Raw genomic sequence first — 72,089 nt, 5'->3', positions numbered from 1 at the left:
TCTAAATCGTTTTTGGCCACTATAGGTGTGGCAGGGTATACTCAGACATGAGTCCCTTTCTCACTGCTCCATCAGGATTCAAGCAAGCCGGGCCGAAGAAGGCTGAAATGCCAGAAACCGGTCCCCTGTAGCTTGTCTCCTTTCTGGTGAAGAATTGGCTTGGTAGTTTAGTCTGCCCTGTTCCCATGATGCACTGGGCCAGGGACAGACTGATTTGCATATAGCCAGGTTCTGAGCTGGGATGGGGCAGTGAGATAAATAACGGTGATGGATCAAGCCCTGATCTTTGGACTGGGTAAGAGGGGTCTGTTTAACTCAGACACTCTGTTCATCACCACCCCCTTTTCTAAATCGTTTTTGGCCACTATAGGTGTGGCAGGGTATACTCAGACATGAGTCCCTTTCTCACTGCTCCATCAGGATTCAAGCAAGCCGGGCCGAAGAAGGCTGAAATGCCAGAAACCGGTCCCCGGTAGCTTGTCTCCTTTCTGGTGAAGAATTGGCTTGGTAGTTTAGTCTGCCCTGTTCCCATGATGCACTGGGCCAGGGACAGACTGATTTGCATATAGCCAGGTTCTGAGCTGGGATGGGGCAGTGAGATAAATAACGGTGATGGATCAAGCCCTGATCTTTGGACTGGGTAAGAGTGGTCTGTTTAACTCAGACACTCTGTTCATCACCACCCCCTTTTCTAAATCGTTTTTGGCCACTATAGGTGTGGCAGGGTATACTCAGACATGAGTCCCTTTCTCACTGCTCCATCAGGATTCAAGCAAGCCGGGCCGAAGAAGGCTGAAATGCCAGAAACCGGTCCCCGGTAGCTTGTCTCCTTTCTGGTGAAGAATTGGCTTGGTAGTTTAGTCTGCCCTGTTCCCATGATGCACTGGGCCAGGGACAGACTGATTTGCATATAGCCAGGTTCTGAGCTGGGATGGGGCAGTGAGATAAATAACGGTGATGGATCAAGCCCTGATCTTTGGACTGGGAAAGAGTGGTCTGTTTAACTCAGACACTCTGTTCATCACCACCCCCTTTTCTAAATCGTTTTTGGCCACTATAGGTGTGGCAGGGTATACTCAGACATGAGTCCCTTTCTCACTGCTCCATCAGGATTCAAGCAAGCCGGGCCGAAGAAGGCTGAAATGCCAGAAACCGGTCCCCGGTAGCTTGTCTCCTTTCTGGTGAAGAATTGGCTTGGTAGTTTAGTCTGCCCTGTTCCCATGATGCACTGGGCCAGGGACAGACTGATTTGCATATAGCCAGGTTCTGAGCTGGGATGGGGCAGTGAGATAAATAACGGTGATGGATCAAGCCCTGATCTTTGGACTGGGTAAGAGTGGTCTGTTTTACTCAGACACTCTGTTCATCACCACCCCCTTTTCTAAATCGTTTTTGGCCACTATAGGTGTGGCAGGGTATACTCAGACATGAGTCCCTTTCTCATTGCTCCATCAGGATTCAAGCAAGCCGGGCCGAAGAAGGCTGAAATGCCAGAAACCGGTCCCCGGTAGCTTATCTCCTTTCTGGTGAAAAATTGGCTTGGTAGTTTAGTCTGCCCTGTTCCCATGATGCACTGGGCCAGGGACAGACTGATTTGCATATAGCCAGGTTCTGAGCTGGGATGGGGCAGTAAGATGAATAACGGTGATGGATCAAGCCCTGATCTTTGGACTGGGTAAGAGTGGTCTGTTTAACTCAGACACTCTGTTCATCACCACCCCCTTTTCTAAATCGTTTTTGGCCACTATAGGTGTGGCAGGGTATACTCAGACATGAGTCCCTTTCTCACTGCTCCATCAGGATTCAAGCAAGCCGGGCCGAAGAAGGCTGAAATGCCAGAAACCGGTCCCCGGTAGCTTGTCTCCTTTCTGGTGAAGAATTGGCTTGGTAGTTTAGTCTGCCCTGTTCCCATGATGCACTGGGCCAGGGACAGACTGATTTGCCTATAGCCAGGTTCTGAGCTGGGATGGGACAGTGAGATAAATAACGGTGATGGATCAAGCCCTGATCTTTGGACTGGGTAAGAGTGGTCTGTTTAACTCAGACACTCTGTTCATCACCACCCCCTTTTCTAAATCGTTTTTGGCCACTATAGGTGTGGCAGGGTATACTCAGACATGAGTCCCTTTCTCACTGCTCCATCAGGATTCAAGCAAGCCGGGCCGAAGAAGGCTGAAATGCCAGAAACCGGTCCCCGGTAGCTTGTCTCCTTTCTGGTGAAGAATTGGCTTGGTAGTTTAGTCTGCCCTGTTCCCATGATGCACTGGGCCAGGGACAGACTGATTTGCATATAGCCAGGTTCTGAGCTGGGATGGGGCAGTGAGATAAATAACAGTGATGGATCAAGCCCTGATCTTTGGACTGGGTAAGAGTGGTCTGTTTAACTCAGACACTCTGTTCATCACCACCCCCTTTTCTAAATCGTTTTTGGCCACTATAGGTGTGGCAGGGTATACTCAGACATGAGTCCCTTTCTCACTGCTCCATCAGGATTCAAGCAAGCCGGGCCGAAGAAGGCTGAAATGCCAGAAACCGGTCCCCGGTAGCTTGTCTCCTTTCTGGTGAAGAATTGGCTTGGTAGTTTAGTCTGCCCTGTTCCCATGATGCACTGGGCCAGGGACAGACTGATTTGCATATAGCCAGGTTCTGAGCTGGGATGGGGCAGTGAGATAAATAACGGTGATGGATCAAGCCCTGATCTTTGGACTGGGTAAGAGTGGTCTGTTTAACTCAGACACTCTGTTCATCACCACCCCCTTTTCTAAATCGTTTTTGGTCACTATAGGTGTGGCAGGGTATACTCAGACATGAGTCCCTTTCTCACTGCTCCATCAGGATTCAAGCAAGCCGGGCCGAAGAAGGCTGAAATGCCAGAAACGGGTCCCCGGTAGCTTGTCTCCTTTCTGGTGAAGAATTGGCTTGGTAGTTTAGTCTGCCCTGTTCCCATGATGCACTGGGCCAGGGACAGACTGATTTGCATATAGCCAGGTTCTGAGCTGGGATGGGGCAGTGAGATAAATAACGGTGATGGATCAAGCCCTGATCTTTGGACTGGGTAAGAGTGGTCTGTTTAACTCAGACACTCCGTTCATCACCACCCCCTTTTCTAAATCGTTTTTGCCCACTATAGGTGTGGCAGGGTATACTCAGACATGAGTCCCTTTCTCACTGCTCCATCAGGATTCAAGCAAGCCGGGCCGAAGAAGGCTGAAATACCAGAAACCGGTCCCCGGTAGCTTGTCTCCTTTCTGGTGAAGAATTGGCTTGGTAGTTTAGTCTGCCCTGTTCCCATGATGCACTGGGCCAGGGACAGACTGATTTGCATATAGCCAGGTTCTGAGCTGGGATGGGGCAGTGAGATAAATAACGGTGATGGATTAAGCCCTGATCTTTGGACTGGGTAAGAGTGGTCTGTTTAACTTAGACACTCTGTTCATCACCACCCCCTTTTCTAAATCGTTTTTGGCCACTATAGGTGTGGCAGGGTATACTCAGACATGAGTCCCTTTCTCACTGCTCCATCAGGATTCAAGCAAGCCGGGCCGAAGAAGGCTGAAATGCCAGAAACCGGTCCCCGGTAGCTTGTCTCCTTTCTGGTGAAGAATTGGCTTGGTAGTTTAGTCTGCCCTGTTCCCATGATGCACTGGGCCAGGGACAGACTGATTTGCATATAGCCAGGTTCTGAGCTGGGATGGGGCAGTGAGATAAATAACGGTGATGGATCAAGCCCTGATCTTTGGACTGGGTAAGAGTGGTCTGTTTAACTCAGACACTCTGTTCATCACCACCCCCTTTTCTAAATCGTTTTTGGCCACTATAGGTGTGGCAGGGTATACTCAGACATGAGTCCCTTTCTCACTGCTCCATCAGGATTCAAGCAAGCCGGGCCGAAGAAGGCTGAAATGCCAGAAACCGGTCCCCGGTAGCTTGTCTCCTTTCTGGTGAAGAATTGGCTTGGTAGTTTAGTCTGCCCTGTTCCCATGATCCACTGGGCCAGGGACAGACTGATTTGCATATAGCCAGGTTCTGAGCTGGGATGGGGCAGTGAGATAAATAACGGTGATGGATCAAGCCCTGATCTTTGGACTGGGTAAGAGTGGTCTGTTTAACTCAGACACTCTGTTCATCACCACCCCCTTTTCTAAATCGTTTTTGGCCACTATAGGTGTGGCAGGGTATACTCAGACATGAGTCCCTTTCTCACTGCTCCATCAGGATTCAAGCAAGCCGGGCCGAAGAAGGCTGAAATGCCAGAAACCGGTCCCCGGTAGCTTGTCTCCTTTCTGGTGAAGAATTGGCTTGGTAGTTTAGTCTGCCCTGTTCCCATGATGCACTGGGCCAGGGACAGACTGATTTGCATATAGCCAGGTTCTGAGCTGGGATGGGGCAGTGAGATAAATAACGGTGATGGATCAAGCCCTGATCTTTGGACTGGGTAAGAGTGGTCTGTTTAACTCAGACACTCTGTTCATTACCACCCCCTTTTCTAAATCGTTTTTGGCCACTATAGGTGTGGCAGGGTATACTCAGACATGAGTCCCTTTCTCACTGCTCCATCAGGATTCAAGCAAGCCGGGCCGAAGAAGGCTGAAATGCCAGAAACCGGTCCCCGGTAGCTTGTCTCCTTTCTGGTGAAGAATTGGCTTGGAAGTTTAGTCTGCCCTGTTCCCATGATGCACTGGGCCAGGGACAGACTGATTTGCATATAGCCAGGTTCTGAGCTGGGATGGGGCAGTGAGATAAATAACGGTGATGGATCATGCCCTGATCTTTGGACTGGGTAAGAGTGGTCTGTTTAACTCAGACACTCTGTTCATCACCACCCCCTTTTCTAAATCATTTTTGGCCACTATAGGTGTGGCAGGGTATACTCAGACATGAGTCCCTTTCTCACTGCTCCATCAGGATTCAAGCAAGCCGGGCCGAAGAAGGCTGAAATGCCAGAAACCGGTCCCCGGTAGCTTGTCTCCTTTCTGGTGAAGAATTGGCTTGGTAGTTTAGTCTGCCCTGTTCCCATGATGCACTGGGCCAGGGACAGACTGATTTGCATATAGCCAGGTTCTGAGCTGGGATGGGGCAGTGAGATAAATAACGGTGATGGATCATGCCCTGATCTTTGGACTGGGTAAGAGTGGTCTGTTTAACTCAGACACTCTGTTCATCACCACCCCCTTTTCTAAATCGTTTTTGGCCACTATAGGTGTGGCAGGGTATACTCAGACATGAGTCCCTTTCTCACTGCTCCATCAGGATTCAAGCAAGCCGGGCCGAAGAAGGCTGAAATGCCAGAAACGGGTCCCCGGTAGCTTGTCTCCTTTCTGGTGAAGAATTGGCTTGGTAGTTTAGTCTGCCCTGTTCCCATGATGCACTGGGCCAGGGACAGACTGATTTGCATATAGCCAGGTTCTGAGCTGGGATGGGGCAGTGAGATAAATAACGGTGATGGATCAAGCCCTGATCTTTGGACTGGGTAAGAGTGGTCCGTTTAACTCAGACACTCCGTTCATCACCACCCCCTTTTCTAAATCGTTTTTGCCCACTATAGGTGTGGCAGGGTATACTCAGACATGAGTCCCTTTCTCACTGCTCCATCAGGATTCAAGCAAGCCGGGCCGAAGAAGGCTGAAATACCAGAAACCGGTCCCCGGTAGCTTGTCTCCTTTCTGGTGAAGAATTGGCTTGGTAGTTTAGTCTGCCCTGTTCCCATGATGCACTGGGCCAGGGACAGACTGATTTGCATATAGCCAGGTTCTGAGCTGGGATGGGGCAGTGAGATAAATAACGGTGATGGATCAAGCCCTGATCTTTGGACTGGGTAAGAGTGGTCTGTTTAACTCAGACACTCTGTTCATCACCACCCCCTTTTCTAAATCGTTTTTGGCCACTATAGGTGTGGCAGGGTATACTCAGACATGAGTCCCTTTCTCACTGCTCCATCAGGATTCAAGCAAGCCGGGCCGAAGAAGGCTGAAATGCCAGAAACCGGTCCCCGGTAGCTTGTCTCCTTTCTGGTGAAGAATTGGCTTGGTAGTTTAGTCTGCCCTGTTCCCATGATGCACTGGGCCAGGGACAGACTGATTTGCATATAGCCAGGTTCTGAGCTGGGATGGGGCAGTGAGATAAATAACGGTGATGGATCAAGCCCTGATCTTTGGACTGGGTAAGAGTGGTCTGTTTAACTCAGACACTCTGTTCATCACCACCCCCTTTTCTAAATCGTTTTTGGCCACTATAGGTGTGGCAGGGTATACTCAGACATGAGTCCCTTTCTCACTGCTCCATCAGGATTCAAGCAAGCCGGGCCGAAGAAGGCTGAAATGCCAGAAACCGGTCCCCGGTAGCTTGTCTCCTTTCTGGTGAAGAATTGGCTTGGTAGTTTAGTCTGCCCTGTTCCCATGATCCACTGGGCCAGGGACAGACTGATTTGCATATAGCCAGGTTCGGAGCTGGGATGGGGCAGTGAGATAAATAACGGTGATGGATCAAGCCCTGATCTTTGGACTGGGTAAGAGTGGTCTGTTTAACTCAGACACTCTGTTCATCACCACCCCCTTTTCTAAATCGTTTTTGGCCACTATAGGTGTGGCAGGGTATACTCAGACATGAGTCCCTTTCTCACTGCTCCATCAGGATTCAAGCAAGCCGGGCCGAAGAAGGCTGAAATGCCAGAAACCGGTCCCCGGTAGCTTGTCTCCTTTCTGGTGAAGAATTGGCTTGGAAGTTTAGTCTGCCCTGTTCCCATGATGCACTGGGCCAGGGACAGACTGATTTGCATATAGCCAGGTTCTGAGCTGGGATGGGGCAGTGAGATAAATAACGGTGATGGATCATGCCCTGATCTTTGGACTGGGTAAGAGTGGTCTGTTTAACTCAGACACTCTGTTCATCACTACCCCCTTTTCTAAATCGTTTTTGGCCACTATAGGTGTGGCAGGGTATACTCAGACATGAGTCCCTTTCTCACTGCTCCATCAGGATTCAAGCAAGCCGGGCCGAAGAAGGCTGAAATGCCAGAAACCGGTCCCCGGTAGCTTGTCTCCTTTCTGGTGAAGAATTGGCTTGGTAGTTTAGTCTGCCCTGTTCCCATGATGCACTGGGCCAGGGACAGACTGATTTGCATATAGCCAGGTTCTGAGCTGCGATGGGGCAGTGAGATAAATAATGGTGATGGATCAAGCCCTGATCTTTGGACTGGGTAAGAGTGGTCTGTTTAACTCAGACACTCTGTTCATCACCACCCCCTTTTCTAAATCGTTTTTGGCCACTATAGGTGTGGCAGGGTATACTCAGACATGAGTCCCTTTCTCACTGCTCCATCAGGATTCAAGCAAGCCGGGCCGAAGAAGGCTGAAATGCCAGAAACCGGTCCCCGGTAGCTTGTCTCCTTTCTAGTGAAGAATTGGCTTGGTAGTTTAGTCTGCCCTGTTCCCATGATGCACTGGGCCAGGGACAGACTGATTAGCATATAGCCAGGTTCTGAGCTGGGATGGGGCAGTGAGATAAATAACGGTGATGGATCAAGCCCTGATCTTTGGACTGGGTAAGAGTGGTCTGTTTAACTCAGACACTCTGTTCATCACCACCCCCTTTTCTAAATCGTTTTTGGCCACTATAGGTGTGGCAGGGTATACTCAGACATGAGTCCCTTTCTCACTGCTCCATCAGGATTCAAGCAAGCCGGGCCGAAGAAGGCTGAAATGCCAGAAACCGGTCCCCGGTAGCTTGTCTCCTTTCTGGTGAAGAATTGGCTTGGTAGTTTAGTCTGCCCTGTTCCCATGATGCACTGGGCCAGGGACAGACTGATTTGCATATAGCCAGGTTCTGAGCTGGGATGGGGCAGTGAGATAAATAACGGTGATGGATCAAGCCCTGATCTTTGGACTGGGTAAGAGTGGTCTGTTTAACTCAGACACTCTGTTCATCACCACCCCCTTTTCTAAATCGTTTTTGGCCACTATAGGTGTGGCAGGGTATACTCAGACATGAGTCCCTTTCTCACTGCTCCATCAGGATTCAAGCAAGCCGGGCCGAAGAAGGCTGAAATGCCAGAAACCGGTCCCCGGTAGCTTGTCTCCTTTCTGGTGAAGAATTGGCTTGGTAGTTTAGTCTGCCCTGTTCCCATGATGCACTGGGCCAGGGACAGACTGATTTGCATATAGCCAGGTTCTGAGCTGGGATGGGGCAGTGAGATAAATAACGGTGATGGATCAAGCCCTGATCTTTGGACTGGGTAAGAGTGGTCTGTTTAACTCAGACACTCTGTTCATCACCACCCCCTTTTCTAAATCGTTTTTGGCCACTATAGGTGTGGCAGGGTATACTCAGACATGAGTCCCTTTCTCACTGCTCCATCAGGATTCAAGCAAGCCGGGCCGAAGAAGGCTGAAATGCCAGAAACCGGTCCCCGGTAGCTTGTCTCCTTTCTGGTGAAGAATTGGCTTGGTAGTTTAGTCTGCCCTGTTCCCATGATGCACTGGGCCAGGGACAGACTGATTTGCATATAGCCAGGTTCTGAGCTGGGATGGGGCAGTGAGATAAATAACGGTGATGGATCAAGCCCTGATCTTTGGACTGGGTAAGAGTGGTCTGTTTAACTCAGACACTCTGTTCATCACCACCCCCTTTTCTAAATCGTTTTTGGCCACTATAGGTGTGGCAGGGTATACTCAGACATGAGTCCCTTTCTCACTGCTCCATCAGGATTCAAGCAAGCCGGGCCGAAGAAGGCTGAAATGCCAGAAACCGGTCCCCGGTAGCTTGTCTCCTTTCTGGTGAAGAATTGGCTTGGTAGTTTAGTCTGCCCTGTTCCCATGATGCACTGGGCCAGGGACAGACTGATTTGCATATAGCCAGGTTCTGAGCTGGGATGGGGCAGTGAGATAAATAACGGTGATGGATCAAGCCCTGATCTTTGGACTGGGTAAGAGTGGTCTGTTTAACTCAGACACTCTGTTCATCACCACCCCCTTTTCTAAATCGTTTTTGGCCACTATAGGTGTGGCAGGGTATACTCAGACATGAGTCCCTTTCTCACTGCTCCATCAGGATTCAAGCAAGCCGGGCCGAAGAAGGCTGAAATGCCAGAAACCGGTCCCCGGTAGCTTGTCTCCTTTCTGGTGAAGAATTGGCTTGGTAGTTTAGTCTGCCCTGTTCCCATGATGCACTGGGCCAGGGACAGACTGATTTGCATATAGCCAGGTTCTGAGCTGGGATGGGGCAGTGAGATAAATAACGGTGATGGATCAAGCCCTGATCTTTGGACTGGGTAAGAGTGGTCTGTTTAACTCAGACACTCTGTACATCACCACCCCCTTTTCTAAATCGTTTTTGGCCACTATAGGTGTGGCAGGGTATACTCAGACATGAGTCCCTTTCTCACTGCTCCATCAGGATTCAAGCAAGCCGGGCCGAAGAAGGCTGAAATGCCAGAAACCGGTCCCCGGTAGCTTGTCTCCTTTCTGGTGAAGAATTGGCTTGGTAGTTTAGTCTGCCCTGTTCCCATGATGCACTGGGCCAGGGACAGACTGATTTGCATATAGCCAGGTTCTGAGCTGGGATGGGGCAGTAAGATGAATAACGGTGATGGATCAAGCCCTGATCTTTGGACTGGGTAAGAGTGGTCTGTTTAACTCAGACACTCTGTTCATCACCACCCCCTTTTCTAAATCGTTTTTGGCCACTATAGGTGTGGCAGGGTATACTCAGACATGAGTCCCTTTCTCACTGCTCCATCAGGATTCAAGCAAGCCGGGCCGAAGAAGGCTGAAATGCCAGAAACCGGTCCCCGGTAGCTTGTTTCCTTTCTGGTGAAGAATTGGCTTGGTAGTTTAGTCTGCCCTGTTCCCATGATGCACTGGGCCAGGGACAGACTGATTTGCCTATAGCCAGGTTCTGAGCTGGGATGGGGCAGTGAGATAAATAACGGTGATGGATCAAGCCCTGATCTTTGGACTGGGTAAGAGTGGTCTGTTTAACTCAGACACTCTGTTCATCACCACCCCCTTTTCTAAATCGTTTTTGGCCACTATAGGTGTGGCAGGGTATACTCAGACATGAGTCCCTTTCTCACTGCTCCATCAGGATTCAAGCAAGCCGGGCCGAAGAAGGCTGAAATGCCAGAAACCGGTCCCCGGTAGCTTGTCTCCTTTCTGGTGAAGAATTGGCTTGGTAGTTTAGTCTGCCCTGTTCCCATGATGCACTGGGCCAGGGACAGACTGATTTGCATATAGCCAGGTTCTGAGCTGGGATGGGGCAGTGAGATAAATAACGGTGATGGATCAAGCCCTGATCTTTGGACTGGGTAAGAGTGGTCTGTTTAACTCAGACACTCTGTTCATCACCACCCCCTTTTCTAAATCGTTTTTGGCCACTATAGGTGTGGCAGGGTATACTCAGACATGAGTCCCTTTCTCACTGCTCCATCAGGATTCAAGCAAGCCGGGCCGAAGAAGGCTGAAATGCCAGAAACCGGTCCCCGGTAGCTTGTCTCCTTTCTGGTGAAGAATTGGCTTGGTAGTTTAGTCTGCCCTGTTCCCATGATGCACTGGGCCAGGGACAGACTGATTTGCATATAGCCAGGTTCTGAGCTGGGATGGGGCAGTGAGATAAATAACGGTGATGGATCAAGCCCTGATCTTTGGACTGGGTAAGAGTGGTCTGTTTAACTCAGACACTCTGTACATCACCACCCCCTTTTCTAAATCGTTTTTGGCCACTATAGGTGTGGCAGGGTATACTCAGACATGAGTCCCTTTCTCACTGCTCCATCAGGATTCAAGCAAGCCGGGCCGAAGAAGGCTGAAATGCCAGAAACCGGTCCCCGGTAGCTTGTCTCCTTTCTGGTGAAGAATTGGCTTGGTAGTTTAGTCTGCCCTGTTCCCATGATGCACTGGGCCAGGGACAGACTGATTTGCATATAGCCAGGTTCTGAGCTGGGATGGGGCAGTAAGATGAATAACGGTGATGGATCAAGCCCTGATCTTTGGACTGGGTAAGAGTGGTCTGTTTAACTCAGACACTCTGTTCATCACCACCCCCTTTTCTAAATCGTTTTTGGCCACTATAGGTGTGGCAGGGTATACTCAGACATGAGTCCCTTTCTCACTGCTCCATCAGGATTCAAGCAAGCCGGGCCGAAGAAGGCTGAAATGCCAGAAACCGGTCCCCGGTAGCTTGTCTCCTTTCTGGTGAAGAATTGGCTTGGTAGTTTAGTCTGCCCTGTTCCCATGATGCACTGGGCCAGGGACAGACTGATTTGCCTATAGCCAGGTTCTGAGCTGGGATGGGGCAGTGAGATAAATAACGGTGATGGATCAAGCCCTGATCTTTGGACTGGGTAAGAGTGGTCTGTTTAACTCAGACACTCTGTTCATCACCACCCCCTTTTCTAAATCGTTTTTGGCCACTATAGGTGTGGCAGGGTATACTCAGACATGAGTCCCTTTCTCACTGCTCCATCAGGATTCAAGCAAGCCGGGCCGAAGAAGGCTGAAATGCCAGAAACCGGTCCCCGGTAGCTTGTCTCCTTTCTGGTGAAGAATTGGCTTGGTAGTTTAGTCTGCCCTGTTCCCATGATGCACTGGGCCAGGGACAGACTGATTTGCATATAGCCAGGTTCTGAGCTGGGATAAGGCAGTGAGATAAATAACGGTGATGGATCAAGCCCTGATCTTTGGACTGGGTAAGAGTGGTCTGTTTAACTCAGACACTCTGTTCATCACCACCCCCTTTTCTAAATCGTTTTTGGCCACTATAGGTGTGGCAGGGTATATTCAGACATGAGTCCCTTTCTCACTGCTCCATCAGGATTCAAGCAAGCCGGGCCGAAGAAGGCTGAAATGCCAGAAACCGGTCCCCGGTAGCTTGTCTCCTTTCTGGTGAAGAATTGGCTTGGTAGTTTAGTCTGCCCTGTTCCCATGATGCACTGGGCCAGGGACAGACTGATTTGCATATAGCCAGGTTCTGAGCTGGGATGGGGCAGTGAGATAAATAACAGTGATGGATCAAGCCCTGATCTTTGGACTGGGTAAGAGTGGTCTGTTTAACTCAGACACTCTGTTCATCACCACCCCCTTTTCTAAATCGTTTCTGGCCACTATAGGTGTGGCAGGGTATACTCAGACATGAGTCCCTTTCTCACTGCTCCATCAGGATTCAAGCAAGCCGGGCCGAAGAAGGCTGAAATGCCAGAAACCGGTCCCCGGTAGCTTGTCTCCTTTCTGGTGAAGAATTGGCTTGGTAGTTTAGTCTGCCCTGTTCCCATGATGCACTGGGCCAGGGACAGACTGATTTGCATATAGCCAGGTTCTGAGCTGGGATGGGGCAGTGAGATAAATAACGGTGATGGATCAAGCCCTGATCTTTGGACTGGGTAAGAGTGGTCTGTTTAACTCAGACACTCTGTTCATCACCACCCCCTTTTCTAAATCGTTTTTGGTCACTATAGGTGTGGCAGGGTATACTCAGACATGAGTCCCTTTCTCACTGCTCCATCAGGATTCAAGCAAGCCGGGCCGAAGAAGGCTGAAATGCCAGAAACGGGTCCCCGGTAGCTTGTCTCCTTTCTGGTGAAGAATTGGCTTGGTAGTTTAGTCTGCCCTGTTCCCATGATGCACTGGGCCAGGGACAGACTGATTTGCATATAGCCAGGTTCTGAGCTGGGATGGGGCAGTGAGATAAATAACGGTGATGGATCAAGCCCTGATCTTTGGACTGGGTAAGAGTGGTCTGTTTAACTCAGACACTCAGTTCATCACCACCCCCTTTTCTAAATCGTTTTTGCCCACTATAGGTGTGGCAGGGTATACTCAGACATGAGTCCCTTTCTCACTGCTCCATCAGGATTCAAGCAAGCCGGGCCGAAGAAGGCTGAAATACCAGAAACCGGTCCCCGGTAGCTTGTCTCCTTTCTGGTGAAGAATTGGCTTGGTAGTTTAGTCTGCCCTGTTCCCATGATGCACTGGGCCAGGGACAGACTGATTTGCATATAGCCAGGTTCTGAGCTGGGATGGGGCAGTGAGATAAATAACGGTGATGGATTAAGCCCTGATCTTTGGACTGGGTAAGAGTGGTCTGTTTAACTCAGACACTCTGTTCATCACCACCCCCTTTTCTAAATCGTTTTTGGCCACTATAGGTGTGGCAGGGTATACTCAGACATGATTCCCTTTCTCACTGCTCCATCAGGATTCAAGCAAGCCGGGCCGAAGAAGGCTGAAATGCCAGAAACCGGTCCCCGGTAGCTTGTCTCCTTTCTGGTGAAGAATTGGCTTGGTAGTTTAGTCTGCCCTGTTCCCATGATGCACTGGGCCAGGGACAGACTGATTTGCATATAGCCAGGTTCTGAGCTGGGATGGGGCAGTGAGATAAATAACGGTGATGGATCAAGCCCTGATCTTTGGACTGGGTAAGAGTGGTCTGTTTAACTCAGACACTCTGTTCATCACCACCCCCTTTTCTAAATCGTTTTTGGCCACTATAGGTGTGGCAGGGTATACTCAGACATGAGTCCCTTTCTCACTGCTCCATCAGGATTCAAGCAAGCCGGGCCGAAGAAGGCTGAAATGCTAGAAACCGGTCCCCGGTAGCTTGTCTCCTTTCTGGTGAAGAATTGGCTTGGTAGTTTAGTCTGCCCTGTTCCCATGATCCACTGGGCCAGGGACAGACTGATTTGCATATAGCCAGGTTCTGAGCTGGGATGGGGCAGTGAGATAAATAACGGTGATGGATCAAGCCCTGATCTTTGGACTGGGTAAGAGTGGTCTGTTTAACTCAGACACTCTGTTCATCACCACCCCCTTTTCTAAATCGTTTTTGGCCACTATAGGTGTGGCAGGGTATACTCAGACATGAGTCCCTTTCTCACTGCTCCATCAGGATTCAAGCAAGCCGGGCCGAAGAAGGCTGAAATGCCAGAAACCGGTCCCCGGTAGCTTGTCTCCTTTCTGGTGAAGAATTGGCTTGGTAGTTTAGTCTGCCCTGTTCCCATGATGCACTGGGCCAGGGACAGACTGATTTGCATATAGCCAGGTTCTGAGCTGGGATGGGGCAGTGAGATAAATAACGGTGATGGATCAAGCCCTGATCTTTGGACTGGGTAAGAGTGGTCTGTTTAACTCAGACACTCTGTTCATTACCACCCCCTTTTCTAAATCGTTTTTGGCCACTATAGGTGTGGCAGGGTATACTCAGACATGAGTCCCTTTCTCACTGCTCCATCAGGATTCAAGCAAGCCGGGCCGAAGAAGGCTGAAATGCCAGAAACCGGTCCCCGGTAGCTTGTCTCCTTTCTGGTGAAGAATTGGCTTGGAAGTTTAGTCTGCCCTGTTCCCATGATGCACTGGGCCAGGGACAGACTGATTTGCATATAGCCAGGTTCTGAGCTGGGATGGGGCAGTGAGATAAATAACGGTGATGGATCATGCCCTGATCTTTGGACTGGGTAAGAGTGGTCTGTTTAACTCAGACACTCTGTTCATCACCACCCCCTTTTCTAAATCGTTTTTGGCCACTATAGGTGTGGCAGGCTATACTCAGACATGAGTCCCTTTCTCACTGCTCCATCAGGATTCAAGCAAGCCGGGCCGAAGAAGGCTGAAATGCCAGAAACCGGTCCCCGGTAGCTTGTCTCCTTTCTGGTGAAGAATTGGCTTGGTAGTTTAGTCTGCCCTGTTCCCATGATGCACTGGGCCAGGGACAGACTGATTTGCATATAGCCAGGTTCTGAGCTGCGATGGGGCAGTGAGATAAATAATGGTGATGGATCAAGCCCTGATCTTTGGACTGGGTAAGAGTGGTCTGTTTAACTCAGACACTCTGTTCATCACCACCCCCTTTTCTAAATCGTTTTTGGCCACTATAGGTGTGGCAGGGTATACTCAGACATGAGTCCCTTTCTCACTGCTCCATCAGGATTCAAGCAAGCCGGGCCGAAGAAGGCTGAAATGCCAGAAACCCGTCCCCGGTAGCTTGTCTCCTTTCTGGTGAAGAATTGGCTTGGTAGTTTAGTCTGCCCTGTTCCCATGATGCACTGGGCCAGGGACAGACTGATTTGCATATAGCCAGGTTCTGAGCTGGGATGGGGCAGTGAGATAAATAACGGTGATGGATCAAGCCCTGATCTTTGGACTGGGTAAGAGTGGTCTGTTTAACTCAGACACTCTGTTCATCACCACCCCCTTTTCTAAATCGTTTTTGGCCACTATAGGTGTGGCAGGGTATACTCAGACATGAGTCCCTTTCTCACTGCTCCATCAGGATTCAAGCAAGCCGGGCCGAAGAAGGCTGAAATGCCAGAAACCGGTCCCCGGTAGCTTGTCTCCTTTCTGGTGAAGAATTGGCTTGGTAGTTTAGTCTGCCCTGTTCCCATGATGCACTGGGCCAGGGACAGACTGATTTGCATATAGCCAGGTTCTGAGCTGGGATGGGGCAGTGAGATAAATAACGGTGATGGATCAAGCCCTGATCTTTGGACTGGGTAAGAGTGGTCTGTTTAACTCAGACACTCTGTTCATCACCACCCCCTTTTCTAAATCGTTTTTGGCCACTATAGGTGTGGCAGGGTATACTCAGACATGAGTCCCTTTCTCACTGCTCCATCAGGATTCAAGCAAGCTGGGCCGAAGAAGGCTGAAATGCCAGAAACCGGTCCCCGGTAGCTTGTCTCCTTTCTGGTGAAGAATTGGCTTGGTAGTTTAGTCTGCCCTGTTCCCATGATGCACTGGGCCAGGGACAGACTGATTTGCATATAGCCAGGTTCTGAGCTGGGATGGGGCAGTGAGATAAATAACGGTGATGGATCAAGCCCTGATCTTTGGACTGGGTAAGAGTGGTCTGTTTAACTCAGACACTCTGTTCATCACCACCCCCTTTTCTAAATCGTTTTTGGCCACTATAGGTGTGGCAGGGTATACTCAGACATGAGTCCCTTTCTCACTGCTCCATCAGGATTCAAGCAAGCCGGGCCGAAGAAGGCTGAAATGCCAGAAACCGGTCCCCGGTAGCTTGTCTCCTTTCTGGTGAAGAATTGGCTTGGTAGTTTAGTCTGCCCTGTTCCCATGATGCACTGGGCCAGGGACAGACTGATTTGCATATAGCCAGGTTCTGAGCTGGGATGGGGCAGTGAGATAAATAACGGTGATGGATCAAGCCCTGATCTTTGGACTGGGTAAGAGTGGTCTGTTTAACTCAGACACTCTGTTCATCACCACCCCCTTTTCTAAATCGTTTTTGGCCACTATAGGTGTGGCAGGGTATACTCAGACATGAGTCCCTTTCTCACTGCTCCATCAGGATTCAAGCAAGCCGGGCCGAAGAAGGCTGAAATGCCAGAAACCGGTCCCCGGTAGCTTGTCTCCTTTCTGGTGAAGAATTGGCTTGGTAGTTTAGTCTGCCCTGTTCCCATGATGCACTGGGCCAGGGACAGACTGATTTGCATATAGCCAGGTTCTGAGCTGGGATGGGGCAGTGAGATAAATAACGGTGATGGATCAAGCCCTGATCTTTGGACTGGGTAAGAGTGGTCTGTTTAACTCAGACACTCTGTACATCACCACCCCCTTTTCTAAATCGTTTTTGGCCACTATAGGTGTGGCAGGGTATACTCAGACATGAGTCCCTTTCTCACTGCTCCATCAGGATTCAAGCAAGCCGGGCCGAAGAAGGCTGAAATGCCAGAAACCGGTCCCCGGTAGCTTGTCTCCTTTCTGGTGAAGAATTGGCTTGGTAGTTTAGTCTGCCCTGTTCCCATGATGCACTGGGCCAGGGACAGACTGATTTGCATATAGCCAGGTTCTGAGCTGGGATGGGGCAGTAAGATGAATAACGGTGATGGATCAAGCCCTGATCTTTGGACTGGGTAAGAGTGGTCTGTTTAACTCAGACACTCTGTTCATCACCACCCCCTTTTCTAAATCGTTTTTGGCCACTATAGGTGTGGCAGGGTATACTCAGACATGAGTCCCTTTCTCACTGCTCCATCAGGATTCAAGCAAGCCGGGCCGAAGAAGGCTGAAATGCCAGAAACCGGTCCCCGGTAGCTTGTCTCCTTTCTGGTGAAGAATTGGCTTGGTAGTTTAGTCTGCCCTGTTCCCATGATGCACTGGGCCAGGGACAGACTGATTTGCCTATAGCCAGGTTCTGAGCTGGGATGGGGCAGTGAGATAAATAACGGTGATGGATCAAGCCCTGATCTTTGGACTGGGTAAGAGTGGTCTGTTTAACTCAGACACTCTGTTCATCACCACCCCCTTTTCTAAATCGTTTTTGGCCACTATAGGTGTGGCAGGGTATACTCAGACATGAGTCCCTTTCTCACTGCTCCATCAGGATTCAAGCAAGCCGGGCCGAAGAAGGCTGAAATGCCAGAAACCGGTCCCCGGTAGCTTGTCTCCTTTCTGGTGAAGAATTGGCTTGGTAGTTTAGTCTGCCCTGTTCCCATGATGCACTGGGCCAGGGACAGACTGATTTGCATATAGCCAGGTTCTGAGCTGGGATAAGGCAGTGAGATAAATAACGGTGATGGATCAAGCCCTGATCTTTGGACTGGGTAAGAGTGGTCTGTTTAACTCAGACACTCTGTTCATCACCACCCCCTTTTCTAAATCGTTTTTGGCCACTATAGGTGTGGCAGGGTATATTCAGACATGAGTCCCTTTCTCACTGCTCCATCAGGATTCAAGCAAGCCGGGCCGAAGAAGGCTGAAATGCCAGAAACCGGTCCCCGGTAGCTTGTCTCCTTTCTGGTGAAGAATTGGCTTGGTAGTTTAGTCTGCCCTGTTCCCATGATGCACTGGGCCAGGGACAGACTGATTTGCATATAGCCAGGTTCTGAGCTGGGATGGGGCAGTGAGATAAATAACAGTGATGGATCAAGCCCTGATCTTTGGACTGGGTAAGAGTGGTCTGTTTAACTCAGACACTCTGTTCATCACCACCCCCTTTTCTAAATCGTTTTTGGCCACTATAGGTGTGGCAGGGTATACTCAGACATGAGTCCCTTTCTCACTGCTCCATCAGGATTCAAGCAAGCCGGGCCGAAGAAGGCTGAAATGCCAGAAACCGGTCCCCGGTAGCTTGTCTCCTTTCTGGTGAAGAATTGGCTTGGTAGTTTAGTCTGCCCTGTTCCCATGATGCACTGGGCCAGGGACAGACTGATTTGCATATAGCCAGGTTCTGAGCTGGGATGGGGCAGTGAGATAAATAACGGTGATGGATCAAGCCCTGATCTTTGGACTGGGTAAGAGTGGTCTGTTTAACTCAGACACTCTGTTCATCACCACCCCCTTTTCTAAATCGTTTTTGGTCACTATAGGTGTGGCAGGGTATACTCAGACATGAGTCCCTTTCTCACTGCTCCATCAGGATTCAAGCAAGCCGGGCCGAAGAAGGCTGAAATGCCAGAAACGGGTCCCCGGTAGCTTGTCTCCTTTCTGGTGAAGAATTGGCTTGGTAGTTTAGTCTGCCCTGTTCCCATGATGCACTGGGCCAGGGACAGACTGATTTGCATATAGCCAGGTTCTGAGCTGGGATGGGGCAGTGAGATAAATAACGGTGATGGATCAAGCCCTGATCTTTGGACTGGGTAAGAGTGGTCTGTTTAACTCAGACACTCAGTTCATCACCACCCCCTTTTCTAAATCGTTTTTGCCCACTATAGGTGTGGCAGGGTATACTCAGACATGAGTCCCTTTCTCACTGCTCCATCAGGATTCAAGCAAGCCGGGCCGAAGAAGGCTGAAATACCAGAAACCGGTCCCCGGTAGCTTGTCTCCTTTCTGGTGAAGAATTGGCTTGGTAGTTTAGTCTGCCCTGTTCCCATGATGCACTGGGCCAGGGACAGACTGATTTGCATATAGCCAGGTTCTGAGCTGGGATGGGGCAGTGAGATAAATAACGGTGATGGATTAAGCCCTGATCTTTGGACTGGGTAAGAGTGGTCTGTTTAACTCAGACACTCTGTTCATCACCACCCCCTTTTCTAAATCGTTTTTGGCCACTATAGGTGTGGCAGGGTATACTCAGACATGATTCCCTTTCTCACTGCTCCATCAGGATTCAAGCAAGCCGGGCCGAAGAAGGCTGAAATGCCAGAAACCGGTCCCCGGTAGCTTGTCTCCTTTCTGGTGAAGAATTGGCTTGGTAGTTTAGTCTGCCCTGTTCCCATGATGCACTGGGCCAGGGACAGACTGATTTGCATATAGCCAGGTTCTGAGCTGGGATGGGGCAGTGAGATAAATAACGGTGATGGATCAAGCCCTGATCTTTGGACTGGGTAAGAGTGGTCTGTTTAACTCAGACACTCTGTTCATCACCACCCCCTTTTCTAAATCGTTTTTGGCCACTATAGGTGTGGCAGGGTATACTCAGACATGAGTCCCTTTCTCACTGCTCCATCAGGATTCAAGCAAGCCGGGCCGAAGAAGGCTGAAATGCTAGAAACCGGTCCCCGGTAGCTTGTCTCCTTTCTGGTGAAGAATTGGCTTGGTAGTTTAGTCTGCCCTGTTCCCATGATCCACTGGGCCAGGGACAGACTGATTTGCATATAGCCAGGTTCTGAGCTGGGATGGGGCAGTGAGATAAATAACGGTGATGGATCAAGCCCTGATCTTTGGACTGGGTAAGAGTGGTCTGTTTAACTCAGACACTCTGTTCATCACCACCCCCTTTTCTAAATCGTTTTTGGCCACTATAGGTGTGGCAGGGTATACTCAGACATGAGTCCCTTTCTCACTGCTCCATCAGGATTCAAGCAAGCCGGGCCGAAGAAGGCTGAAATGCCAGAAACCGGTCCCCGGTAGCTTGTCTCCTTTCTGGTGAAGAATTGGCTTGGTAGTTTAGTCTGCCCTGTTCCCATGATGCACTGGGCCAGGGACAGACTGATTTGCATATAGCCAGGTTCTGAGCTGGGATGGGGCAGTGAGATAAATAACGGTGATGGATCAAGCCCTGATCTTTGGACTGGGTAAGAGTGGTCTGTTTAACTCAGACACTCTGTTCATTACCACCCCCTTTTCTAAATCGTTTTTGGCCACTATAGGTGTGGCAGGGTATACTCAGACATGAGTCCCTTTCTCACTGCTCCATCAGGATTCAAGCAAGCCGGGCCGAAGAAGGCTGAAATGCCAGAAACCGGTCCCCGGTAGCTTGTCTCCTTTCTGGTGAAGAATTGGCTTGGAAGTTTAGTCTGCCCTGTTCCCATGATGCACTGGGCCAGGGACAGACTGATTTGCATATAGCCAGGTTCTGAGCTGGGATGGGGCAGTGAGATAAATAACGGTGATGGATCATGCCCTGATCTTTGGACTGGGTAAGAGTGGTCTGTTTAACTCAGACACTCTGTTCATCACCACCCCCTTTTCTAAATCGTTTTTGGCCACTATAGGTGTGGCAGGCTATACTCAGACATGAGTCCCTTTCTCACTGCTCCATCAGGATTCAAGCAAGCCGGGCCGAAGAAGGCTGAAATGCCAGAAACCGGTCCCCGGTAGCTTGTCTCCTTTCTGGTGAAGAATTGGCTTGGTAGTTTAGTCTGCCCTGTTCCCATGATGCACTGGGCCAGGGACAGACTGATTTGCATATAGCCAGGTTCTGAGCTGCGATGGGGCAGTGAGATAAATAATGGTGATGGATCAAGCCCTGATCTTTGGACTGGGTAAGAGTGGTCTGTTTAACTCAGACACTCTGTTCATCACCACCCCCTTTTCTAAATCGTTTTTGGCCACTATAGGTGTGGCAGGGTATACTCAGACATGAGTCCCTTTCTCACTGCTCCATCAGGATTCAAGCAAGCCGGGCCGAAGAAGGCTGAAATGCCAGAAACCGGTCCCCGGTAGCTTGTCTCCTTTCTGGTGAAGAATTGGCTTGGTAGTTTAGTCTGCCCTGTTCCCATGATGCACTGGGCCAGGGACAGACTGATTTGCATATAGCCAGGTTCTGAGCTGGGATGGGGCAGTGAGATAAATAACGGTGATGGATCAAGCCCTGATCTTTGGACTGGGTAAGAGTGGTCTGTTTAACTCAGACACTCTGTTCATCACCACCCCCTTTTCTAAATCGTTTTTGGCCACTATAGGTGTGGCAGGGTATACTCAGACATGAGTCCCTTTCTCACTGCTCCATCAGGATTCAAGCAAGCCGGGCCGAAGAAGGCTGAAATGCCAGAAACCGGTCCCCGGTAGCTTGTCTCCTTTCTGGTGAAGAATTGGCTTGGTAGTTTAGTCTGCCCTGTTCCCATGATGCACTGGGCCAGGGACAGACTGATTTGCATATAGCCAGGTTCTGAGCTGGGATGGGGCAGTGAGATAAATAACGGTGATGGATCAAGCCCTGATCTTTGGACTGGGTAAGAGTGGTCTGTTTAACTCAGACACTCTGTTCATCACCACCCCCTTTTCTAAATCGTTTTTGGCCACTATAGGTGTGGCAGGGTATACTCAGACATGAGTCCCTTTCTCACTGCTCCATCAGGATTCAAGCAAGCCGGGCCGAAGAAGGCTGAAATGCTAGAAACCGGTCCCCGGTAGCTTGTCTCCTTTCTGGTGAAGAATTGGCTTGGTAGTTTAGTCTGCCCTGTTCCCATGATCCACTGGGCCAGGGACAGACTGATTTGCATATAGCCAGGTTCTGAGCTGGGATGGGGCAGTGAGATAAATAACGGTGATGGATCAAGCCCTGATCTTTGGACTGGGTAAGAGTGGTCTGTTTAACTCAGACACTCTGTTCATCACCACCCCCTTTTCTAAATCGTTTTTGGCCACTATAGGTGTGGCAGGGTATACTCAGACATGAGTCCCTTTCTCACTGCTCCATCAGGATTCTAGCAAGCCGGGCCGAAGAAGGCTGAAATGCCAGAAACCGGTCCCCGGTAGCTTGTCTCCTTTCTGGTGAAGAATTGGCTTGGTAGTTTAGTCTGCCCTGTTCCCATGATGCACTGGGCCAGGGACAGACTGATTTGCATATAGCCAGGTTCTGAGCTGGGATGGGGCAGTGAGATAAATAACGGTGATGGATCAAGCCCTGATCTTTGGACTGGGTAAGAGTGGTCTGTTTAACTCAGACACTCTGTTCATTACCACCCCCTTTTCTAAATCGTTTTTGGCCACTATAGGTGTGGCAGGGTATACTCAGACATGAGTCCCTTTCTCACTGCTCCATCAGGATTCAAGCAAGCCGGGCCGAAGAAGGCTGAAATGCCAGAAACCGGTCCCCGGTAGCTTGTCTCCTTTCTGGTGAAGAATTGGCTTGGAAGTTTAGTCTGCCCTGTTCCCATGATGCACTGGGCCAGGGACAGACTGATTTGCATATAGCCAGGTTCTGAGCTGGGATGGGGCAGTGAGATAAATAACGGTGATGGATCATGCCCTGATCTTTGGACTGGGTAAGAGTGGTCTGTTTAACTCAGACACTCTGTTCATCACCACCCCCTTTTCTAAATCGTTTTTGGCCACTATAGGTGTGGCAGGCTATACTCAGACATGAGTCCCTTTCTCACTGCTCCATCAGGATTCAAGCAAGCCGGGCCGAAGAAGGCTGAAATGCCAGAAACCGGTCCCCGGTAGCTTGTCTCCTTTCTGGTGAAGAATTGGCTTGGTAGTTTAGTCTGCCCTGTTCCCATGATGCACTGGGCCAGGGACAGACTGATTTGCATATAGCCAGGTTCTGAGCTGCGATGGGGCAGTGAGATAAATAATGGTGATGGATCAAGCCCTGATCTTTGGACTGGGTAAGAGTGGTCTGTTTAACTCAGACACTCTGTTCATCACCACCCCCTTTTCTAAATCGTTTTTGGCCACTATAGGTGTGGCAGGGTATACTCAGACATGAGTCCCTTTCTCACTGCTCCATCAGGATTCAAGCAAGCCGGGCCGAAGAAGGCTGAAATGCCAGAAACCCGTCCCCGGTAGCTTGTCTCCTTTCTGGTGAAGAATTGGCTTGGTAGTTTAGTCTGCCCTGTTCCCATGATGCACTGGGCCAGGGACAGACTGATTTGCATATAGCCAGGTTCTGAGCTGGGATGGGGCAGTGAGATAAATAACGGTGATGGATCAAGCCCTGATCTTTGGACTGGGTAAGAGTGGTCTGTTTAACTCAGACACTCTGTTCATCACCACCCCCTTTTCTAAATCGTTTTTGGCCACTATAGGTGTGGCAGGGTATACTCAGACATGAGTCCCTTTCTCACTGCTCCATCAGGATTCAAGCAAGCCGGGCCGAAGAAGGCTGAAATGCCAGAAACCGGTCCCCGGTAGCTTGTCTCCTTTCTGGTGAAGAATTGGCTTGGTAGTTTAGTCTGCCCTGTTCCCATGATGCACTGGGCCAGGGACAGACTGATTTGCATATAGCCAGGTTCTGAGCTGGGATGGGGCAGTGAGATAAATAACGGTGATGGATCAAGCCCTGATCTTTGGACTGGGTAAGAGTGGTCTGTTTAACTCAGACACTCTGTTCATCACCACCCCCTTTTCTAAATCGTTTTTGGCCACTATAGGTGTGGCAGGGTATACTCAGACATGAGTCCCTTTCTCACTGCTCCATCAGGATTCAAGCAAGCTGGGCCGAAGAAGGCTGAAATGCCAGAAACCGGTCCCCGGTAGCTTGTCTCCTTTCTGGTGAAGAATTGGCTTGGTAGTTTAGTCTGCCCTGTTCCCATGATGCACTGGGCCAGGGACAGACTGATTTGCATATAGCCAGGTTCTGAGCTGGGATGGGGCAGTGAGATAAATAACGGTGATGGATCAAGCCCTGATCTTTGGACTGGGTAAGAGTGGTCTGTTTAACTCAGACACTCTGTTCATCACCACCCCCTTTTCTAAATCGTTTTTGGCCACTATAGGTGTGGCAGGGTATACTCAGACATGAGTCCCTTTCTCACTGCTCCATCAGGATTCAAGCAAGCCGGGCCGAAGAAGGCTGAAATGCCAGAAACCGGTCCCCGGTAGCTTGTCTCCTTTCTGGTGAAGAATTGGCTTGGTAGTTTAGTCTGCCCTGTTCCCATGATGCACTGGGCCAGGGACAGACTGATTTGCATATAGCCAGGTTCTGAGCTGGGATGGGGCAGTGAGATAAATAACGGTGATGGATCAAGCCCTGATCTTTGGACTGGGTAAGAGTGGTCTGTTTAACTCAGACACTCTGTTCATCACCACCCCCTTTTCTAAATCGTTTTTGGCCACTATAGGTGTGGCAGGGTATACTCAGACATGAGTCCCTTTCTCACTGCTCCATCAGGATTCAAGCAAGCCGGGCCGAAGAAGGCTGAAATGCCAGAAACCGGTCCCCGGTAGCTTGTCTCCTTTCTGGTGAAGAATTGGCTTGGAAGTTTAGTCTGCCCTGTTCCCATGATGCACTGGGCCAGGGACAGACTGATTTGCCTATAGCCAGGTTCTGAGCTGGGATGGGGCAGTGAGATAAATAACGGTGATGGATCAAGCCCTGATCTTTGGACTGGGTAAGAGTGGTCTGTTTAACTCAGACACTCTGTTCATCACCACCCCCTTTTCTAAATCGTTTTTGGCCACTATAGGTGTGGCAGGGTATACTCAGACATGAGTCCCTTTCTCACTGCTCCATCAGGATTCAAGCAAGCCGGGCCGAAGAAGGCTGAAATGCCAGAAACCGGTCCCTGGTAGCTTGTCTCCTTTCTGGTGAAGAATTGGCTTGGTAGTTTAGTCTGCCCTGTTCCCATGATGCACTGGGCCAGGGACAGACTGATTTGCATATAGCCAGGTTCTGAGCTGGGATGGGGCAGTGAGATAAATAACGGTGATGGATCAAGCCCTGATCTTTGGACTGGGTAAGAGTGGTCTGTTTAACTCAGACACTCTGTTCATCACCACCCCCTTTTCTAAATCGTTTTTGGCCACTATAGGTGTGGCAGGGTATACTCAGACATGAGTCCCTTTCTCACTGCTCCATCAGGATTCAAGCAAGCCGGGCCGAAGAAGGCTGAAATGCCAGAAACCGGTCCCCGGTAGCTTGTCTCCTTTCTGGTGAAGAATTGGCTTGGTAGTTTAGTCTGCCCTGTTCCCATGATGCACTGGGCCAGGGACAGACTGATTTGCATATAGCCAGGTTCTGAGCTGGGATGGGGCAGTGAGATAAATAACGGTGATGGATCAAGCCCTGATCTTTGGACTGGGTAAGAGTGGTCTGTTTAACTCAGACACTCTGTTCATCACCACCCCCTTTTCTAAATCGTTTTTGGCCACTATAGGTGTGGCAGGGTATACTCAGACATGAGTCCCTTTCTCACTGCTCCATCAGGATTCAAGCAAGCCGGGCCGAAGAAGGCTGAAATGCCAGAAACCGGTCCCCGGTAGCTTGTCTCCTTTCTGGTGAAGAATTGGCTTGGTAGTTTAGTCTGCCCTGTTCCCATGATGCACTGGGCCAGGGACAGACTGATTTGCATATAGCCAGGTTCTGAGCTGGGATGGGGCAGTGAGATAAATAACGGTGATGGATCAAGCCCTGATCTTTGGACTGGGTAAGAGTGGTCTGTTTAACTCAGACACTCTTGTAGCATCCTCTCTGATTCACACTGTATGATGTCATGTATTCTATTTGGTTACCATAGCTACTAGAATGTATCTTTACAAGCTGTGGGCTGTTTTACTTTGAGCTTGGATGAGATTTGGATGTGTCTCCTTTATCTCCAATAAAACCTGAGCTTCTTCTCAATCCAATCCTGTGTCAGCTGCATCTTTATCAACAACCAGGATCTTACATTGGCGTAGTCGGCAGCTGAAGAAAAGGGAGACTCAACTATCTCAACAAAACTGTTTTCATTATTCTTCAATTTCAAGGTACCATTTTTCTTTTTTTATTCTGTGCTTATGATTGCACCAGCGGCTGTTAATAATAAATGTGCTTTGATTGCACCAGCGGCTGTACTCAGGATTAATTAATTAACCTTGTTACTGAACTTTATGTCTTTCTTGACATTCTTCAATACCTCAGCGGCTGTTAATATTAATAGTGTTTTGATTGCACCAGCGGCTGCACTCAGGATTAATTTTTTTTAATCTTTTAATTGAATTTCGTGTCTCTTAGACATTTTTCAATCCTTCAGCGGTAAATCTCTTTGAACTATACTCTACTCAACACTATTTACTTCTACCGCTGCTTTGATTGGCTTTCCAACTGCTCCTACCGCTGCTTTAATTGACTTTCAATCGTTTGTTTTCTTCATCAACTCTTTACTAGAAGAGTGAATGCCTTCTACCAAATAAACAGTTGATCTTTGTGAGCGCATTGAACGGTGGAATTCCGTTTTCTAAAGTAAACATATCTGCAGTTTTGTCAGTAAGGAAATGCTCGTCAATGTCAATTGATGCCAAGTGAAACTGTTACGCTCTACACTTGAACGCAATTACTTTCAGTAACGTTTAAACTTTATGTAGAAACTGTTATGCTCTACACGTGAACGCAAACAAATCCTTACTTTCAACAACGTTTGAACTTTATGTGCGCAATGTCAATTGATGCCAAGTGAAACTGTTACGCTCTGACTGTTTGTGATTAATTGAATAATTGAAGCTCGTTGGTGTCACTCACCCGTATTTTGCTGCGCGCACTGACTCTTTGAAAGTAAACAAACCTCTTCAATCTTCGCGTGCGAAAGCCCGTTTCTGCGCGCACTGACTATTTGAGGATACACAAGGCTCGTGAGTCTTCGCACATGAAAGCCATCTCTTCATATCTTCTATTGGAACGGCCGGCTTCTGGTCTCCATGACAGTCTCTTTCTCTTCTTGTGCACAACTATGCAACGTCGCTTCTGATAGGTGACGCTACCAGACACAACGTCTGACATCACTGGCAGCCATTTTGATGTTCTTTTTTTTTTTTGTTTTGTTGTTTCCTTGACAACTCGATCTCTCACGAGTTGTTTATTTACTGAGTTGTTTAATTTTCGTGTACAATTCTTTTACCATCTATTTCATCATATATTTGCCATTTTATCACAGCACCTTTTTTTTTTTTCAATACACTTCGTTTTAAAGACACCTTGTGGACAGCCTCCTGGACTACATCATTCTGAAGCACTCTGTGGAACAACCTCCTGAACAACATCTTATCGCAAGTTATTGTATTCTGTACTGCTTTTACATTATTTTTATTTATTATTAGTTATTAATGTACATGTATAACTAGTGGTTGTTTTTCTAGGCTGTTTTCCTTGGAGTGGTTGTTTTTTTTTTCCAAGCTGTTTTTCTTATTCAAATAACTTTTTCTTAGTCTCAAATCACAACCATGCAAAATGTCACTGCAGCCCCATTCTTCCTATCATCTCCTGGGGACCCTCCTATCAAGTGGCAAAAATGGAAAAAGGTATTTGAACGTTACGCTAAAGTTTGTGGGGTTAGTTTGAGCGCCGAACGCAAGACTTCCCTCCTACTTCATTGTCTTGGGTCAGAAGGCCAGGATGTGTTTGATCATTTAGCTGAACTTACTGCTGAGGAGGAAAGAAATCTGAACGAGTTTGAAATTTGCATGAAGAAGTTAGATAATCACTATTTACCCAAGGTTAGTACAATCTTGGAAAGATATCAATTTGCTAAAAGGTTACAAAATGAAGGGGAAACTATTGAGGGGTATGTCACGCAGTTAAGAAAATTAGCTTCCTCTTGTAAATTTGATACTTCAATTGAAGAAAGAATTAGAGATCAGTTCATGGTTGGTTGTAATATTGAGAAGGTTCGAGATGAACTTTGGTTAAAAGATGAACCATCTTTAGATGAGGTTTTACAACTAGCCAAAAGAGTTGAACATTCTCTAAAGTGTGTTGACACCTTAAATAAAGACAAACAACCCTCTTTTCACGTTATTAAGAAAACGGTGGCTGACTCACAAAAACCTTCTGGGTCTACTAATCTTTCAAATTCTAAAAAGAAACCCTTTATACCCAAATGTTTCAGGTGCGACAAAATTGGTCATTATGCGAATGACACGAAATGTCCTGCTTTTAATGCTGTTTGTTCAAAATGCAAAAAAAAGGGTCATTTTTTAATGTTATGCAAAAGTAAAACCCCTTCCACTTCTGTAAAATTCGTTGAAGATGAATGTCTTGAAGAAGATTTTGTCTGTGGACAGGTTATTGTTCAAGTCACATCCACAGCTGATCAAAGAAACTGTCCTATTGACACCATTGAAATTGAGGGTGAGTCAACGGATGTTCTTTTTGACTCTGGTGCCAAAATAACTATTATTTCTAGAAGTTTTTATTTGGGTAAGTTATCCAAAAAGACTCAATTAGCTAGAGCTGACATTCGTCCGTTAGCTTATGGAGGTAAACTTATTCCTCTTATGGGATGCTTTACAGGACGTATTGAGTATAAAAGTCGTTATACTGTTGGCAAAATCTATGTTTCTCAGAAGGGTGATAGTATAATCAGTTGGTTCCACCAGGGTGATCTTCACATAATGTTGGATCCCAGTGGTCCCAATCCAATAATACTTAAAGAGCTTGTCAACTCTGTCCAAGTTGATTCTAATGTTGAGTTATTGTCACGCATCAAGATGCAATTTCCTAAAGTGTTTAGAGATGAATTAGGGTGCCTCAAAGACTTCAAGCTTGAAATTCCATTAAGGCCTGGGTCTCAACCCTATGCTTGCAAGCCTAGACCTGTTCCCATTTCCCTCAGAGATGAGATGATTAGTGAATTGGATAAATTAATGTTGGGTGGGATCATTGAGGAAGTTACAGGGACTGATTGGATTGCGCCCGTGGTGGCCGCACGCAAACCCAATGGTTCTTTGCGTCTATGCATTGATTTGAGGCAATTGAATAAGTGTGTTATCAGTGACAGATACCCTCTTCCTAACATCTCTGATCTTTTGACTAAAGTGAACAATGCAAAAGTATTTAGCACCTTAGATTTAGCCTCTGCTTACCACCAGATTGAGTTAGAAGAGTCTTCAAGGAATCTTACATCTTTTATCACTCCCTTTGGGACTTTTAGATTTGTCAGAATGCCCTTTGGCCTTGTTTCAGCGGCGTCTGTATTCCAGCGCATTATGGAGAAAGTTCTCAAAGGTTGTGATAAAGTATGTGTTTACCAGGATGACATTCTTGTATTTTGGCAGGAATGATGTTGAGCATGAATCTGTCCTGTTTGATGTACTTAGTAGACTTGAAAGAGCCAACCTCACCATCAAGATTGAGAAGTGTCATTTTGGTGTCTCATCAATTCATTATTTAGGTCACACAATTTCGAAAGATGGTATTGCCCCTAAGGCCAACTTAGTGGATACAATTGTTAAGATGCCCCCCCCTTCCTCCAGAGAAGAATTGATGAAATTCTTTGGTATGGTAGAATATTACAATAAGTTTGTTAAAGATTTTGCCAGTCAGTGTGTAGGCCTGAGAAGTTTGTTAAAAAAGGGGTCTGAATTCATTTGGGATGACACTTGTGAGTCTGAATTTCAGACGTTAAAGAAGGGTCTTGAGAAAGCTCCTAACCTTCGAAGCTTTGACCCTCAAAAGATTTCTATTCTTACTACCGATGCCAGTCTCAAAGGACTTGGTTCTGTTCTTCAACAAGAGAATGACGGAGTCTTAGATGCCATTATGTTTGCCTCACGTGGTCTTAAGGACCCTGAAACTCGTTATTCCGTTATTGAACGAGAGGCTCTGGCTGTATATTGGTCTGTCAAAAAATTCAAGAAATTGTTGTGGGGAAGTAAGTTCATAATCAAGATTGATCACAAGCCTCTATGCGAAATTTTCTCAAAAAAAGGCATTGATTTAGTGTCCAGTAGAATAACCAGATGGGTTATTGCACTTCAAGAATTTGATTTTACTATAAAATACATACCAGGTGTTCAGAATTGTGTGGCTGATACCTTGTCAAGGTTGGTTGACATTTCAAAGGACGTACCTTTAGATGATGACTGTGAGGAAGATAAATATCAAGTTTGCCCAGTATCTGTTGAAGTCATTGATGAATCTGAGTGGCGTTCTAAATTATCATCTGATCCCGTTCTCTCTGAGGTGATGTCTCTCTTAGAGAAGGGTTGGCATTCCAAGAGACAGGGATGTGCTGAGTGTGCAATATTCTGGGGGGGTGAAAGACGAATTGGCTGTTTGTAATGATTTGTTGGTTCGTGGGACTAGATTGGTTCCTCCCTCTGAATTACGCAAAAACATCATTGATCTGGCTCATGAGTCACACTCTGGCATGACAAAAACTAAGGAAAGAGTTCGCTCATCCTACTGGTGGCCAGGCATGGACTTGCACATTGAAAGTATTATCAGGGATTGTGTGGTTTGTAACTTGAGTGATAAATCCAAAGTTGTAAGAGTACAACCCATGATTATTAGAGATCTCCCGTGTGGGCCGTGGAAAGAGGTCTCATTTGATATCCTTGGCCCCATTTACACTGATGGGCAGCAAACTTTCATATTTGTATTAATGGATTTATTTTCCAGATGGCCTGAAATACATCTCACTTCAAACATTGAGACTAGCAGTGTTATAAGATTCTTAGAATCTCTCTTTGCCAGGGAAGGATTCCCACATTCGTTACTCACTGATAATGGGGTTCAATTAGTTTCCAGGGAAATGGAGTCTTTCTTACTCAGATGTGGTATAGTCCATAAAAAATGTGCTCTTTACCACCCAGAAACAAATGGTGTCGTGGAGAGATTTAACAAAGTACTCAAAGAAACCATCTCCTGGGCTAAAGGGGTGGGCCTCAATTGGAAAGAACAAGTTCTTAAAAGGGTTGAAAATTATAGATTCACTCCTCACTCTTCAACTGGCAAATCGCCCTTTGTTCTTTTTAGGGGTAGGTCCCCTTGCACTTTGTTAGAACCAACATGGGTAAGAGATTTGAGTGATGAAATTGCTAGTTGTCCAAAAAATGGTGATTCAAGTAATGAACTTAATTGGCTAGAGAAAGAGATTTTGAAATCCTCCAACAGAAAGCTTTATTTCGATTCCAGGCATGCTGTTAAAGCAACGCCTGTGAAGGTTGGTGACATGGTAGTTGTTAAACTTCCTGGTAAAAAAATCAAATTCTCTGAACCAATAAAAGTTATAAAAGTCTTTAAGAATGCAGTGAGGACTTTGGACCATAGAATATGGAACTTAAATAGAATTTGTGTCTTATCTGGCAATCACGGGTCTTCTGCTCCTGAGCTTAAAATGGATGCTGATGGCTCCCGTCCTGACACCAATCATGAAGTTCCTAAGGTGTGTCGACATTCCTCCAGGACCACCAAGAGACCTTCTCATTTAAAAGACTATGTTTCTTGATGTAAGCTTGATTGTTTACCTTATGTTTTACAATTTTAGGTGTTCATTCCTTTTATTACCTATTTTTATTTTTATTTTTATTTTTATTTTATTATTATTATTTTTTTAAGGGGGGAAGATGTGTAGCATCCTCTCTGATTCACACTGTATGATGTCATGTATTCTATTTGGTTACCATAGCTACTAGAATGTATCTTTACAAGCTGTGGGCTGTTTTACTTTGAGCTTGGATGAGATTTGGATGTGTCTCCTTCATCTCCAATAAAACCTGAGCTTCTTCTCAATCCAATCCTGTGTCAGCTGCATCTTTATCAACAACCAGGATCTTACAACTCTGTTCATAACCACCCCCCTTTTCTAAATTGGTTCTGGTTACTGGCAGCTGCCGTGCACTCCCGCGGTGGGTGCATATCTGTGACTGTTTCTATTTACAGGCAGCTTCCGTGCACTCCCGCTGTGGGTGTGTATTACTTCCTGGAGTGGCTTGAAGACTCATAACAGCGTGTATGTTTCTGCATGCACCTTGGTGAATGTATTTTGTTTATCCCACGGTCAGAGGGAGCCTTGACAGGTTGAAGGCTGTTTCGGGATATTTTCTGTTCTTTCATTATCAGAACAATTCTGTCAATAAGAATTGATCTCATCCAGGACTATGGTTCCTCTACAGTAAGGGCTGAAGAAGCATTCAGCAGGCAATATACTGTGGGCTAAGGTACAATATACAGAAAGGATTCTCGGGTGACTTTTAACCAGAGACATTCTTGTGGATATTTGAAGATTAAATATTTGTTCTCCTATTTTCTTTGCAATCACAACAGGGGTTTATGAGCTTCGCCTGGCAGGCTATTCACCATTTGCCCTCTGTTGAAGCCTTAACAGTATTTACAATTGGTACGTGTATATCTTGCATATGTTTAAGAAGCCAATGTGATTCTGAGTCACCTGTTAACGTTAAGGTTCTTGTGTTGTAGATCAGAACTACAAGTCCTACTTTTCCGATTGCCAGGCAAAGCCAACTCTTTTTCCTTTCCAGGTAATGAGCCTTCAGAGACATGTAAATGATAGGTTGTACACTGTGTTATTTGCTTGTACTTGTTATCAGTTGAGGTGTGTCCTTTGCTCATAGTGCCTTGTTCTCATTTCAGCTTCCTCTCCCTGCTGCTCCCTTCGTACCCTTCCTGATATCCCTCGCTTGACCACTTCTGTGAGTCTGTTTCATTCAGACCCAGGGGCTGTCGAGAGGTGGACCCCTTATAGCATCGCACGATCCTGAGGACACCGGGACCTGACAGAATCAACGGCCCACGAATTTAGTCCTCCCGATCGTGTGATACAATGTCCACCACAGACGATATCCTGGCAGCCCTAGCGCTAGTGCAATCTGAGTTGCAGGCTTCTAGGGCTGAGACAGCCGCTCTGCAGGCACAGGTAGATAGAATGAATCGCAATCCTTTTGATGCAGGTACTCCACAGGCCACTTCCCCGGTAGTAGAAGTACCCGCTCCAATACCTCTGGATTCCCCTGAAAGATTCCATGGGGATAGTAGTAAGGTACAGGTATTTCTCACACAAGTGTTGTTACATTTCTCATGTAAACCCAAAATCTTCAACACAAATCATGCCAGGGTGGCGTTTCTCATTTCATATCTAGCTGGGGACGCAGCCCAATGGGCTGTACCATTAGTAAAACGAGATGACCCCATATTAAGGGATTGGGAGGCCTTTAGAACGGATTTTGAGAAAACCTTCAACCGCAGATCAGCCACAATGTCTGCAGATAGGGAATTGTTAGGTTTAAGACAGGGAAATAGGGACTTAATTGCCTATCTTAATGACTTCAGAAGGCTCATAGCGGAAACAGATTGGCCAGAAGAAAAAAGACATGCCATATTCTACACGGGTCTGACAGAGGAGATGAAGGACGTACTGGCTCAGATTGATCCCCAACCCAGTACTTGCGAGGACATGATTAGCCTAGTTCTAAGACTGGATCATCGACTTAGTGACAGAAAGGGTGAAAACAGGCGGAAGGACAGGTTAACTCCTCGCTATGAACATCCCAGAGTCTCTGAAGGGGCAACTGCATCTAAGCCGGAACCTATGGAAATTGGGGCAGTGCGATCCCCTTTGACCTCAGAAGAAAGGGAATACCGGAGAAAGAGAGGCTTATGTTTGTATTGTGGGCGGAAAGGGCATTTTATCAGGGAATGTCCTACGAGAACAAGATCAAGGAACGAACCCAAGAAGGTGTCAGTGGTGGCTTCGGAACAGGGATCGGGAAACGAGAAAGCTTGAAGGTGGAAGAAGGGATCCCTTCAAGTAAGTTCGTTATCCCTTCATTGGACGGAGATGGGAAAATGAAGGTCTACATTTTTATGTGGACATCGGGTTGGAAATAAACCAAAAGTGGATATGGATTAGAGCAATGTTGGATTCAGGGGTCACAGGGTGCTTTATGGACCATACCCAGGCGATTAGCTTAGGGCTAGCGTTACTAGAAAAAGAGACTCCAGAAGCTGTGTTTGCAGTAGATGGCAGAAAGCTGGATTCGGGTCCTATCAGGTTGCAGACCATGGATCTCGGTATGCTTATGGGATTGGAACATCAGGAAACGGTGTGTTTCAATATCATACATGCACCACAGTACGGAGTGATCCTGGGATTGCCTTGGTTGCGAAAACATAATCCGATAGTGTATTGGGAAGGACAGTCTCTTCAATTCACCTCAGAGTTTTGTCAACAGAACTGTTACTCCAGGGGACCCAGTCCTGCTTCTGGTCTAGCTTGTATCCATCATATAGCCACAGCCATTGAACATGATGTGGAGCTCCCATTCGAGTATCGGGACTTGGCTGAGGTATTCAGTGAAAGTAAGGCAGAAGTGTTACCGCCGCACAGAACATACGATTGTCAAATCGATTTGATTCCGGGGGCAAAGATTCCGGCGGGACGGGTTTACGCACTTACTGAACCAGAAACCTTACATCTTCGTGCATACCTGGATAAGCTGTTGAAGCTTGGGTTTATCAGAGAATCAAAATCCCCGGCGGCTTCTCCGCTCTTCTTCATTCCCAAAGCCTATGGGGAACTCAGGGCTTATGCGGATTATAGAGCTCTAAACGCCATTACAATTAAAAATAAATATCCTCTCCCGCTTATCAATGTACTGTTGGAGCAAGTGAAAGAAGCGGTGATTTTCACAAGGTTAGATCTAAAGGGCGCGTACCACCTAGTCCGAATGAGATCAGGGGACGAGTGGAAGACTGCCATTAAAACCCGTTTTGGTCTCTATGAGTATCTAGTAATGCCCTTCGGGCTCTGTAACGCGCCTGCCGCCTTTCAGTTCTTTCTGGACGATGTACTCAAGAAATATTTGGAGCGGTTCGTCGTGGTTTACATAGATGACATCTTGGTCTATTCATCTACCCCTGAGCAACATGTGGAGCATGTGAAGGCTGTACTAAGTACATTACTGGAACATCGCCTATATTGCAAGCTCAGCAAGTGTGAATTCCACGCTACCTCAGTGGAGTTTTTAGGTGTAATGCTCACGCCTACAGGACAGGAAATGTCGGAAAGAAAGATATTGGCTGTGAAGAACTGGCCCCAACCCAAAACAGTGAGGGACATCCAGTGTTTTATGGTTTGCGAACTTCTATCGCAGGTTTATTGAGAACTTCTCTGCTATGGCATCCCCTATGACGAGATTACTAAAGAAAAAGGTGCCTTTTGTTTGGACGGATGAGGCACAAAGAGGTTTTGATGAATTGAAGAAAGCGTTTGTTTCGGCGCCTGTGTTGGTGCATGCAGATCCCAACAAACCGTTCATAGTGGAAGCAGACGCATCTGATTCTGCGGTAGGGGCCGTCCTGTCCCAAAGACATTCCGATACTGGCCAATTACATCCAGTGGCATATCTCTCCCGAACGCTGAACCAGGCCGAACAGAACTATGTAATAGCCGAAAAGGAGTTGTTGGCGATAAGAACAGCATTTTTGGAATGGAGGCACCATCTCATGGGAGCTCGTCATGTAGTAACTGTATATACGGATCACCGTAACCTATAATATATGGCAGCCGCCAGGCATTTAACTCCTAGACAGATGCGGTGGATGATGCATTTCGCGGACTTTGATTTCATTGTGACATATCGTCCAGGAAAGGACAATAGAAAGGCGGATGCATTATCACGGCAATTCATCAAAACCGAACCAACTGAGGTGCGAGAAGAATCCATCATCAACCCACAGAAGGTTATCGGTGTTACATGTACCCAAATGTTTCTACAGAGTGTCATGCGGAATGTGCAGACAGAAGAGTGGAAGAAATGGATCAATGAACATGAAGAGTGGAAGATGGTGCAGGGTCTACCAATGCGGCAGAAACAGCTCTTGTTACCTATCCAGGCATTGAGGAAACAAGTGTTCCAGTGGTGTCACAGTGCACCGTGTGCAGGCCATAACGGAATGGGAAAAACACTTGAAAGAATACAGAGACAATTCTGGTGGCCTAAAATAAAGAAGGATGTTGTTGCCTGGGTAGCGGAGTGCCCAGTGTGTAATCAAATGAAAACGTTGCACTCCAAACAATCAGGTCTATTACAGCCTCTTCCCACTCCTGATTGTCCCTGGGAGAACATTTCTATGGATTTCGTAGAGGGTATGCCAATTGACCAGGGTTTCACTGCCATCCTGGTAGTAGTAGACTACTTAACCAAGATGGCCCATTTCATCGCCTGTAAAAGGGTGCCTTCTGCGAGTTTGTTAGCTAGGCTGATTCTCATCAACATAGTGAGATTGCATGGATTACCCAGGGTTATAGTCTCAGATAGGGGCAGTCAGTTTACGGCTAGATTCTGGAAAACCTGGTGTAAGGCCCTGGGAATAACATCTAGTACATCCACTAGCTTCCATCCCCAAACCGATGGGCAAACGGAAAGGGTTAACCAAACCTTAAAGCAATATCTACGTTGCTACGTGGATGTCACTAAAGAGGATTGGGTAGATAGATTGTGGCTTGCTGAAATAGCATATAACAGCGCTATACATGGTTCTACGAAACAGGCCCCTTTTTTCTGCACGTATGGTTTTCATCCCAATTTCACTCCCTTCCAACATCCTGCTTCAGCCTCTCTGGTCCCAGAAGCACAGGAAAGAGTACACAATATCCAGGAGACATGGCAGAAAGTCAAGAGTCAGTTAAGACAGGCGAAATTGAGATTCAAGGCCTATGAGGACAGGCACAGACAAACTGGTCCAGTGTATAAAAAAAGGGGATTACGTATGGTTATCCACAAAGAACATACGTTTTAAAAGATATAGCATTTTCAATCCAAAATACATTGGTCCTTACAAGGTGGTCAAGTTGGTCAATCCTGTGGTTGTAAAGTTGGCTCTACCTTCTTCTTTGCGAATTCATCCCGCATTTCATGTATCTTTAGTTAAACCCACGAGGTCTGTCAAAAGGTCCATCCCTGCAGCTGTAGCAGTAGATGAGGAGGAGGAATACGAGGTGAGAGGTATTGTGGATTCCAAAATATATCGCACCAGGTTGTGGTATTTGGTGGCTTGGAAGGGTTTTGGTAACGAGGAGAATTCTTGGGAACCAGCCTCAGGGGTGCATGCTCCTAGATTTGTCAAACTGTTCCATAAACGTTTCCCAGACAAACCATGTCTCTGTCAGTGTTCTTCGGGGGAGGGATGTACTGTCGTGTCCCACGGAGTAGGGCAGTCTCGAACACTGCCTTGAGCCATTCCTAACTACCACAAACTACATTACCCATGATTCCAGGTTCGCGCGCGACGCCTCCGGTCGATGACGTCACACACGGGAAACCTCAAGACGGCGAGGAGGAGGAGAGTCCTTGCCGTTGATTCTGGTCATCGTAAGAAGGCACGGTAGGATTAAGTCTCCCCTTGGATTCCAGCGTATCCTTTGTGTGTTCTTATATTCCGTTGTTTCCCTGAGAGTGTTCGGGGTTTTGTTATCCCGATCTTGGAAACGGAGCGTGTTATCCGCTCTAGGAGCCCTCGGCTGAGGCTCCGTTTACAAGTCTCCTCGAGGCTGTATTTCCGGGACTGGTTCTGGTTACTGGCAGCTGCCGTGCACTCCCGCGGTGGGTGCATATCTGTGACTGTTTCTATTTACCGGCAGCTTCCGTGCACTCCCGCTGTGGGTGTGTATTACTTCCTGGAGTGGCTTGAAGACTCATAACAGCGTGTATGTTTCTGCATGCACCTTAGTGAATGTATTTTGTTTATCCCACGGTCAGAGGGAGCCTTGACAGGTTGAAGGCTGTTTCGGGATATTTTCTGTTCTTTCATTATCAGAACAATTCTGTCAATAAGAATTGATCTCATCCAGGACTATGGTTCCTCTACAGTAAGGGCTGAAGAAGCATTCAGCAGGCAATATACTGTGGGCTAAGGTACAATATACAGAAAGGATTCTCGGGTGACTTTTAACCAGAGACATTCTTGTGGATATTTGAAGATTAAATATTTGTTCTCCTATTTTCTTTGCAATCACAACAGGGGTTTATGAGCTTCGCCTGGCAGGCTATTCACCATTTGCCCTCTGTTGAAGCCTTAACAGTATTTACAATTGGTACGTGTATATCTTGCATATGTTTAAGAAGCCAATGTGATTCTGAGTCACCTGTTAACGTTAAGGTTCTTGTGTTGTAGATCAGAACTACAAGTCCTACTTTTCCGATTGCCAGGCAAAGCCAACTCTTTTTCCTTTCCAGGTAATGAGCCTTCAGAGACATGTAAATGATAGGTTGTACACTGTGTTATTTGCTTGTACTTGTTATCAGTTGAGGTGTGTCCTTTGCTCATAGTGCCTTGTTCTCATTTCAGCTTCCTCTCCCTGCTGCTCCCTTCCTACCCTTCCTGATATCCCTCGCTTGACCACTTCTGTGAGTCTGTTTCATTCAGACCCAGGGGCTGTCGAGAGGTGGACCCCTTATAGCATTGCACGATCCTGAGGACACCGGGACCTGACAGAATGTGATATGAGTGTTGAATTGGCCAACGGTATGGTGTGGTAATTGTAGTAGCGTGTCATTATACTTGGTTTCTTTTTCTAATGAGTTTTTATTCACATGTACGTAAATGCACAACTAAAAATGTTTTTTTTTTAAAAACTAAAAAATTAAATGTTTGCTGAATAATGCATTTTTGAGTCAATTGCAATTCCTAAAGCACAATTTCATGTTTTCTTTCATGAATTGATCTTGAATAGCTATTTAAGTTAGTCTCAGAATAGGCAATTGTGTTGTTCTCTTATTATATTGGCTCAGCCTTGCTGAGTGAGAGACAGGACCCATTATTGTTTTGACACCTTTCATTTTAAGCAGCCCCATGGGCTTGTGACAGCCAACCTGATTTGTTGTTCCTGAGTTGAAGAGGTGGGGTGGGCAACATGAGAGAAATTCCCCACAGAATACTTCAGAACCTGCATCATGGATTGTAAACTATCCTCCTACTTCATTCTGGAAAGGGCACACAGGGCACTGGCCCTGAGGCTACAGCCAGGGAGACCGCCTAGAGGCATTACTTTCAGTATACGGTACCTTATGGACAGGGTATATCCTGCGGCAAGCACAACAACATCCAGACGTCCATTGCACCAACTCCATGGTTACGCTCTCTCCCGATTACGCAGGTAAAGTGCAGCCCCTTCGTAAATCTTTCTTAGAGGTTAAGTGGAAAGTCAGGGCTCAGGACATTCAATATATGCTAATGTACCCTGCCAAACTGAAAGTAATGTATCAGTGGAGAACCATTTTGTTTAAGAGCCCGGAAGAGGTCTGGGACTGAGCGGCGGAGAGGAAATAACAGCCCATATCAACAAAGGAGCCAATGACAATTTGGGAGACCGAAGGGTGTCAACCATCCCACTCTAGGAGGAAATACAGCAGGCTGATAGGAGGCCAACTGTGGTCACAACCGGAAGACAGACATAGGGAATCCTCCTCAGAGAGCTCTGGTGATCATGGGAGAGGAGACCGTACCAGTGGATGATGAGATGTTATTCAGGGGTAAAGAGGAGAAGTTTGGCCCCTTTCCTTCCTTTCTTCCATGTAAAGCTACAAGTTCCTTCTCATTCGCTGACACAGAAGAGGCACATTGCATCTGCAAAGAGGGGCTGTCGTGGGGAAAATTACTCCCTGCTACACAAGACTATGGTGATTACTTTATTTTGATAGAGTACTACATTGTATTGTATGTTGTTCCTATTGGGGTTGCTTGTTTTTGGGTCAACCAATGCTTCCTCTTTAGAAGTGTTGAATAGAGGTTTGTTGGGGGTAAATTTGGGTACTTTAGGGTTGAGTTAGGTCACAATACTAAGTCTCATGCAAGACACATTGCACGGGCCCTAGTCAAACAGGCTCTTTTTAGGCTCTATTTGTTTACAGCACTCTTAGAAAATAGACATTGCACTTACTGCTTTATGTGCGTGTCAGCCCATCTCCAATATACGTCTGGCGTGGGTGACAGCTGCACTTTGTGCATTCTCTCTGGACAGCCACAACACAGAAATGATAGATGGATCTGAGTACCCTTCTAAATACATCTTCATTCTGATGGCCTTGCTTGAGCGAGGTGAAAGGGAGGGTCTAACACGTCACTGGAATAGGCAGTATCCTGTCTTCACAAAAAGGACTGATTATCCCTGAGGGACAGGAATGGGCTGAAAGGAGAACCTGTGCACATCAGAGGGATGCTTTGAAGTCACACCCTCACATCAAAGGCACTTTGGGTTAAAGTACTGGGTCTCTGACCCCCACCCCGAAAATCAGACACTTCTGGATCTTGAACTGAATCTCTATCAGAAGGACTGTTTTGGTGCTCAAATGACTCATCTTTAGACTGCAAGCTTGAAAGGCCTGCTTCTCTCTTGCATTGCCCTGCTGTCTGCTGCTCTCAGACTCTGCTGAAGGAGAGCTTGACTCTGCCTTACCTCCAAGTTATCTCCATGTGCTTATGGCTTGCTTCCTGTTGCTTGAGACTCAGGGATATCAAAGCCCTTACCCCTGCTCCTGTGCCTGAACGTACTGGAAGTGGTCCAGATACTTGCAACATGGAATCGCCTGTCTGTGTGTAACAGAACCGGGGATCAACACTGTTGCTGGAGTTTAATTGCCACATCACATTTAAACCAGCACTTTGCCTCTAGAGATTAATGCATCGGACAGCGCATTGCCGCCACTGCAGTTTGGTGAGATCGATGAATCCCCTCAACTGTGTGGCAGAATCTGGTGAGGCACATCACTCAACACCTCTCGACTCCAGCACCCATCTTCGGAACTGACGCATCGCCATCACTACGTGGAACAGATGGACGCAACTCAACGTTTGTGACCAGGAAAGGTAGTTTGATCACTTGGTCCTGCATGGGTCCTGTAGCTGGCCTGCCCTTCCACGCGGTCAGCCTGAACATTGACTTTGACCCGGAACAGCACAATGTAATGTAACTTTTTAATGCTACTTGCTTCTAAGTGCTTCACTGCATTTATTCCTTTAAAATTCAATATCTCAACTTCTAAACTTTGGATTTTTGTAATTTTTGTCTTATTTTGTTTAGAATAGTGTTAGTCCTTCTAAACCTGTATGGGGTATTCTTTCTGTGGCTGTGTGTGTGCGTGTGTGTGTGCGTGTGGGTGTGTGAGAGAGAGAGAGAGAGAGAGAGAGAGAGAGGAAGGAGGTCACTGCAACAGAAACCCAGCTTCCTACAGGATTGCATTGGTTTCTCTCAGTATTGCACTGTTGATCCGGATAACAGTACAAAGTATGTTCTTGATATTGAAAAGTATTTCATGCACCTGTAGAGTATTTCTAATGCTATTACAAACAATTTACAAATGTATTTTGTAAGTATTGCACAACTGAAAAGTCTACTTACCTGTAACTCTCTGGCAGAGTGATCTCATGCCACAGGTAACGACGCTGGTCGGATTTAAGAAGTGGGACACTATAGGTATTTCTACCCTGGGAGACGTTATGCATGGGATCCCGTTGAAATCATTTCAAGTCCTCTGATAGGAATATGACATGCCACACGCTCAATTTTACAAATATCTGCAGCTGAGACATGCCTTATCCCCATATATTGCCCACCTTGACTCCCTTCCCGAATACAACCCTATTGAGGCCAAAGTATTTATGCGGGAGTTGGGGATCATAAAGCTCTATTAAATGCTAGTGACAAATCTCTCCACGACATTGGATCCCCTTTGCGAGAAATGGCAGACAGACTTGGGCTCCCTGGACAGTGACAACTGGTGAGAGGCCCTGGAGTCACCGAGATAAGCAGTGATTGCCTCCCGACTGAGGCTTATTCAATTCAAGTATGTACACCGCACCTATTTCACTAGATACCGGCTTTGGAGGGCGGGACTGGTCGACTCCCCCAGGTGCCTAAGATGTGTTGGTGAGGAGGGTACACTATTGCATACTGTTTGGAGTTGTGATTCATTTGGTCAGTTTTGGAGGGGGGATCTTCAATGTCTCTATGAAGTGCTCGGCTGGGTTATACCTCATTCGCCTATGCTTGTTCTCCTACATATTAAGGATGAAATTAGGGGCAACATCTATAAAAGACATTTACTGTTCTTGGGTCTTACCTTGGCCATGAGGGATATTGGAATGGCGTGGAAGGATCAGTTTCCACCCAGATTGAGTGCCTGGAGGGCGGGTCTGGACTGGTGTATGGGACAGGAACAACCATTTTTTAAAGAACTAGGGTGCCCTCAATAGCACTTTAAAATATGGAAACGATGGGCGAACTATAGGGGCCTTGTATTGGAACCCCCTTTGCCACACCCTGCTGAAATTGAAAATGTATTGTGTTGCAGCGCAGGGCAGTCTGGATGTACAATCGGATATGATGTGGATGGAAGAGCTGGAGGGACATGACCGGGATATTGTTTTGCAGTATATGACACAGTGTTTTGAGATGTTTAGGGCTGTGGTTCTCGGACCCGAATGGTTCATTTTTTTGTTTTACAGCAAATATGTAATAATAATAATAATAATAATAATACTACTGATATTTGTAGAGCGCGAACAGCTACCTCTCAAGGAGGTGACCCGGCGCTAAATCGGCATTTTTTAGGCAGAGCGAGAAGGGGGAGAGTGCTTAGGTTTTCTGGATAAAGAGACAGGTCTTTAGTTGCTTCTTAAAGCTAGATTCTGTCGTGGCAGATTGGATGGTGGCAGGCAGGGCGGTCCAGAGTATCGCCGTGCCAGCAGAAAAGGACCTGCCACCAAGTCTAGCTTTCCTGGCGCGTGGGACGAGTAGCTGAAGCAGGGAGTTGGATCGCAGGCACCTCTCCTGATGATATCAGGGGAGTCTAAGTTTTAAGTAATTGGGACAGGTCCCCTTTAGTGCTCTAAATGCCAAAGTTAGAGCCTTGAACTTTATTCTGCTAGTCATAGGGAGCCAGTGCAGTTCGCGCAGATGTGGAGAGACATGCTGTCTGAAAGGGATGTGCTTTAACAGTCTCTCAGCCGCATTCTGCACGATCTGCAGGCGTTGCACCAAATATTTGGGTAGGCCAAGATAAAGGCCGTTCGCGTAGTCCAATCTGGATGTAACTGTTGCATGGACTACCATTTTGCGACAGTCTTCTGGCAAAAGAGAGAGGAACTTCCGGAGGTTCCTGAGTTTGTAGAGACACCCAGTTGTGACCTGCTGTATATGTGAAGAAAATGAGAGACTCTCGTCCCATCTTACTCCCAAATTCTTCGCATTGGTGCTAGGTAGAGGGGGTGGACCCATTTCAGGAGGCCACCACAGGTCCGAGGGGGGACGAGTGTGTTTGCCAAAGAAGACAACCTCCGTTTTGCCTGCATTCAGTTTTAGTTTGTTGGCATTCATCCAACTGGCAACATCTCGAAGACAGCCAATCATTTTACTAAAAGCTGCCTCCGACACATCAGAAAAGGGGAAGACTAATTGTGTATCATCTGCATACGAAATCGCCTTAACACCCCATTTTGCAATCAGGGTAAAAAGTGGGGCTAAATAAACATTAAAAAGTAAAGGGCTGAGTGCCAACCCATGAGGGACGCCACACCAGAGGCGTTTAGGTTTTGAGGAGAAGGTGCCCAAGGCTACTTTCTGGGAACGATCTGTAAGATAGGAGTGGAGCCAACTCAGTGCCTTGTCTTCCAAACCTATGTCCTTCAGCCGTAGCAACAATCTACCATGATCCACCGTATCAAATGCGGCTGATAGATCCAGGAGCACCAGCATAGCTGATGCTCCTGAATCTAAGGACCACCTAATCGACTCAGCCACCTCAATGAGGGCGGTTTCGGTGCTGAAGCCTGATCTAAAACCTGACTGAGTTTCATGCAGAATCTCTTTTTCCTCAATAAATCTGTTCAATTGACGTTGTATCAATTTTTCGAGCATTTTGCCTGGAGCTGCTAGTAGGGAGATTGGGCGGAGATTACTTAGATCATCCGTGGCGCCATTGGGCTGCTTTTTCAGAGGAAGGAGTGTGGCGTGTTTCCAGCACTCAGGGAATATACCTGTTGCAATGGACGTATTCCAGATGTGTAAGAGTGGTAGAGCAATAGAGTCCGACATCATTTTCCAAAGCTTAGGCGGGCAGGGGTCATCAGGGGCCCCTGATTTACATTTTTGTATTTCCTTCAAGGCCTCGGAAAGGGAAATAGGGTGAAATTGAGCTAAGGAGGGGGAGGGCAACACATTATCAGCCATGTCCGTCATTACTGTGGACTAGGGACTAGTGAAGGTATCATAGACCTTCACAATTTTTTTATCAAAAAAGTCAGAGATGACCTCACAGAGTCTCTCCGACGGAGTGACTTCAGTCTCAATAGCCCTAGGTTTAAAAAAAGATTGAACAATCTTAAAAACTTCTGTGCTTGATTGCTCCGCTTGCTGAATGGAAGACACAAAGAATAGTTTTTTATCTTTTTTTATAGATTGATGGAGACCGCGGAGGGCTTCTTTGTAGCAAGTTTTTGCTGAGTCACAATAGTTTGCCCGCCATAGTCGCTCTAGCCTTATGCAGTTGCTTTTTTCAGCCATCAGCTCAGTAGAGAACCATGGGGCGGAGGGGGATTCTCTGCGTGATGTGGCGACTTTTGCAGAAGCAATAATATCCACCGTGTTTCCTATCCAGCGGTTCAGCGCCACCGCATCAGTGTTCACGTCTGTGGTCAGAGCTGGGGGGGGGGGGTAACTGCAAGAGCAGGGCAAAGGGTGTCTGCTGATATATTATCCCATTTTCTTCGTACATATGAACGTCTCCCATTTGTCAGGTAATGGGGAGGGAGGGAAAAAGAGAAGGGAATTAAAAAGTGATCCGTTCAGAGCAATGGCTGTGGGGGTTTGGCTGTTGTGTCCAAGATGTAATAGTCCCCTGCTTAATATTCAATATCTGGATACTGGTATGCTATAATAATGTTGCAATGTCTGCAATTAATATATCTGTTGATTCAATAAAAAAGAGTTTAAAAAAAAACATTTGCACCACCTCCATATTTTCAATCACCATTCTTCCACATCTGACCCCATCTCACTCCCATGCGCTCCCTGTGCCAAGCACCCCCCTCCCAAGCCCCCACAACAGGAAAGGCCTCAACCCTTCAGGATCATTGTCTTAACCCTGTGACTGTCAACCCAACAGAAAAACCCTGCTAAGGTGTTTTCCTGTCCCTACCCACTGGTAATCTTTGGCTACCGCCCTAAGAGCCACACCAACTCCAATTACCACTCAATGTTCACATCCTCGGGCTTGCCAATCAAACAGCCATAAACCAAGTTAACACCAGAATTTGACAACATTCGCACATAGCTCTCCGTGACTCCTACAGATAATATTTGTCCCAAAAAGGACAGATTAACCCCATCCTGCCTGAACAAAGTGAATGAATGAATGAATGAATTGGCATTTGTACAGCATGGCTACCAGGGAGCATCCCAGCGCTGGAACCGTAACTAGAGAACAAATACCCTAAGGGAAAAGCCAGGTCTTTAGTTGTTTTCGGAACTTCAGGTGATTTGGTTCCCTACAGAAAATCAACGTAAGGGCATTTCAGATTCTGGGGGTATTGAATGAAAAAAGCCGCCCGCCTCTTCTCGCTTTCTTGATCCTAGGGACCACAGCAAGGTGAAGATCATCTAAGCGAAGTTTTGTGTTTGCCCTGTAAGTGCGAATCATGGCTTTGTTAAAGTCAAATCATCCTCAGTGATCTTGCTATGCTAAATAACTCCAAAACCTTTCCCAGCACAAAAACGGCACATTTCCCTAATAACTTTCAGTCATTCAACAGATCTTTGCTTAACTGTGCCTTACCATACTCTTCTTCGTGCCAATTCGGCCCAAAATATTAATGGTTCTGACCAAAAACTACTGATTGTCAACAAGCCATTTTTCATTTCTTTTATTAGGCTTAAACCAGACATTTGTAATAAATCATTCTCTCCCAGGTGTATTACAAGGAGATAAGCTGATAGCCTCTTGCTCTCCGAGTCTGATAGCCAGGGCTGTTTCATCCTTCCATTACCCCACCATTCAATTGAAAATTCACTGACATGAAAGAACAAGTTGCTTACCTTTGGTAACGTATTATCTGGTAGAGACTCTATCAAATTGCAGATTTCTTACCTTAGAATTATCCCCAGGCGTCAAACTGGATCTGGACATTTTTCGTGAGCAGTACTGCTGTGCACTGTAAGGTAGCATCGCTTGGCTACCCATGGTGCTGTTTGCACCAGAAGTGACTTGTGTGGTACTTATGTAGGTGCCACCTCAGCGTGCGGATGTTAGTTTCTTTTCACAACTTTCCATTCCAGGAGTGCAAAGCCGCCACAAACAACACTGCCCACTGGTGTGGACAACTAAGGCCCTGAGAGGGGAAAACCCTGCCCCTAGAAATTCATTTGCAGAGCGGGGATTATGTGTGGGTCGGTCAGGAATCTGCAATTAGATAGGGTCTCTACCAGATAAGGTGTTCCCAAAGGTAAGTAACTTGTTCATCTGATAGAGACTTCTAGCAGCAGATTCCTTACCTTCGAATAGATACCCAAGCAATACCTCGCTGGATTTGGGTCTGTGAAACTGTTTCACACTAGAAATTCCTGCAGGACCAAACTAGTTTACGTACCTATCACGATCGACCTGACTGTCCAGGTAGTAATGCTCCGTGAACATGTGTAAAGAAGCCCACATGGCAGCTATCCAGAACCAGAAATCGACGTACTAGTGTAGTGGTCACAGCTTTAGCACTTATGGAATGAACGCGCAAACCCTCAGGGGATTGCTTTTTGACCAATCCATAGCAGACCTTAATTGAGGGCACAATCCATCAGGAGATGGTCCGCTTCTGCACGCCTTTTCCCTTCTGTACTCTGACATACCCCACAAAGAGTTGGTTGTCCACTCAGAACTCTTTCATGTGGTCCAGGTAATACAATCACAATGTGTCCAGATTATGTAGTGGCTCCCCTTCCTCGGAGGGATGTGGCAGAGCATAAAAGATAGGCAGGGTGAGGGACTGGGCTACATGAAAAGTAGTGACAACTTTTTGCAGAAAGGAAGCTCTAGTGCGTAGAACAAACTCTTTTGGGAAGGTGTTCATGTACAGACAGAGGCTAGGATTATAAAGCCTGAAGCTCATTGACCCTCTGGACAGATGTTATCGCCACTAGGAAGGCCGTCTTGAAGGTAATGAGCCTTAGAGAACTGTTGAACAGTGTCTCAAAGGGAGAGCACATCCAAAATGTAAGGATAAGATTGAGGTTCGACTGAGGCATAATGAAGGGCGAAGGTGGAAACATGTGCTGCAAACCTTTCAAAAACCTATTCAATGCAGGGGATTTGAAAGAGGATGGCTGATACAGTAACCGTAGAAACATTGAGATGGCAGAAAGATAGCCCTTCAAGGTGCCCAAAGCAGAGCCCTGCTGAGCAAGAAAAATGATAAAGAGAAGGACCTGAGAGAGGGGAGCAGAAAGAGGGTCAACCTCTTTCCCTGCACAACATGCCACAAACTTGCCCCAATAGCAGGCATATACAGTCTTGGAAGAGGGACATCTGGATATCAAGATAATATTGCAGATTTCAGGCAGAAGGTCAAAAGCTGTCAACTGTTGCAGCTCTATCTCATTAATGAAGGCAAGGGGGAGCGTTGACATGTTCAGGTGGAGAACCCTCCCCTGCTGCTGTGAAAGCAGATCCTCCTGAGGGGGCAGTCTGATCAGAGGACCGATGGCCATGCTCAAAAGCTTTGAATACCAAACTCTCTAAGCCAGTCCAGAGCCACAACGATGACTTGGACCCGGTCGTTCCTGATCTTGCCGAAAAATTCTGGGCAGGAGTTGTACTCTCGGAAAAGAGTACAGGAGGCTTCAGCCCCACTGGAGGCAAAAAGCGTCTCTAAACAAGAGTCACCTTGGAAACGTCAGCGCACAAAACTGCTGACATAGAGCATTCTCGGCGGTGGTGAACAGATCTAACCAAGGCTTACACCACTGCTGAAAGAGACCTTGCACTACCTCCCAATGGAGACACCACTTGTGACCAGCTAGACATCTTCAGCTGAGTTCGTCCGCACTGGTGTTCAGAGAGCCCGCCAAGTGCTAAATCACCAGGAATATGCCCTGATTTCCAGCCATGTTCGGAGACACCAGGCCTCTTGACAAAGGGTCCATGATCCCACCCCACCCTGATTGTGGCAGTACCACATGGCGGTGGTGTTGTCCATGAACACCTGCACTAGCCTTCCCTTGATAGAGGACAGAAAAGCTTTTAATGACAGCCTGATAACCCGGAGTTCCAGTGGGTTGATGTGGAGTCTGGATCCCACCGGAGACCAGAGGCCTCTGATCTCCACCTCTCCCAAATGACTGCTCCATCCCAGGAGTGACGCATCTGTCACCACTGTAACATCTGGTTCGGGGAAGAAAGAGGGGCCTGCTGCTGACCCAATCGTGGTTTGTTAGCCACCACTGCAGATATTTCTCAGTTCCCTCCATGATCTGAAGCATTTGGGGAGATTTCCCTAATGATGCACCCACTGAAACTTCAGGTCTCACTGCAGAGCCTGCATATTCCAGTAATTATGTGTCACAAGCAGGAAGCCATGAGCCCCAGCAGCCTCAGAATCATTCTCACTGAAATTCAAGTTAGAGGCTGAAACATCAGTATCATAGTCTGAATATCCTGGACTTGCTGTTTGGGGGAGAGGCCTGAAACTGCACAGTGTCCAGAACAGCTTAGATGAAAGGGAGTCAGGTGCGACTTCCGCACATGGATAGTGAAAGCCAGCTAGTGCAGGCGGTCCACCTTAATCTGGAGGTGGGAGAGGACAGCTTGGGGCGAGCCTGCCTTCAACAGCCAGTTGTCAATATTTGGTAAGACTGGCACCCCTGGTTTCCACAAATGATCTGCAATCCCTGCTATTAACGTGGCGAACACCAGAGGAGTAATGGTGAGGTCAAAAGGGAGCACGGAGAACTGAAAGTGCTGAGGGCCCACAGTGAAACGCAGATAACACCTGTGGGCAGGCATGATAGAAATGTGGAAGCATGTGTCCTGCAAGTCCAATGCTACCACCCAGTTAACCGGGTCCAGGACTGACAGGACAGGCTTCCATCCTTTGTGGGCACCAGAAAATAGCGGGAATAACAACTGTTGCAGGGATTCTGCGAATCATAGAACTATGCTCAGGACCATAGAACCTTAGTAGGCAGGGACTGAGTTATCCTACCACCTTAGTACCCATGAGTCCGGGACTGACTAGCGATAGTGTCCCACTTCCCCTCCTACTCACTCACAGAGAAACAAGTGATTGGACACCTCAGAACACAACACTCCCGACCATCCCAGGAATTGAAGTGACAGGACACACCCCTTCTCTCTCACACTCGTAATTATCCAAAATAAGATCTGACAGAGACACGAGAAAAGTTTAAAATATTTATTTTAACTATTGTGCTCTAGTATGCAGTATACATGCCACAATAAGTAAGAAGATGCCTAACACTAATAAGGTCAGCATAGTAAGTAATCTATAAATCATAAAAGGAGCTCTCATTATAGAAGTCAGGGTAAACTAACCACTCAAAATCACCAGGTAGGGAGGAGGAAAATTATTTGTCCATTCAATTTCCTCATGTAAGTATTCAAAATAAAAAAAAGGGGAATGGACAACTTGTAACTGCGTTACCTAGGTTCTCTAGCCTTCTTAAAAAACCCTCATACACGCATTATAGGAACGATGGCGGTATATCTTGGTTCTCCGCCTATACTAATGCGTTATTGCATCATCATTGGGTTTTTATTGTGTTGTATGCAAGCCACAAGCCTGTGGCAACGACTGGAAAATGCAGTAGTGTCCAGAGATAGATGTTAAACCACACATAAGTATGAGGTGGGTAAAAAACACATTCATCCAAAAATAAAAAACTTTCATTACGATATGGACGAGGAGTGTTATTAAAATATTATAATGGGTATATATGTGGATCGGATTACTGGATCCTCTATACCTCTATACAGATTAAGTCGCCATGTTTCTACCCCATTATGCCCAGCTGGGTCTATGGGGCATTCATCAGGACGAAAAAGGTAGTACTTACACTATTTTTGCAGTAAAACTGCACAAATAGTGTAAGTACTACCTTTTTCGTCCTGATGGGTATGTCCTGAGTACTACCTTTTTCGTCCTGATGGGTATGTCCTGAGGGTATGTCGACTTAATCTGTCACAACATGGATGGCAGTCGAGGAAATTACATCACTGCTATTAAACTATGAGCACCCAGAGTGGAAGATCGACCCACCGATACAGCACTCATTGATAGTTTAAATCTCAGCCAATCCATAGATCACCTACTATGCCCTATGCACTGATTAGGTACTATACCTATATAAAGCTGGGATATCAGACCAGACTACCAATATATTCAATGCACAACAAGCATGTACTTAGAAACGTAGCCACTTTTATTTTCACTTATATCACAAAATTATCCAAGCGCTTCACACATGGCACTAGGCTTATAACTATAGCGTGCGTAACAAACATGAATAAAACAACTTAGAGCACGCAAAATTATTTAAATGCTCATACAATTTGAATTACATCTAGTTGCAACAGTATTTTTAACACGTTATTTTAAAACATACAAGAGTATTTTGTTTATGTTTATTAAGACTGTCATGTGGTATGTTTAACAACTCATGTTTCTTTAAAAGGGCTCTGGCCAGCACAAAGGTCAGGTGACCAAGACCACGGATGTGGTCTAAACGCATTCTTTTGTCAATTTAAAGTAAAGAAAACTTTACTTACTTGTTGGAGTGGGCTTGTGGATTTCCTAGTATTGTGTGGAAAAAATGTATATATATTCAGTGAAAAAACCATAGGTTTCGGAGACGTAATATTTAGTTGGACATGTCTCTCGTACAAAACCATAGAAATTCTCACGTTATAGTTCAGTTAACTATAACTAGCGCCCTCGCCATGCACTGCTGATGACGTCACATATTACATCATTCATGCCATGGTCAGTGACATCACTGATGACATCTCAAATGACATCCCTGATGACATCTTCCTAGTGAAAATCTGATCCACCTCCACACACTCTAATATATCCTTTGATACACACACTGTAAAATACAAACTACCATTCTCAAAACCATCGACACACCAATACCAGTTACTACATACGCACTCAGTGATTCCTAGGTCTACACACACATCCACTCATTCACCCATACAATAACTCATACATGTAGTCATTCATCAATACAACACTATCATAAGCACTCATACACCTATACAGACACTCACACATCACCACTCATCCAGAGTTACTCACACACCTAGTCAGTCATGCGAAGAATCAATCACACTTCCATTTACTGACCTTTACAGTTATACGCACACCATATCACTTATTCAAACATACACACAGTGAATCAACCACTCAAACATCTATGCACAGCCTCACACACCTTCCACCCAACCAAACACACACCCAGGCACACATACAAATACTCAGGCAACCAATCGATAACCCATATAGACACTCGTGTAGCTAGTGATCAACCCATGCAGCAGCTTATACAACAACAGACAGACTGATACAGACATTCACACAGTTTAGTCCCTGACTAATGCAATCATTAAGACATGTAATCACTCACTTAAACAGTCAGTCACGCACCTACTAAATCCTCCATCCAGACACTTATACACCCACTCATACTTCAATGCACCTTGGCATATACATAATACATATTTAAACTTTATAGGAACACAAAGTCACTGGATGATGTCATCAGTGATGTCATCTGAGATGTCATCAGTGATGTCACTGACAATGTCATGAATGATGTACTATGTGACGTCATCAGCAGTGCATTTTGGGGGCCCGAGTTATAGTTAGCTGAACTAACTAAAACGGGGGAATTTCTATGGTTTTGTACAAGAGAAATGTCCAACTAACTATAACGTCCCTGAAACCAATGTTTTTTTCAGTACATTTCTAAGGCTTTTTAAATGCTAATTTCTAAGTAAAACGTGCCTGAAACCTACGTTTTTTTCAGTGAAGGTATATATATATATATATATATATATATATATATATATCTCCTAAGGGTGGTACCAGCACCGGAGTGGTAATTGGATATATATATATATATATAAAAATAAATTTCACCAGTCCCGCTTTACATTAAAAACGGGTCAGACACATGCTGGAGTTGCTGAGCTGTGAATTTATTGCCACCAAGATGCACAATGAGTAAAAAGCAATGTCGTCAATAACAGCTCCTGGCAGACGCGTTTCGGCAGATGCCTTTATCAATGCCGGTTTTTAGCTGGATAGTTCAAAGTGAGGCTTGTAGCGGGGTGATGTTTAAATATCTGTGGCAGGGAACGTTATTGGCTGACTGATGAAACCATTGAGAGAGGACAGGGAAAGTTCCATCCAATAAGTACTTTTCCTCTCCCAATGTGTCCATCCTGGGTTCCCTTCACTTAGCCCAGTGCATCGATCACACAGAGGGGAACACAGATGTCCAAATTCGCGAGCAAGGTATAATAACCCGCCCGTGCATGCAGTGATGCCCTAAACTTGTCAGCTTTTTTACTGTTTGCTCCCTCATACCTGTATGATCGATGGCAAATTCCCTCGCCACTGAGCAACTCTATCAGCAGACCAGCTGCTGCTCTTTCCCCAGTGCCTTTAACACAGTCGAGGCTGGGGAGGTGCCGCATTGTGCAGTCCGTGCACTCTTCCACAAAGTTTGTCGGCAGTACGTGGAGCTCCTGACCAAGAGGCGTGCCTGATTGTGGAGCCGACCTCCGCCACATATACTTCACCAGTCCCGCTTTACATTAATAACTGTCCAACTAACTATAACGTCCCTAAAACCAATGTTTTTTCAGTAAATTTCAAAGGTTTTTTAATGCTAATTTCTAACTAAAATGTGCCTGAAACCTATAGTTTTTTCAGTGAAAATGTATATTTTTTTTTACTACAATTCCAAGTAATGAGTCAAGGTCGGAAAGAATTCCATCAAGAACAAGGGAATCAAAGGGGAAGGGGCAGAGTGGACGACGGCGAGCAAGAGGAACAAACAATCCAAAATCAGGAAAACAAAAATGAAGAGAAATTGCCCGTGGGAATGCTGACAAGGGGCAGGAAGACAAAAGCATGACAGTAATTAATCTTTCGCAAAGAGTCCCCTCCACTAGAGAAATCGAAGTCCTTGCATTGGGTCTGCCGTTTTGCCCCTCTATGAATTTGAACTACTCACAGACAAGAATTGACCTGTTTTACTTCTCAAGGAAGCTCAAGCTAAAAAAATTGTTTGAATGACATCCCAAGAACATTCTAAATGGTAATGATGTGGATAGACTGAGTAATCTTGATACTAACAATGTGGAAACAATTGAAATTATTTCTTCTCTGGAAGCAAGAGAAGATAATAGAGAAGAATTGTTGATTGAATGTGGTATTGATGAGGGGCTTAATCCTGGGAGCAGGTTTAGACCCAAATCGAGATTCTTACCTAACATCATGTGTGAGGCGGTTGAAGTATTTGAAAAAGGAGTTTTAAAAGATGTCAATAAGTTGAGACACATTAAGATGCCAGGTTATAAGAAAAACCTCTCCTTTGAACAGTTACAGGCAGTGGAAGATTTGAAAAATGATAATCAAATAGTCATACGCCCGCCTGACAGTGGCGGGAATGTGGTGGTGCTTGATAAAGACAAATATTTAGCGGAAATAATTCGACAACTTAACGACACCACTTGCTATTCTACTTCCACATTTGCTTAAATAAAAGAATCTAATACAGAGTTTGGTAACTGTCTAAATGAATGGAGGGAAAAAGATCTTTAGGAGTGGGAGGAGTACAACTATTTAAGGTGTTTACATCCAAGAACTCCCATCTTGTATCTCCTATCCAAACTCCACAAAAATGCCACAAACTCTCCAGGAAGACCCATAGTTTCCTCTATGGGCTCCCTGTTGGAGAGTACATCACGCTTCATAGATCATTATCTGAGACCTTTTGTTATCTCTCTTCCTGCCTACCTCAAGGATACAACTCATTTTATAACTATCATTGATGGTATCCAATGGGAATCTACATTCACGCTAGTTACTCTTGATGTGAGCAGTCTCTATACCAATATGCGTCATGATCTTGGCATACAAGAGGTAGAACATTACCTGAAAACACAATCTATTTCACTATTCCATCATTCAAAGATGTTGGTTGATATGATTAGGTTCTGTCTTACCAATAATTTCTTTATTTTCGGTGACACAGTGTACCGTCAGTCACAGGGCAAAGCGATGGGCACCTGTTTTGCCCCAGCTATGCAAATGTATTCATGGGCTGGTGGGAGGAACATGTGTCCACGCAGATGGAGGAGTTTGACAACAATGTAGTCCTGTGGCTGTGGTACATTGATGATATCTTTATGGTGTGGAATGGGAGTACAGAGACAGCTAAATTCTTTGTGGGCAAACTGAATGAAAACAACTATAATTTGTTGTACACAGAGCAAATTAGAGAAACTACTATAGAATTTCTGGATGTCCGAGTGGAAATTCAGGGAAACGCAATGACAACCAGCCTGTATCGCAAAAAGAGATGTGGCAATATTATTTTGAGTGCTAGGAGTTCCCATCCTCCTAACCTTGTGGACAGCATCCCCTACGAGGAGTTGCTCAGGGCCAAAAAGTACTGTAGCACACAGGCTGTTTACCACTTTAAAGAGAGCATGAATGCTACGATTAAACAAGCTTGTAACAGGGTAGACACTGTGGTGAGGAGTTCGTTGCTTCACCCCAATATAGTAGAGAAGAGTGATGACAAGGTCAGGTTTGTGACCACATTCTCAGGCCAGGCCCATTAGATTAGAAGGATTTAAAAAAAACATTGGCATGTTTTATCAACTGATGAACATCTCAAACCATATATAGCCAGCAACCCACAAATTACCTTTAGGAAATGCATATCCTTAAGAGATGACTCAAGTCGCAATCGTATGACCAGGAGTAAAGGCAGATCAGGCTTTAAATGTTGTAGAAGTTGTAAAGCTTGTCGGAAAAGTGCAGAATGTAAGACACTGTTGATCCCTAACACTGAGAGAATGTTTACAATACGGAAAATGCTAATTTGCAATTCAACGTATTGTGTCTACGTACTAATATTTCCATGCAATAAGTGGTACGTGGGCAGCACAATACATCGTGCCAAAAAGAGAGCGATGGAACAAGTACGTGCTATAAAGAATAACAACCAACAATATCCTGTAGCACGTCATTTCTTTGACTGCCACTTTCAAAATGAAAGTTTGTTGAGAATGGTAGTTATTGATTTGGTGGAGTTGGGCATCAGGGGAGGCAACAGGGGGCTATTCTAGCGAAAGTTGGATTCACAATATATTATCTACTTTGACTGTATGACTCCGAATGGATTAAACTCAAATGAAGAGTTATCAGTGCACTTAATTGAATGAAATCTGTATTTAGGACATTTAGCGGTCTGCAATCTGATTTTATGTTTTTATCATTTTTAGGAGCACAATGGCTTCTCTCTAAGCATGGCACCATACTGAAATGAGAAAACTCACTGCTTTCCGGATTTATGAACACATAATGGCATAACTGTGGAACATCTGCCCACATCGGCATGATTTGATGCACAACCTGTTTTTAACACGTTAGCCCACTGGGGCGTAATTAGCAACTTACTCCTATTTTGGGAGACCAACAATTGCCATTTTTAAATGATGAACTAAATGTCGATATATAATCGAGGAATATGATTAACTTTGCTTCTTTATGCGCCCGTATGATTTGTGTTTAATGTCATGGGACACAAGACATGTAATTTGCAGTTTGTATATGAGTATATACCGCAGATATGCTTGCAGTAACATTCAAGATGTATTAACTTTATTGATCCAAGTATTGCACCTTGTACATTCGGTAAACACAGATAACGACATTGATCGATCAGCTATGCCTAGTGAGTTTTACAAGCAGATAATATGTTCTATTATCACCACAAAGTCTTATAGTACACCTTGGAAAATCATTTTACTAGGCTAAAAAGAATGGATTGTATTTTGCCCCTCCTTTTTGGGCATAGGAGATGAAAGCACTTTCCAAAAGCTGCATTTAACAAAATGTCATAAAAACTAAAATCTGATACTCGGTCATCAGTGAAAATTCAAGGGAATATGTGAGCGCTATCACGTATTTGAGCATCCCCCCACTTCTAGTTTTTTTTTCTTTTTGTGACGTCACTTCCGGTCGTGCCGTCACTTCACGTATTTGAGCGTCCCCCCACTTCTAGGTTTTTGCCTTTCGTGACGTCACTTCCTGTCGTGACGTCACTTCCTGTCTGTGAGCATCCCCCCACTTCTTTATTTAGGACTTGTGCCCTGCGTACAGTTATTATAATGTTTGAACTCGACAGAATTGCGATGTAAATTTCGTATTTCACCTTTATTTATGCAAGTGCAGCCAAGCATTCTATTATTTATGAATGAATTTGGTTTTAACAATATAAATGTGTTTGTGTTAGCATTGAGTAACATGAATATTGCACCTTTAGAAATAGCCGCCATGCCTTTGTATTGTTTGCCATACACGTATTTTGGTGTTAGTCCTTTGTTGATGATTAACATCGGATAAATAAATTCACAGTGTGTCACAGTTTTAAAACGCGATCAAGCCGATAGGTGAAACGCGTTGTTTCCTGCCATTAAATACTCTTTTGCCCCAACTCGGACCGCCCGTGATTCAGCCAGGCGTGTTCCTTTAACCGGAGATGCTGTGTTTGGATGTATATATATATATATATATATATATATCGCCACACACTCCCAAACGATAGCGTTCGGAAAGAAACGGCAAGCACTCCGATGTCGTGATTTTTAGATTAATTTATTTCCAAACCCCCCAGCACCCCCGACAGACGCGTTTCGCTCAAGGCTTCGTCAGTGTCATTAGTGTACAAACAAATTCGCCATTTTAAACAGTCCGCCCTTCTAGTTCATAGACATAGATGATGGTACAAAATTCATTTTGTGGCGGCCATCTTGTAGTATGTTTATACAAGGCATTTGATCCTGTTCAAAAATGGCGACAAGTAAAGTGCTTAGTGCATAAATTCAAAACAACGTTTGACATTAACAAAAATTCTCGTGACTGGCACATATTTACACTTTTTACATATTCGATACCCGGTGTTGCCATTTACAAAATTACAGTTATTCTTTGTATTATGTAGGGGTGTATCCCCAGTTCCATATTGCAATTCATGTGTGCAGATCAGTTCTATACCGATGGTATGTTATTGAACCCAATGCCAACTATATACAAATCTACAATATATACATACATGAAGCTAGGTCAGTTTTTGCTTGGCAAATTCGTTTTGAAAAAAAAAAAAAGATATATATATATATATATATATATATATATATATATATATATATATATATATATATATATATATATATATATATATATATATATATATATATATATCCAACAGATAGTTGTTCAGGTTATCATAAAAAACAACAAGCTGCAGCCCATTTAGTTTCTTCAGTGAAAGTTATTCGTCTCAATCACCCGACGCGTTTTGCAGCGTCCGCTGCTTGTTCACGGGTACGGGTGCACATTCATTGCATAAAGTTATATACTTAAAATTAGAGCAAAATAAATGGTGGGAGGCAACCACATTGCAGAAATACCTAGACGCTGGTCGTGTGCCACGAGGACTGCAGATTTTTATAACTCCTACATTCAATGATCCAGACCCGGATCTCATGGAAGAATGGTCGGAGAACAACCAAAATTGCTCTACGGTGATGTTAAAGCTTCTAGTGAAATATGCAACGAGAGACTGCGACAAGCATACAGAACTAATAGAGGATATTACAATGCAATTGAAAGCCATGTGTGATAAAGATGAATTTGATCGAGACATGGTAAGAATGGAACAAAAACTTGAAAGAATAGAAAAAGATATTAGAGACAAAAAACAACGCAAATTCCTCAGAGATCTCGTAGACTATGAAAAAGGACAAATCTTGACATTCGCCAAGAAATATGACCGCCTACGAGTAAAAGAATTACCATCTATTACAGAGACGACTACACTCGCAAAAGAAAGGGTGGAGGACAATGTTACTATATTAGATCCATCGGAAAGCCCAGGACCAAGTACTGTCTCAAGTGGTGGTGAAGGACCGTCTAATCTGTCAGTAAAAGACAGGAGTTTCAAAGAATTTTTGCTGATGGCACGGGACCGGCTAACTGTACAGACCAACACAGGAAGCACAAATCAGCGAGGTCGTGGTTGCGGAGGCAGAGGAGAAATAAGCTACACGATACGCCAAGAGGATCAACGGACAGCCCGGTGGGATCCAGGATCAGGTGGCAAAAGAGTGGAAAAAGTCCAAATGAAGGAGAGAACTGTCATCAATCTGTCAGACCGCCAGCTAACCAACCAAGAAGTTCAAGTGCTATCATTGGGACTTACATTTTGTCCAACAAAGGACTTTGATTATACTCAAGCAAGAATTGACCTTTTTCAGTGTACTAGAAAATTGAGACTCAAGAAATGGTTTGCAACCAAAGTGTCTAACAATGAAAATACCAGTGCAAGAAGCAATACTGTAAGTAATCTTTGTATTAATGATATTGAAATGCTGCATGCAGTCAATGAATTGGGGGGAGGGGGGTCAGCAAGATTTAAACCCGGACCCTTATCTGAATTTGATTAACAATACTATTTTGTTAGATTTAAGTTGTGAGAGTCATTTTAAACCTAAATTCATCTTTTTCCCACAAATTCATAATGAAGCCCTCAATATTTTCGAAAAGGGAGAGGTTAAAGGTTTCAGAAAATTGATGTATGTCCCTAGACAATGTTGCAACAATCTTACAGTCCAACAAAATGTTGCTATAAAAACGTTAAGATGATATCACCATTGTTATAAAAAAATCTAATAAAGGGGGTAATGTGGTGGTGTGGGCAAGGGATCGATATGTTGAGAAAGGTGTAAGAAAATTGAGTGACCCCTCGCAATATGAGATCACCAGAAAAGCTGTATATGAAACTGCTAACATTGAGTATCAGTCAAAGTTATATGAGTGGAAAGAAAGAGGATTACTGGAACAAGATGAGTATAATTTCCTTCTATTCAAATTCCCAAAAATACCAGTCCTCTATCTATTACCTAAAATTCACAAAGATAGGGACAAACCCCCAGGGAGGCCTAATGCCTCCTCAAGGAGAAGTACACTGGAGAACACGTCGAGGTATGTAGACAATTTTTTGCAACCTTTGGAAAAAAAGTTGCCATCTTTTGTAAAAGATACAGGGGATTATTTTGCAGAAAATATAAAAAATGTAATGGAATGATAAGTATATGATGATGTGCCTAGACGTAACAAGTCTATACACCAATATTCCGCATGAATTAGGAATTCAAGCATGCAGGTACTTTCTTGGAGAAAGGTCTTTGTTGTATCTGTTACACACAGAGATGATATTAGAGATGATGCTCACTTGCCTTAGTAACAACTTTTTCCTTTTTGATGATGTGATTTATCGACAAGTACTCGGAACAGCAATAGGAACCTGCTTCGCCCCCAGCTTTGCGTGTCTCTACCTAGGCTGGTGGAAGGAGCAGGTTGTCCGGGTGCTTGACATGTATCAGAAAAATGTAAGAGTGTGGTCAAGATACATTGGCAATATCATTTGTATCTGGGAGGGAACAAAAAAGTGAAGCCGACGAGTTTGTTACTATACTGAACAAGAACAATTTGAATCTATCCTTCACAAGTCAAATAAATCCGACCAAGATGGAATTCTTGGATGTGATACTTGAAGTATGTAATGGTAAATTGGAAACCACTATGCATCGCAAAAGTACGTCTGGCAAACCCTTATTACATGCGCGAAGTTGCCACCCTAAAAACGTAGTTCAAAGTACCCCGTATGGGGAACTCTTACGAGCAAAAAGACATTGTAGCACCCCAGAAAGTTATGAGATGGAAAAGAATGTAATGATCAAATGTTTTAAGGAAAGAGGCTATAGTGAAGCCTGTATAAAAACAGCATGTAAAAGGGCGGACGTGAGGAACAGAGATGATTTGTTGGTAATCAAAGATAAACCATTAGAAAAAGTTGAGACAGACACAACTAGGTTTATCACCACCTTTAATAATAAATGGTCGGATCAGAGGAAATGTCTAGCAAAACATTGGAGTATATTACAAAACAGATTCAGATCTAGAAAAGTGTATTGGTAATTCTCCACAGATCACATATAGGAAAGCACGATCTTTAAAAGATTTGATGTCACCTGCATTGCTACCAAAAATAAACAAGAAGTCAACTGGAGCTGTACAAGGGTTCTATGTATGTGGCAGGTGCAATGCCTGTAAGTACAGCTCCAGTTGTAAAATAAGAAAAGTCCCTAAAACCCCAATGGGAGAAAGAACTGGCAGCTGATTCAAGAGCCCACTAGTGCCATCTACCACAGATTTATCGTCATATTACAGTTATGATCACAAAAATTGTAAGAAAAAATGATTGTGTATAAAAAAATTTCATTCAGCAATTTATTCTTAAAAGATACATTTAAAAAAAAAATACATTTTATACATATACGTGCCATACCAGCAGAACATTAAAAGCTGTGTGAAAACACAGTGACAAATTTAAAACATAAATCAACATGAAAGAAAACAAAACAGAATGTCGACGCAGCGTTTCGGTATGTTGCAATAACACCTTCTTCAGGACAGTTCTCTCATTTAGATTGAATGCCTTTTCTTTGATTTTTCGGCTTTCTTCTCTGGTCAGTTTGATGTACTTTAAGACTCTCAAGACTGGTAATTTTCCAAGTCCTGTTGTTTAGAAACAATTCCACCTTTGGGTCTCAGTTCCTCTTTTCTTATTGGAATTGTAAGACACCGGTGGTTTCTTTAGGCTGGGTATTATAAACCTTCACGTTATAGTGTCTCCTTTTCTTTACGTACCGAGGAGCCACTGATATGTAGTTAAAATTCAATAGCCAGTTATTTGTTTCTGGCCGGTGATCCACCTGTGATTGTATAATCCACGTTTAATGCAAGGGATACCTGTTTTACTGGTGGTTTGTCCATTCACCATCTGTCGGATAATGGTCGGCCTCCCTGCTCCTCAAATACGGATCCAATTTCGCGCCGGCCAGAAACGAATAAACCGGAACAACTTGGGCCGTGGAAAATGCTACAATGAGCCCTTCTCCCCTGTGAAGTCACAGACTGCAACCTGGCAGCGTCCACAGAAACGGCCCGATCTCTTGGCGGTCTCCGGGATATCAATAACTTGATGCAGAAACGTTCGTTGCCAGCTACATCCGGGACTCTTGAAAGGCGGGCCACTTGTACCGCGTTTTCTGGCTTGACGCGGAATATATGGCAGGAAAGACCACTCGATGAAGTGACCCAAGGACACAGCGGGGATAATTGTGGAGGCCCTTTATTCACCATATTTTGTGCAGCATAATGCATTTCGGCTGCCGACATCCTTCCTCAGACGCCGCTTACAACTGGGTGGTGCCGTTTCCCTCCCTGATATTACTGCGGTGATCAACTGTTCCTGCTTGATTGGCAGCAGCTGCAGTCATGCCTGGGACTACAGCTCCCAAGGTGCAACAGCCAGGTGAGTAACAAAGCAGGATGAGTTCAACTCTAATGAGCGCTGGAAATACCGTGTCTCAGGGGGGGGGCCTTGTGGAGGCAGGCATCATCCACAAAATGTCTGTGCTCAGGGATCCATCAAGCCGCCTATGCCCCTGCCGAAAAACCGGAACATCTTGGGCCGTGGAAAATACTACAATGAGCCCTTCTCCCCTGTAAAGTCCCAGACTGCAACCTGGCAGGGGCCACGGAAATGGCCCGATCTCTTGGGGGTCTCCGGGATATCAATAACTTTTGTTGCCAGCTACACCTGGGACTCTTGAAAGGGCGGGTCACTTGTACCGCGTTTTCCGGCTTGACCCGGAATATATGGCAGGAAAGACCTCTCGATGAAGTGACCCAAGGACACAGCAGGGATAATTGTGAAAGCCCTTTATGCACCATATGTTGTGCAGCAGAATGCATATATATATGCATGTGGAAACAGCTGTATGGGTGCTTGAGTGTGTGTATGGGTGTGTTGGCGAATGAATGGATGTCTCGGTGGTGCATGTCTAAGTAACTACATATGTATGAGGCAGTGTATGTGAGAGTTGAAGTATATAAACGACTCTACATGATAGTCAGTGATTGTGAGATTGGCTGCAAGGATGAGTGTGGACCTGTATCACTGATTATATAAGTATGCGTTAGTATCTGTATGAATAAGTGAGGTTCTGTGAGTATAATTGTATAGGTGAGTAAATGGGAGTGTTATTGATTCTTAGCATGACTGACTAGGTGTGTGAGTAACTGAATGGATGAGTGGTGGTGTGTGAGTGTCTGTATAGGTGTATGAGTACATATGATAATGTTTTATTGATGAGTGACTGCATGTATGAGTGATTATATGGATGAATGCGTGGATATGTGTGTGTAGATCTAGGAATCAGTGAGTGCGTATGTAGTAACTGGTATTGGTGTGTCTATGATTTAGAAAATGATAGTTTGTATTTTACAGTGGGTGTATCAAAGGTTATATTAGAGTGTGAGGAGGTGCATCAGATTTTCACATGGATGATGTCATCAGTGATATCATCACTGAAGTAATTTGAGATGTCATCAGTGATGTCATTAGTGATGTGACTGACCATGTCATGAATGATGTAATATGTGACATCATGAGCAGTGCATTTCGGGTGCGCGAGTTATAGTTAACGGAACTAACTACAACGGTAGAATTACTATGGTTTTGTAAGAGTGAAATGTCCAGCTAACTATAACATCCCTGAAACCTATTGTTTTTTCAGTGAATTTCTAAGGTTTTTTTAAATGCTAATTTCTAACTAAACATACCTGAAACCTATGTTTTTTAGGGAATTTCAATGGTTTTTTAAATGCTAATTTCTAACTATGACATCCCCATTAAGTCCCCTTGAATCCTATAGTTCCCTGGTGGCCAAGTAGCCCACCAGGTACATCCAGTAAGCGCCACAGACCTGCGTTTCAGAGAGATGTTCTGAGGTCATGCCCATTTTTATACCACGCTGCAACCACATCTTCTGGTGCACTGCTGCTCAGAGGATGAAGTCCACTTGTGTGTTGCAGTCCTCAGGACACAAGAGGACCTCATCGCCCCACCAGCAGTGCACCAGAAGCCATGTTTAGCAGAGTAGTGTAAAAAGGGGCATGGCCTCTCTGCAACGCAGCTCCCTGGCGCTTACTGGAGGTATCTGGTGGGCTATTTGTCCCCCAAGGACCCTTAGGATTGAAGGGGACTTAATCTTTCAACTTAAAATGTGCCACAGGGCGTATTTGCACACTTGTCAAATCAGGCCATGCCCCCTCACTGCAAAACTGTGCAAACGCACCCCCTGGTGCATTGTAAATTGAGGGTCCCTGTGGTCTAACTAACCCACCAGGTACCTCCAATAAGCGCCTCAGAGCTGCGTTGCAGAGAGGTGTAAAAAGAGGCGTGACCTCTGACCACCTCTCTGCAAGGCAGCCCTATGGCGCATACTGAAGGTACATGGGGGGCTAGTTGGCCCCCAGGGACCCCAGTATTGAAGAGGAATACATTCACCCTTTTTAAAAACATTTTTTTAGAAGGGGGGCTGTGTGGCCCCCCTTCTTTTTTCTTCTTTTGGACTCTGTGGACCCCATTCCCCAGGGCCTGAACCCTTTAAAAAAAAATCTAAACGGGATGTGGTCCCCCTGGCCAGAACTGGCCATGGGGACAACATTCCCCCGGGGCATGGCTTATATATATATTTATTTTTTTATGAAGGGTGCTGTGTGGCCCCCCTCCTGAGGCCTCTATTGGCCCTGGGGACCCCATCCCCTGGGGACACCCTTTATTTATTTATTTTTTTGGGAGGGGGCCTCCCGGGCCGCTTCTAGCCCCAGGGACCCCATCCCCCGGGGCCATCCCTATCCGTTGGGGACTGTGGGGGGAGCCCCAATGCCCCCACTGTCCCGCCGGCTCCCTGCCTCCTGCGGGAGCCGGCATTGCTTTTCCACACGGGGAGCGGCTAACATGAAGTTCCCCGTGTGGAAAAGCAATCTGCTTTGGATTTTTGAAGCGAGAGCAGAAAAACTGCTCTCGCTTCCAAATTCCAAACCAGAGTTTGTAATGACAGGGCAGGAGCCACATGGCTCCCGCCCTGTCATTGTAAACAGCAGTGTCCCGGGGGGTGGGCATCCAGGGACACTGGAGGAGTCCGACAGCCTTTCAATAGCTGTCTGACTGCGGAGATGGTGGTCACCAGGGCCATGGAAGGCTCCAGGAGGGGGGCCGCGCTGCCCCACTCTCAACTAGTGCACAGCCCCGGGGAGATGGCGCTCCCCAGGGCGTGTGGGGGGCTCAAGCCCTCCACACAGTTTAATATATATTTTTAAAAAGCCCCCCATGAATATTTGAAAAAAACCCGGGGGTGGTGTACCCTGGGGCTTAGGTTTCCTTGGAGGACCCGACAAATTAAACAAGCCCCGTTGGTGGCAGTCCCCGGGGCCCTTCCGCATATTATCAACATAGCCCCGGGGTTGCGGGGGCCCCGTGGGCCCCGCTAATATTTTCTGGCAATGCCCCCGGAACCTGGCCCAACCGGGGGCCTCAATTAAATGATTCTTCCTTTTTTTTTAAAAAATCCGCGGGATTCGCGACCCCAGTGCGAACTTCGCCAAAATCTTTATAGTCATCTTTGCTTTACTGTTTCCTTGTGACTCTGTTCTACCGAGCCACAAGATGGCTGCCAACACTTCCTGGTTTGGAGTGTTGGCAGCCAATTAGAATGAAGGTCGTGGTCGGGAGGGGTCGCGAATCAACCGCGTCCCTAAATATCAAAACTTTTATTTTTTAATTTCTCAGCAACTACTGAACGGATTTACACAATTTTAAAAAAAGGGCGCTTTCTGAACCAAGCTCTACCTTTTTGCCAGGTGTAATTCCGTTCAGCAGTTCGGACTGTAGGCTTGGCTAAAATTTCCTATGGAAAAACACATGGATAAAATAAATTTTGGGACTTCCCTTTTTTCTCGGCCCCCGCTTGGCCAATCACCCCGAAACTTTCAACACAGGAGCTGATTGGAGCGGGCCACTAGTTTTGATTCATCAAGCGCAGCCAAAGTTATTGGGAAAAGAAAAAACGCTTTTCATATGGAAAATAGGTCCTAACTATAACTACCTACTGGCGACCGCCAAAGGTGACTACAACATTGTAATGAACTCTCCAAGTTGAAGAATCGAAAATATATTAATGAAAGAAATGAGGCAAAATTGTATTTTCATGAACAAAGAAAACCACAAAGAAACTAAATCTCGGATGCAAAAATAAAACATTATTCAGAGACAATCAACTTAAAGACAATAAACTCACTGAACTGTTTCAAAGTGATAAAGTAAACGGACAGTAAAGAGACATCTTATCATGGCAGACTACTGGACTAAAAGGGAACAAGTGTTTAAACATATGTTTGACGATGAGGGAGAACTGACAGCAGCACATAGTCAACATGGAACCGCTAAAAAAACAGGGACAAGCACACCAAAGCAATTGCTTAAAGACCAGGGACAGGCAACGTTAGCAGAAATCAATAAATGGTGGGAAAGTGTAACTTTAAAAAAATACATTGACCTTAAAAGAATACCTAGAGGCCTACAAATATTTGTCTTACCGACCTTGACTCATATCTCTTGACAAAATGGCAGTCAGATACCAATGAATGCTCCATGAAACTAATTGACACACTTATCACACATGCTGAGAGAAGTTTGTCACACAACATGGAAAAAAATCAAAGATCTGTAAAAACGATTTGAGAATTTTAAAGAGACTCCAAAGGGTGACAAAGCCTTTGAGGATATGGAAAAGAGACTGTATAAATATGAGGAAGAAGTGCAAAATAAAAAAGTAGGGAAATTCCAATGCGACAAAATAGATTATGCTACAGGCAGAGTATACACCTTTGCCAAAAGATATGATGCTAACTATAAAAAACAATCAATGGATTGAGCCCTAAATCCTGCAACAGCACAAGTGGACACTGCAAGAATGTCCAGTGCAGAAAGCTCAGAAGTCAATTCAGGGGATGAAGGATTATCAACAGCTAGACCGGGATTGGATTTTCCCAGGGAGAGGCGTTTTGTGAGAATGACGACAAGGGGAAGAGGGAGAGATATCCCACAAAAACAAAAATCAACCAAAAGAACCAGACGGTGGGGGCGCCAAAAAACAAAAACAAAAATACAAGAGAACAAAAGAAGTAAAGAGCCTACGAATGTATACCCAACAAGTCAACAATAACTTAGTTGTTCATCTCCCTACAAAGAATTTAACAAAAAAAATCTCAATCTACTAAACAAAGGACTGACTTTCTGCCCTTCCAACAACATGGATTTAGCAATGTCCAGGCAAGATCTTTATCTATTTTGCAGCAAGCTGAAGCTTAAAAAATACTTCGCGACAACACCAACAAGAACTTTGGCAATTCAAAATCAAGCACCTTTAACATTACTTACCCTCAAAGATATTGTGCCATTAACAACACTGCATGGCTTGAACTTCGAAACCAACATGGACGTCCCACCCATTATGGACAATAGTTCCAACACAGAAATTTGTGAAATGATGGGTATTGCCACTGATCGGTCTATCAGCAGTCAGTGCAAAACTAGATCAAGATTACTTCTACAATTACCGGCTGGTAACAGAGTTGATATATTTCTGGAACTCATGACAGAAGAATTATATACCATCTACATAAAAGAAAAGAAAAAGAACCACAACAGATTCGAAAAATATGTCTCATGATGACAGGTGGGCGGTGGCTTGGACGCCAGAGGGAATGACGGCGTGAGCTCGGAACTCCGCGCCCGATCCCCACAAATATTTTGAAAATCAGTGCAGAAAAACCCACGACGACCCCGGAAAAACGGGGGCTCTGGCAGATGAACTCAAGGGGCACACGGAGAACCGTCAACGGAGCCGATTGCCAGAGATTTGACACCGGAGCGCCGATCCATCTCCAAACGGAGCGAAGCAAAGACGCTCCCAAAATGGCGGCCGAGGTGTGATAAAGTTGACCAGCAGCGGATCCGCCTTCCCCTTGAAGGAGCCAGAGCCCCGGATCCGGATAACATCGCCAAACATGATTCGGTGACCCGAGGACGGACTCGGGTGACAAATACCGAAAGGGTAGCCTGCCCACCGAGCCGTCTAGCCCGAGTACAAAGACTAGACAAGATGGCGGTGTGACCCGAGCTGCTGCGTCATGTAGAAGGACGAAGGCCAACGACGCACAGATCTACGGCCAGCGAAGAGTCGAGGAGTGGTGTGGAACAGTAGGGCCGAGACGCCCAAGAGGGAGACTGATATATCGGTCTTGGCCTGAGTAGCATACGGAGATCTACAGACGAACGCAAACCCGAAGAGGACCGACGAGCTGGGTGATGATCCAGAGACGATCCGGAGATGGGAGGGGCTGAGAACGGTCCCATACCTGGGATCCAACGCCCGTCAAAAGGTCCGGAGCTCGGTAGAAGTTCTGATCGGTGATCAGGGGCTGAGGACGCATTTGGAGGAGGTGGCGGAGCAATATGGTGAAGCCGAAGGGGAAAACTGAGGGAGCGACGGCCTCTGACATGGCGGAAGGTGACCCTGCAGGACCCTCTGAGCTGCAGCAGCTGCAGAATCGTATCCTGGAAGCCATAGCAGCCACACAAGATACTTTGCAGCAAGATATTGCACAAGTGGTCTCGGGACTGGGCCTCCTACGAGCAGACCATGACAAACTCAAAGATAGGTTCAAAGAGGTTGAAGATACCCTACAGACCTGGCCCCTGCTCACAAGACTCTAGAAAGCAGACTAACGGATGCCCTCGACCGGATCCAGGTCCTTGAAAGGTGAGCGGAGGATGCTGAAAATAGGAGTCGGCGAAGCAATGTCCGTATCGTAGGAGTGCCGGAAAAGGAGGAAGGGGAGGACATGGTGGAGTTCCTTGATGCCTGGCTCAAGACTGTGGTGGCGCCAGAGGGCCTGTCGCCCTTCTTCACCCTAGAGCGTGCACACCGGGTCCCATCCGGACCGCCTAAACCAGGCCTACCCCCGAGACCGATCATCGCTAAATTACTACATTATAAGGACAGGGACCTCCTACTTCAGAGGGCCCCTGGACACTGGTCCGTTTCAAATGGCGAACAGCAGAGTAACCTTGTACCCTGACTTCACCTTCGAGACACAGCGATTGCGGGCCTCCTTTCTATCGCTTAAATGGGAGCTCCGGACGGAGGGCATCCCATACTCCTTGCTCTTCCCGGCAAAGTTCAGGGTGGTGGTTGATGAGAAGACACACTTCATTGGCACAGCAGCGGACGCATGGGAGTGGTGGGACACATATAAGGCGGGCACTGACGGAGCCAAGGCCCGAGAGGAAAGAGAACAGGAACGAGAATGGGCGCTAAAGGGCCTACGGAAATCGCAACGACTGCGCAAAAGGCGACATGGAACAAGGAAACCATCGGCATCACAAACGGAAGCGGAGCGAAAGGCCGCGCTTCAAGCTGTGGAAACATTGGCGAGATCCAGAGGCTCCCAATCCAAACAGGGCACGGACACTGAGACACACGCCTCAGCCTCGGGCTCGGAATCGGATTTATCGGGCATACATAATACCAGGGGCCCACTGGTGACGCCACAGACATCGGAGACGATCCTGAACATTTGACTCAGAGCTGGCAGGTAGTGGGCAGGATTGCCAATGAGAACTTCACGAACTAAAGAGTGGGATGACCGGGGATTGCGAACTGGGTTTCAAGCCTGCTGCTGATCATGGGGAACAAAATGGGGAGTGCGGGGAAAGAGCTCGTGTGGCTCCCTTCTGGCTTTCGCCGCGCTCCACTCGCCCTTAAGGCAACCATGGTTACGACCGTGTTGTAGCAACACTGTTTGGGGAAGTTGCATTAGTTTGGATGGGATCTGATAGTCCAATATTGGGGCCTGTTCTGGGGGGGAGGAGAGGGCGCACTGTTGGGGACTTTTTCCACGTTTGGCGATTGTTGTTCCAGGGAAATCTGGGAGATGGAAAGCTCGGAATACCCAGTGGAGTTTGGGAGGGGGACGCCATCCGTGAGGGGCTGAAATTTGTTATGCGACAGCGATTTGACTTACGGGACAATGGCTAATGTTGGTGCGTTGAAGTACATGACCTGGAATGTGCGGGGGCTTCACACGATGCAACGAAGGCATAAGGTACACGCCTACTTAATTCGAAGGGGGGTCCATATCGCGCTGCTATAAGAAGATCATCTCACGAAGCAGGAGGGGACGGCACTTCAGAGGAGATGGAGGGGTCAGGTCTTTCACACTTCTTACTCAGCGTATGCTAGGGGAGCACTGATATGGGTTAGGCGGGCACGCCTTTTCAGCCAACACGACATTTAGTGGATCCAGAGGGGAGGTACGTGGTGGTGGAAGGCAGGCCTTCCTAACAGGATTTTCGGGGACACTGGCACACTTTCTGGCGGGCCCGATCCTAATGGGAGGGGACTTCAACTCCATAGCGGACACAACACTGGATAGGTCCCACCCACCATTGAGGGACTCCCCTGTTCACCGACTCACAAAGGGTAGATTGGAATGGCAGGAGGGATGGGAGCTGGCTGATGTAGGGAGGGCGCACCACCCAACGACCTGCGATTATTCCCACTTCTCCAGCCTGCATGACCTACACGTCCGGCTTGATGCGATATTGTGCTCGCAGGGCGTGTTGCCAGCTGTAACTTGGTAGGAGTACCTATCGAGGAGAATCTCGGACCACAACCCACTAATCATTAACTTGGCCTGGGTGACTGAGGTGCCTTGAGTGCTGACCTGGAAATTAAGACCAGAGACCCTAGAAGACCCGTTGTTCTATGCGGCACTGGAGGAGGGTATAATCCAATACTTTACTGGTAATGAGGGGACGACGGCCACGAGGGCGATAGAATGGGATGCTTTTAAAGTGGTGGTGATGGGCCAATGTATAACAAAATACGTGGGCGCGCGGAAGGTGTTGCTAGAGGACACCAGTAAGGCAGACTCCAAGTTGCGGGAAGTAGAGAAAATACGGCCTGGCCGCCCTGACCTCCAAGAGGAGGATAGTTCGGATAGAGAGGCGGTGGCGGTGGAGGTGGAGCGACTTCACGCCTTTGACCATCGAGCGTACATGCTTAGAACCCACGTGGAGGGGGACAAGGCCGGCACACTGTTAGCGTGGCTGACGAACCCCACGAAGCGATGCTCCCCTATACTAGCTATAGAAGACGATGTGGGCCGCACCTGTTACTCCCAAACGGAGATATTAGATGGCTTCCAAAAGTATTATGAGGCCCTCTACAAAAGCGAACCGGGGGACCGAGAGAATGAGACCGAGGTTTTTCTGGATGGCCTCCAATTGCCCCAGCTAGACGAGGAACAGGCGAAAGATCTGGGGAGAGACATCACCCTGGGAGAGATCAGGGGAGCGGTCAAAAAAATGGCCCGCAACAAAACGCCAGGGTTAGACGAGCTTCCCATTGAATTTTACAGCAAGTATCTAGACATTTTAGCGCCGCGACTCTAGACAATTTATAAGGAGGCCAGGGCAACAGGCCACCTGCCCCAATCAATGCGGGAGGCGTTAGTGATACCGCTCCTGAAGCCGGGTAGGGAAAGTAGTAGCCCTGCGTCCTACAGGCCACTCTCCATGCTAACCGCTGACTATAAGATATTGAGCTCCATATTAGCAGCTAGACTCCTGCAGCATATGCCCGGCTTGGTACACGCAGACCAAAATGGATTCATCCCCGCCCGGAAAACGACGATTAACATCAGGAGACTTACACGTCTGCTGGAGAGTTCACAGGCAGCCACTCAGGCGCCCCTTGTCCTATACGTAGACATCGAAAAGGCCTTCGATAGTCTAGAGTGGGACTATCTGTACAAGGTCATGAGCCGATTTGGACTAGGAGAAGGATATATTAAGTGGACACGGGTCCTGTACTCGGCGACAGTGGCGAGGGTGAGGATAGGGCCCCTAGTCTAGCAACAATACCCGGTGGAGAGGGGCACCCGCCAGGGTTGCTCCTTGTCCCCCCTATTGTTTGCACTAATGTTTGAACCATTAGCGGCCGAGGCCCGGACGGGAAGACATTTCGAGGGTATAGGTAGCAGAGACGGGCAGCAGTTTATATTGTTATATGCCGACTACTTGCTGTTATTTCTTGAAAATGACACAACAGCGCTGGAAGGAGCAGAGAGATTGCTGGGGCGATTTGGTGTAATATCGGGCTTAAAGGTCAACTGGGTAAAAACATGCGTATTTCCACTACAGAGGGACACTGATCGTCCTGACCACCGGCCCACACTAAACTGGGAACCGACTTGTCTTAAATATTTAGGAGTATATATATATCACACGGCTGCGGACATGTTGGAGGGTAACGTTGGTCGATGCATGCGAGCGCTGAAGGGCAACATGGCCTTTTGGGCTACGCTCCCAGCTCTCTGTAGCTGGCCGCATATCCTTGTTAAAAATGGTTGCTCTACCGCGATTGTTATACTACTTTCGGACACTACCGGTCTGGATCCCCAGTTCCTTTTTCCGCCAACTTAAATCCCAGCTGACTTTGTTCCTGTGGGGTGCGGGCAGGTGCAGAGTAGCGCTGGCGATGCTCACCCGCCCCAAGGATGAGGGTGGATTAGCGGTACCAGACTTTGAACTTTATTATCTGGCCGCCCAACTGCAGACATTCATGCAGGAGGTGGCGCGAGTGTACCGAGGCCCGGAAGATGAGGAGATTAGAGGTACGCTAAGGCATGTCTTGCCCTACATAGCCTTACAGCAGAAGATCGCTACCCGAGACCTGACACTTGAGCAGCGGACGTTCCGGCTTTGCTGGAACCGCTCACAACGGCGGGCGGGGATAAGGCATCCGTATGCCCCGGAAATTCCCCTGGGCATGCTGACGGCGCTACCCCACGGGGGCGATTGGTCGCAGCTGCAGCAATGGGAAAAAGCGGGTGTACAGGTTGTAGGAGACCTCTATGAGAACGGGGCACTCCTCCCATATCAGGACCTTCTAGAACGCTTTGACCTACTACAAGGA

Source organism: Lissotriton vulgaris, chromosome 2_1, assembly GCF_964263255.1.
Source record: "Lissotriton vulgaris chromosome 2_1, aLisVul1.2, whole genome shotgun sequence".
Lineage (NCBI taxonomy): Eukaryota > Metazoa > Chordata > Amphibia > Caudata > Salamandridae > Lissotriton > Lissotriton vulgaris.
The sequence above is the reverse complement of the archived record's forward strand: the minus strand, read 5'-3'. Positions refer to the sequence as shown.